The sequence below is a fragment of the Pinus tabuliformis genome, chromosome 3_1, assembly GCF_031772625.1.
Source record: "Pinus tabuliformis cultivar Carrire ecotype Pingquan chromosome 3_1, CPIR1, whole genome shotgun sequence".
Classification (NCBI taxonomy): Eukaryota; Viridiplantae; Streptophyta; class Pinopsida; order Pinales; family Pinaceae; genus Pinus; species Pinus tabuliformis.
In genome coordinates this window covers 186,650,167-186,722,255 of record NC_142301.1, presented here as the reverse complement: position 1 = coordinate 186,722,255, position 72,089 = coordinate 186,650,167, and the positions used below count along the sequence as shown (strand labels likewise).

At 36.1% G+C, this 72,089-nt stretch overlaps 2 protein-coding genes across 2 annotated transcripts; one reads left to right on the top strand and one right to left on the bottom strand.

The window, feature by feature from the left end:
* The first annotated feature begins 25,438 nt into the window (after window positions 1-25,438).
* Window positions 25,439-28,006, top strand: LOC149186426 (putative receptor protein kinase ZmPK1). The gene has a single exon (XM_089409336.1). It carries the CDS (start codon window positions 25,439-25,441, stop codon window positions 28,004-28,006), a length of 2,568 nt encoding a protein of 855 aa, XP_089265462.1.
* Window positions 28,007-28,092: 86 nt separating this feature from the next.
* On the bottom strand, window positions 28,093-47,055 carry LOC149186425 (repressor of RNA polymerase III transcription maf1-like). The gene is made up of 7 exons (XM_089409335.1): window positions 46,946-47,055; window positions 43,636-43,684; window positions 43,328-43,401; window positions 43,160-43,222; window positions 41,450-41,537; window positions 41,279-41,341; window positions 28,093-28,179 (listed from the first exon to the last, which is right to left on the bottom strand). Exons 1-7 carry the CDS (start codon window positions 47,053-47,055, stop codon window positions 28,093-28,095), a joined length of 534 nt encoding a protein of 177 aa, XP_089265461.1.
* Window positions 47,056-72,089: the final 25,034 nt, after the last annotated feature.

The window sequence follows — 72,089 nt, the reverse complement described above, 5'->3', positions numbered from 1 at the left end:
GCCCAGCTACACCAAGATCCTGCAAAATGGCAAGAGAGGGAAACTACAAGAAGCATACATTCATAATTGATTCAAGGATTAGAATAAATCAAATACACAAGTATAACAATACACCATTGAAACACATGCATATAGGAGAACCTCAAATGCTTTATTAATGGAAGAAGTAAAGTTCAGGAAGTGATACAACCATAAGAGGCCCAATCCAGCATCACCTCCCAGCAGAAAGAAATCTCCTCTTCACCTCCTTCAAAGAAAATCACCCAATAGTTCTATACTCAAACCAACAGCACTTCCTTACATTCACAAGATTCCAGCCTCCTTAGACCTCATGAGAGAGCTCTATATATAGGAGTTTTGGAGAAAGGATGAGTCAGCTTGAGGCTGGCATGAAGCTGACTAGTGTCCTCTCCCACTTTAGTTATTCTTCAGTTCTTGAGTCCACTTGGAGGTTCTTGCTTCCACTTGGAGATCTAGACCCTCTTACTCATCACCAGTCGAATTCCCTGATCCAAGTATCATTTTGGAAGCTTCCTGGGCATTGACACCTTGAGGAATGACTGTGCCACTTGGCCAAACTCGCCCAGCGCAGGTAGCCTTCTTTGCAGTTGACATTCAGCGCAGGTACACAGTGGAGCAGTTGACATTCAGCGCAGATGCTCAGTGGAGCAGTTGACATGATCCAGAATTAGCTTGTTTTTGAGTGTTTTCAGGTGGAGAACTGATATTCAGTGCTGTGGTTTGCTGACCTTGTTCCTCTAGGGGTAGGAACAACATGTTTAGGGACTTTGGATCCCTTAGATTATTGACATTTCATGCTTCATGCTGTAAGGCACAAAAATGTCTATAACAGTTGCCCCCTAAAGTATGAGGTCGTTTATCGGGTGAAATGCTTTATCAGGAGGATCCGAAGTTCATTCAATCATTCAGAGGTGACCTGTAATAAAATACAATACAATACATTATCTTTCGTTCTGCTTTCATGATCTAGCTGAGGCGGGCATTCCCATGCTCAGCTTTATAAATTCATTTTGGTACATAGAACAAACGATCGTCTGATGGTAGACTGATAATTCTCTGCTGAAATTATCATCCTTTGAGTAGGATGATCATCTGCTGCAACGATGTACATGTCAAATGTCTTTATATTTCCTGAATATATATCGCAGCCCGGATGGATGAAACTAGATCCGGGGTCTTCAAACTCGTTCGATCTTCACTCTAAGTACAAGTCGATCCATGTGAGAATTGCGCTGAAGTCGAACATGGAAAGACATCGCTTGATTACCAGTCAATGATGTAAACCGTTAACAAGCGCGAGAGGAATCACCGATAATGATAATGACCCTCAAGGTACTGCAGTACAATTCACGTGGTGTGAATAAAGGACTTGGTGTCGAACACCACGCAAAATCTTCTGGTCGAAGGTCATTGATGTATACCTGTCGCCGGAAGTGAGAAACTTGCCATTGAGGCATGCAAGCTTCAAATTACTGAGGGGGTTGTTCCTAGATCAACTTCTTGGATAATGAGCTGAAGTCGACAAGAAGCGATCCGTCAAAGGAGGGCCTTAATGAATCCCACATCAGTGACACGGAACGGAGCTAATGATTTTAATGGAGGTGAAAATAATCTGTGACATATGATTCAGGGTGGCGATCATGGGTGGTTGAAGGATAATGTATGGCAGTGGATGGGACACGGTTGGCAGTGGATGGATCGGTAGCATTACCCCAAAGTGGATGGTTTGGCGAGACCATGGTGATGAGACCGGTGAATGAAACAACCCAACCCGATGTGATACGGAGGAAAAGTGTCATGTTCAAGAGTGACTTGCTACCATTAAAGCTTTGAGGTTCTCCCAATTTTTCCCCAGTCATTTCTGACCAGTACCTCTTTATTTTTTCAAGCTTGAGGAGGATAACATATGCTTGTTCTATAACCTGCCCTTCAGGCAAGCCCATCGCTATGTTTTAACGAGCCTAGCGATAGGGAAACTCGTTCTCGTCTAAAGACAAGTTTGTCGCTATTTAATCATTTTAACGAGTCTAACGACAAGGAAAACTCGGTCCTTTTCATTTTTAGAGAGTCTGAAAAGGTACAGAAAGTTAACTCCAAAATTCCTTTTTCGTCATCTAATCCCTTAAGTCCGAAAAAGTATAAAACAATACAGAAGGGATGAATTTTTGATAACTTTAACGAGCCGAATAAAACAAGCGCTCGACCTTTTTGTGCAATAATCCCTCAGGTCCAAAAAGATTAAAATCTAGAGGAGGGATAGCCCTTCTGGTCACTTTAACGAGCTAGAAGGCCAAAAATCGGCAAACTTTTCATATTTTACGAGTCAGATGAAAAGAGCTCAAAGAAGACTCGTCTTTTGAGGAACGAGTGATAAACAGGGATAGCAGCAGATTCCAGGTACAGGTTGGAATTTTCCAATCATGGCAGTGTTACAAGGATGGCTAGGTGAAATCACTCTTCGCAGCTGTTCCTCAAAATAGGTAAACAATCATATGGAGGTGAACGATCGGCCAAATGGAATGGAGGTGGCAGGTGCAAAACACGACCAAGGCTTTTTATGGCTAATAAATTTACAATCACAGTGGTTATTTACCGGGGTATGTTCATTTTTTAATGAGCTTGAATGCTCAATCTTATGTTTATTTTTTAACGAGCATGAACTATGTGCTAAAACTGCTCGGATCTCGCTTTTCTATTTTTTAACGAGCATAAATTCCGCGGTAAAACTGCTCGATATACCAGTCATAAGATAAGAACGTCTCCTGTAAGATCCCATTTTTTATAGAGCTCGCGCCTTACCAAAGCTATGCTCACTCATCCTTTCTTTATGCAAGCTCGGAAACGGCTAATCCCAAAAACAGATAAATAACCGCTCTTAGCTTGCACTCCAAAAGGTTTGCATGCCCCCAGGTATAAAGTACAATTTCAAGGCTGCCCCTACTTATCCGTTAAAACATTTGTTTTAAAGGGTGAGGCTTGCCTCTTTCTGGTTACCCAAAGATTGTTTTGTTAACTTCTTCAAACGAAAACATTTCCTCGGCACTGTCTACCGAAGTAGACAATGGTGAATGACCTTTGTCAAACAAGTAACCTTGACAAAAGAATCCTATTCTAGAACAACCCCTCTTCCATCCACGAACGGGATACGGACTAGTCATATTCTCTCGCGGAAATTCTACCTTATACCCAGGGTTTCCTCTGCCCGAAGCAGACCAGGATGCATGCCCCCTGGGTTCCAGTCCCATCTTTCCGAATCACTCGCACTCATCGGGAAGGAGGACTGGGGGTGGAGACATTTCTTGATTGAATAGACCATTCAGGGTTGGTATGTGACTATTTGCGATGCGTGATCTCGGAAATGAAAGTTGGTCTACGAGCTTGACCACCCTTCCTTCGTGTGGAAAACACATTACTCTAAAGAGTGAGGAGACTATTGCTCCCATGCAATATATATAGTCTCGTCCAAGGAGTAGGTTATAATCCAAGGGTCCTTGAACGACCATCACGTTCATTTGAACGGTCTTCCCTTTCAATGTAACAGGTACATTGGGGAGGATCCCTAATGGTCGACTGGTTCCTTTATCAAAACCCGAGAGATTTCTTATCTCAGGCGAAAGCGCTGGGGAACCCAGTGCTTTCCAAGCAATAGAGGAAAGGATACTCACAGACGCCCCTTCATCAATGATAGTGCCAGCCATTACCATTCTATAAATTTGGACTATGATTCTGAATGGTATACTGGCTGGCAACCGAGGTCTACCTAGTTGGTTCCAATCAAAGGACACAACCAGTTGCTTGGTGGTGGGACTGAATACACGACCGGATATGACCCTGACGATGTTCCTTCCTGCGATAAAGGAATGGGCGCATTGCCCTGATGCTCATCAGAGTCGGTGTTGATGAAAAGAATTTGGATGGTGTCATCCTTATTCTCTTCAGTGAGGGTGTCATTTGAAGATGAATCTTCATTGACGATGTCATTTGAAGATGAAACCTCCGAAGGCAGAACCGGGTCAACTGCCGTTTCGACCTTTGGACTTTCGTCCGGTCTGGATTCAGTAGGTTCATTTTCAATGACTGACGCTTCAGCCGACCACTTGAGCGGGCCAGCTGTATTTTCAACCAACGAAGGACTTGGCACGAGTTTTTTGTATCCAGGAGGAAGTCCCAACGGTGAAACCAGACGATCTTCCAAAACTCTCTTCGCTTCGTCTAAGAAGGGACAACGGTGGATGGCGTGATCGCCTTCACACAGTCTGCAGGGGGATCTTGCTCCCCCTCTTTGTCTTGATTCTTCACTTTCGCTGGTTGACGGTAAGCATTCAACATGACTATCAGAGGTTGATGCTCCTGAATTGTGCAAACGAGGGGACCAGTCCCTTAGTATCCGGGGAATACAGGGACAATCTCTATGGAAGTGGTCTCCTCTACATATGACACATGGCGATTTAGGCCCGGTCTGTGCTGTGTGTGGATTTTCATCAGATGTCTTTTGCTTGCCCCCAGTCACCTTAGGCTCCTTCTTCTTCTTCTCTCTCTTCTTCTTCTCCTTCTTCTCCATGGGAGCTTGGCTTTTGCCGGCTCTACCTTGCGAAGACGAGGGATTGGAGGAAGAGTTATAGGAAGTAGAAGGCTGGTGGGCAGCTCTAGACTGATCTAACTGTTGACTCGACTGTTCAGGAACCATGGTGTTCTGAACTACATTGGTTGAGAATAGCCAAATTGGCAGGCCAATTGTCAGTCCTGGAAGCGACAATGTGGCCATGTGGGGCGCACCAACTTCTCCCCAAGAGGAGAAAGGACTAGGATTTCCATCATGTGGAATTCCTTGGTTGGGGCGTTCCATGTTCTCAACCTACAGATCAACGCAGGAATAGGAGGTGATTATGTTCCATTTAAAATAAATTTTATAACGACGCTTTAGACACAACTTTCTTTTTCACTTTTTAAGAGTCGAGAAAAAGCTAAAGATGACTCTAGTCTCCTTCGATGTTTTAACGAGCCCGAAGTGACAAATGCTTGGATGGACTTTTTTAGTTATAGAGTTTGAAAAAGGCCAAAAGAAACTGCTCTGGAGATCTAGGCAGAGGGTGTGCCAAACTTTTCGCAAAACCACAGAATACGTTTTACGGTACGAGTGGTCGATCTTCGTGAATGCTGTGTTCACTACATTGCGATCAGTAGGGCGACCGACACGGTTTCCTATTGGATAAAGGCTTTATTCCTATAGGGGTCTCCCAATATATACGCGACGGTACGTGGGAGCACAAGTCTGTATTGATACTTATCGCTTCACCGTGGAGGAATCACCCAACCACTCAACGCTAAGATATCACGTTTAACGACGCCGGAACACGTCTCTATCTTAGACCTCTATGTGTTTGCGTTATGTTTCAAAGCGTTGTTATGTAAATTCAATTTATTTTAAGGTTGATCTTGTTTAGTAGTTTGCCTTTATGGATCACCACGAGATGTATAGTAACACTCCTAAATGCAGTCTAAGATGATAAGCAAGCTTTTCAATCTTTCAACTTTGAAAATCTTAACTACTGAGGGAAAAGAAAGACATCATCTTTTCACACAGATCATAGAACACACACTAATGCACTTTTTCCTAAATCAACATTCAAGCTGTCAAAATGCACATGCACAATGCAGGTATTTCTTTTCTCTTTCTTAATGTTGATGTAATACAAAAAGAAAGCTGTTGTATAACTTTGAATTCAATTTCAAGTGAAAGCAAACAAGCTTGTCCAAAATCAAAAGACACCTTAAGATTTACTTATTTCGACACTAGAAATATATAAATTCAAACCATATGACAAAAGCAAAAGCTCAATCAGCTATGAACAGCAAACAAACTAACTCTTAAGATCAAAACGACACTTATCACAGGTCTAGATCTAAGAGGCCACAGCAAGACTAGTTCACTTTCGTTATGGGAAACTGAAAATGATATAAGAAATACACAAAGAACAAATACAGTTTCTTTATACAACCGAGGCAGAATAGTGGCAAGGAAAGTTGGTTTCAGATAGGTACCTTGACTGATAACAGGCTGCAAAAACAGTGATGAAAACAGGGCAACAAACAGCAGGGAACCCCAGTAGCACAAGGCAAAACTGGTTCAGCGCAGGTGGTACACTGTCAGTTTGACATTCAGCACAGGTAGCCCCTTTGGGATCTGCGCTGAAATGCAGACTGCCTTCACAGTGCCTGCACTGAAGAGATAAACTTTCGTTTTTCTCAGTTTCCGGGTCACAGATTGCTCAAAAATTCACAGTTTTTGGCCAAATCAGAAGCTATCAATCAAGTACACACTAAGGGATGAAAAGGAGGATGAAAAGCTATCACTAAGAGCTATTCAGAGTCCTTTCGGATCAGCTCTTCAAATCATAAACTTGCCCAGAAACTGAGCTAGAGTAGCTGCCTTCTACTTTGCATTTGAAAGGTCCAAATGCAGTTCGATTCGGTACTCCCTGTGTTTATGAAATGAATAGCAAAAACACAAACAACCAACAAGATACGTTCCCCAGTGGAGTCGCCAATTTGTTGTTGGGAAAAGTATCCAATACGGAATGACCCTATCCCACTCTAAGGGTGATAGTACCTCAGCAACAATCAAAGCAAAGCTATTCGAGATTACTTCTTTATGAGATGTAAGAGAGGGGAGAAAGAGATCCACTAACCGATATCTTCCGCTAATGATTGATCCAATCTTCTCTCTTTGCTGCTTGCTCCCAGTTCCTTGCTCTTTCACTGGCCCAGCTACACCAAGATCCTGCAAAATGGCAAGAGAGGGAAACTACAAGAAGCATACATTCATAATTGATTCAAGGATTAGAATAAATCAAATACACAAGTATAACAATACACCATTGAAACACATGCATATAGGAGAACCTCAAATGCTTTATTAATGGAAGAAGTAAAGTTCAGGAAGTGATACAACCATAAGAGGCCCAATCCAGCATCACCTCCTAGCAGAAAGAAATCTCCTCTTCACCTCCTTCAAAGCAAATCACCCAATAGTTCTATACTCAAACCAACAGCACTTCCTTACATTCACAAGATTCCAGCCTCCTTAGACCTCATGAGAGAGCTCTATATATAGGAGTTTTGGAGAAAGGATGAGTCAGCTTGAGGCTGGCATGAAGCTGACTAGTGTCCTCTCCCACTTTAGTTATTCTTCAGTTCTTGAGTCCACTTGGAGGTTCTTGCTTCCACTTGGAGATCTAGACCCTCTTACTCATCACCAGTCGAATTCCCTGATCAAGTGTCATTTTCGAAGCTTCCTGGGCATTGACACCTTGAGGAATGACTGTGCCACTTGGCCAAACTCGCCCAGCGCAGGTAGCCTTCTTTGCAGTTGACATTTAGCGCAGGTACACAGTGGAGCAGTTGACATTCAGCGCAGATGCTCAGTGGAGCAGTTGACATGATCCAGAATTAGCTTGTTTTTTAGTGTTTTCAGGTGGAGAACTGATATTCAGTGCTGTGGTTTGCTGACCTTGTTCCTCTAGGGGTAGGAACAACATGTTTAGGGACTTTGGATCCCTTAGATTATTGACATTTCATGCTTCATGCTGTAAGGCACAAAAATGTCTATAACACACCATAGTGTTGATAATAACCTGAGAATCTCAAATAACATTAACCTCTCTGATGTTTAGCACTTTCAACATCTTGAGTCCTTGAAAAAAAGCCAAAGCCTCAACTTGGATGCTGGAAGTAATGCCCAAGCCCCAGGCAAAACTGTGAATCCTAGAACTAGCTGGCGCTCCTAAGGGCAATCCTCGAAGAGTTGGTGCTGGAATATGGTCTTTTTATACACCAATTGTATTCAATTTACTGGGAGTTGAATTTATAGATGGTATCATATGTTCTTGATATGATTCTCATGTTGTTATTCATGTTTTTTTCTCTACAAATACTACAGGACTAGGGATTATATTGAATTCATATTAAGTTAGATTGTCATTTTATATGGTTACTATATAGTCATGAGTTTGTAATTTTATATTATTTTGTTGCTCACAATTTTTGCAATACACATGGTAATATATAGTTTTCTATCATGGCATTTTTCTATGTTTTTATTGTTGTCATGAAATTTGACTTTGACATTGAGATTGATGCTTTGTTGTCATATTATTGTTGCAATCTGCACTACTTATAATTGTATTTTCTTTGTTCATTTGAGTTTGCAACTAAATTTTACTTTGTGCTAAATACTTGTAATGAATTAATTTATGACTATTTTGAGTTTTTCAATATTTTCTATAGTCCCATGAAAGAATAGCTCACTTGATGTTCGATGGGAAGATAGAGACAATTTAGCTACGATAGTATCTTGGTGTCTTTATTCTTAGAGCAGGTTCCTAATATGAGACTGAAGGTAGATTAGTCTGATTCAAACCCTTCTGAAATGTGCATGGTATGATGGGATGACTTGATGGGGAGACGGGAAGGTGGACATGGTAAACAATGGTTTGACCACTCATTTTTTAGATGGTTGCAAGATTCCAACCTAGCTATCAATGATAATTCATACGAGCGTGTCACCTTCATGAACAATCTAGTCCTAGTCCTACTCCTTAGAATGCACTAGGTTTGGGTGTAATATTTTAATGTTTTGAGGTTTATAGAATATTTCATTTTTTTGTACTTTTTCATTGATACATAATCACTAATACTTTGGTGATTTTATATGCAGATGTGGGACTAGCCCATCGTTTTGGTTAATCATCGTTACATCACAAAGGAACAACTACATGAGGTGGATGTGAAGCATCTAAGGAGGAGGTGGGAGAAGAACACCATGAGCTATACGAGTTCACACGCAACATGGAGGTGTTGACTCTATGGATAAAACCATTATCTATCGACGATTTTCCTCACGCCTTTAAAGGCACACCATGGGAGTCCGCTCTTCTCATTGTTGAGAACTCCTACAACATATTGTGAATGTTGTGTTGTTTTATTTCCAACACGGAGATGATTAGCTTCATAGGATGTATTTTTTTGCATATGTACTAGATGATGAGCTTCAGCCTCGAACACCCTGTTTTGGCTTATCTACCCAAATTATATATATGATGTCAAAACTTACTTTCTAACAATGGTATATGTATGACAATTTCGATGGTGTTTACTTGTTAATGTGGTCTAACGATACTTTCATTTATGTTGGTGATGAATGTATGTTATGCATAGTTTATAAATTTAATACGAAAAATGTCAATATAAGACATAATTAGTTAATGAATCAAAAAGTGTATGAGTGTATTATGGAATGTGAATGTAGGAAATGTTAAGAAAATGTCATTCCAAGAGATGTACCCTTAAATAGTAATGAAGTAATACAAGATTCCTCACAGAATAAACAAGGTTTAGGTGAAACACTATGAGTTTCGAGTCAGATTTAACAACCATGTGACGTATTCCAAGGGTAATATACTTAGACAAGAGCACAATATTGGTGCTATATTCCTCCACATTATTGGTTGTCAGGTGAGATCAAATGCCCCTTGAACTCACAAGCTCGTCGGTGTGTAAAAAAATGAACTAAGTGGTAGAAGTTATGTTCTGAGTACTACGACTCACACCATTTGTGAAGCCTATGCAAATAGAAAAGGGACTTGACATCTACCAATCAAGCACCATGCATCAACAAAAATGTAAAGTATAAGATAAAAGCACACTATGTGCAAACCTAATATGTATAAGCACCATGCAGTTAGAAGACTTACACATAGTACATTTTGAGGTAGATCCCATTGTGTAGTGCCGATAAATGTTTTCCATCAGAGAACATGTTTAACAGTATAGTGACCATGCCAAAGAGGTTCCAACTTTCCTACACCTAATTTATCATGGTCCTGGTCATAGACCATAGTTAGATAATCTTCTCCAAATACACGAGGTTGAATAGATTTATCATACTAAGACTTGACACACTTCTTATGAGTCTCATTGGCTATTACAACACCTTGACACACTTCTTACAAGTCTCATTGTCTATTACAACATAGCGACATTTTTTTGTCAAGATGGACCAAATGTAAGAGATGTCCTTCCTTTCCTGAAGCACTAGGTAGTAGTTCAACAACTGGTTCCAAAGATGGAATATCACACTCAACTTATAGTACAACCTCCACCCCATAAACCAACTAGAAAGGAGTGAATCCCATGGAAGTTTTGCCTAAGGTTCCATAGGCTCATAACACAGAAAAGAGCATAAAATGTTGATGTGACATATGCTATATTATCCAATGTCGCAATATGTCAAACAGTACTTAACATTGCAACCAGTCAAAGATAGCCCAACATAAAAAAAAATAACAAACATAGTCCAACCATGGTAAAACATGGTCAATCACAGACAACCATAAATAACCACAAAGAACATGAACAACTATGGTTTACGATGTTGAACATGGTCAACCAAAGGTCAACCATAGTCAACTTTCCTATCCATGGTAGACCATGGTAAAAATGGTCAAACATAGTGAACCATGTTCAAGTACGGTCACCATGGTTAACGATGGCTATTCATTCTCAACTATGGTCTCCATGGTAAACCATGGTCAATTATTGTCAACTATGGTCTCCCTAGTTAATTGTAGTCAACATGGTTATCCATGGTCATCCTTAGCCCCCCTTAATCTATCATAATAATCCACGGCCAAACATGGTTGACCTTGGTCACTAATGATCAACCATCTGACCATGGTTAGCCATGGGCATTCAATGACAACCATAGTCAGCACAGTTGAGCATGGGCAACCATGATCAACATGATCATCCATGGTAACACTTAATCCACCATAATATATCCTCTTAATCCGTAGTCAACCATGGTCAATCGTAATCAACCAAGGTCAACTATAGTTTATCCTCTTAATCCCTAGTTACCCATGGTAATGATGGTCAACCATAATAAACCAAGGTCAACCATTTCAACCCTCGATCAATCCTAACCATGATCAATTGTGGTTAACATTTGTAAACAATTTTTAAGCATAGTTAGCTAATATTAATCATAGCCAACCATGGTCAACAAATCAATCCCACACACGTCAACCGTCAACTAGCACAACAACATTAGTAAATATTTTTTGAATTCATGACCGGAGAGTCCACAGTTTTAAGATTTTTGTATCAACGTTTCGAATCCCAAATGGGATCCATCATCAGGATATGAGAATGATGATGAGCAGAAGAGCAACAAAGAATTGATAAATAGTGATGAGGAAAAATAATTAAAATGACAAACTGTCGACTGCCAAAATTTTGATAATTTTAATTAATCATTAATTGGTTTAATTGGTTTTATTAATTTCATTAATTATTTTATAATTTTAATTAATTTTAATTTTTATAATTTCAATTAATTTTATAATTTTATAATTAATTATTTTATCAGTTTATAATTTTAATTAATTTTAATTTTTATAATTTTAATTAATTTTATTAATTTGATTTATTTATTATGTTTATTAATTTAACATTGATTTATTAGAATTATACCTAAATGAAAATAGCACTAACCCTAATAAGAAACTAACCTAAACCTAAAAGAAATTAAAATTAACTCTAAAAAGAAATTAATTAATAAATTGTTTTATTAATATTATATGAAAATTTTTATTAATTTGTATTAATTAATTAATTAATAATCTATAATCTTCTTTGCCTAGTATGATAAAGAAGATAATATTAATTAATTTTAATTAATTATATTAATTTGATTTATTAATTTGTTTCATTAATTTAATTTTGATTTATTAATATTATACTTAAATCAATGATCACCTAGGATTATTTTCATTTAATATCCTAACTTTAATAAGAAAATAACCTTAATTTTAATTTTAATATCCTAACTTTAATAAGAAAAACCTAAATTTTTAATATCCTAACTTTAATAAGAAAATAACCTTAATTTTAATTTTTATAATTTCAATTAATTTTATAATTTTATAATTAATTATTTTATCATTTTATAATTTTAATTAATTTTATTAATTTGATTTATTTATTATGTTTATTAATTTAACATTGATTTATTAATTTGTTTCATTAATTTAATTTTGATTTATTAATATTATATTTAAATGAAAATAATCCTAACTTTAATAAGAAAATAACCTAAACCTAAAAGAAATTAAAATTAACTCTAAAAAGGGAGTTAATTAATAAATTGTTTTATTAATATTATATGAAATTTTATTAATTTGTCTTAATATTAAATTGATTTATTAAAATTGTTTTATTTAATTTAATATGATATAATAATATTAGTTAGTTTTATTAGTATCATACCTAGAATTAAATGAAATTATCAATAAACCTGGAACTAAATTTTTAAAATTAATAATTGGCTTTATTAATATGATATAATATTATTAATAAGCTTTTCTAGAAGTAAAAGAAATTAACATTAACTTAGTATGATCAAGATTAAAATGAAATTAGTTTTAATTTTATATTAATTCCTGAACATTATTTATTTAATTTAATATTATTATTATTAATAATAATATAAATTATATTATATTAACTATTATAAATAATTAATATTTATAATAGATTAATATAATGATTAATATATTACTTAATAGTAATAATGAATCCTAGAATTTAATGGAAAATCTAAACCTAGACCTAAATGAAAACAAAGACTGAAGACACCAGAAAGGAGAGGGAGAGGGATAACTTACCTGCTGAGGCCTTACCCAGGGGATGCACTTGTGTTTTTTATTTCCTTGATCAAGGGAAGCCAGCTCCCGCTAATCTCCACGCCATTATCTCTGTTGAGATTATGAGGATGTTTGATAATTTCAAGCGCTTCTCTGATCTTTCGTCTCTGATGCTGCTCTTCTCTGGCGATAATTGATGCGCTTTCCAGACAGATGTGGTGTTTAGTTTTTAAGGAGTGCTCTGCCAGGGCTGAAGTTCGAGATCTTCCGTTCTTAATATCTGCGCCATGTTCCTTAAGTCTAGTCTGGAGGGAGCGACCTGTTTCACCAATGTAGTTTTTTCAATGAAAAAACTACATTGGTGAAACAGGTCGCTCCCTCCAGACTAGACTTAAGGAACATGGCGCAGATATTAAGAACGGAAGATCTCGAACTTCAGCCCTGGCAGAGCACTCCTTAAAAACTAAACACCACATCTGTCTGGAAAGCGCATCAATTATCGCCAGAGAAGAGCAGCATCAGAGACGAAAGATCAGAGAAGCGCTTGAAATTATCAAACATCCTCATAATCTGAACAGAGATAATGGCGTGGAGATTAGCGGGAGCTGGCTTCCCTTGATCAAGGAAATAAAAAACACAAGTGCATCCCCTGGGTAAGGCCTCAGCAGGTAAGTTATCCCTCTCCCTCTCCTTTCTGGTGTCTTCAGTCTTTGTTTTCATTTAGGTCTAGGTTTAGATTTTCCATTAAATTCTAGGATTCATTATTACTATTAAGTAATATATTAATCATTATATTAATCTATTATAAATATTAATTATTTATAATAGTTAATATAATATAATTTATATTATTAATAATAATAATAATATTAAATTAAATAAATAATGTTTAGGAATTAATATAAAATTAAAACTAATTTCATTTTAATCTTGATCATACTAAGTTAATGTTAATTTCTTTTACTTCTAGAAAAGCTTATTAATAATATTATATCATATTAATAAAGCCAATTATTAATTTTAAAAATTTAGTTCTAGGTTTATTGATAATTTCATTTAATTCTAGGTATGATACTAATAAAACTAACTAATATTATTATATCATATTAAATTAAATAAAACAATTTTAATAAATCAATTTAATATTAAGACAAATTAATAAAATTTCATATAATATTAATAAAACAATTTATTAATTAACTCCTTTTTAGAGTTAATTTTAATTTCTTTTAGGTTTGGGTTATTTTCTTATTAAAGTTAGGATTATTTTCATTTAAGTATAATATTAATAAATCAAAATTAAATTAATGAAACAAATTAATATAATTAATTAAAATTAATTAATATTATCTTCTTTATCATACTAGGCAAAGAAGATTATAGATTATTAATTAATTAATTAATACAAATTAATAAAAATTTTCATATAATATTAATAAAACAATTTATTAATTAATTTCTTTTTAGAGTTAATTTTAATTTCTTTTAGGTTTAGGTTAGTTTCTTATTAGGGTTAGTGCTATCTTCATTTAGGTATAATTTTAATAAATCAATGTTAAAATTAATAAAGATAATAAATAAATCAAATTAATAAAATTAATTAAAATTATAAAATGATAAAATAATTAATTATAAAATTATAAAATTAATTGAAATTATAAAAATTAAAATTAAGGTTATTTTCTTATTAAAGTTAGGATATTAAATGAAAATAATCCTAGGTGATCATTGATTTAAGTATAATATTAATAAATCAAAATTAAATTAATGAAACAAATTAATAAATCAAATTAAATGAAAATAATCCTAGGTGATCATTGATTTAAGTATAATATTAATAAATCAAAATTAAATTAATGAAACAAATTAATAAATCAAATTAATATAATTAATTAAAATTAATTAATATTATCTTCTTTATCATATTAGGCAAAGAAGATTATAGATTATTAATTAATTAATTAATACAAATTAATAAAAATTTTCATATAATATTAATAAAACAATTTTATTAATTTCTTTTTAGAGTTAATTTTAATTTCTTTTAGGTTTAGGTTAGTTTCTTATTAGGGTTAGTGCTATTTTCATTTAGGTATAATTCTAATAAATCAATGTTAAATTAATAAACATAATAAATAAATCAAATTAATAAAATTAATTAAAATTATAAAAATTAAAATTAATTAAAATTATAAAATGATAAAATAATTAATTATAAAATTATAAAATTAATTGAAATTATAAAAATTAAAATTAATTAAAATTATAAAATAATTAATGAAATTAATAAAACCAATTAAACAAATTAATGATTAATTAAAATTATCAAAATTATGGCAGCCGACAGTTTGTCATTTTAATTATTTTTCCTCATCACTATTTATCAATTCTTTGTTGCTCTTCTGCTCATCATCATTCTCATATCCTGATGATGGATCCCATTTGGGATTCGAAACGTTGATACAAAAATCTTAAAACTGTGGACTCTCCGGTCATGAATTCAAAAGATTCAACCCACAGATCTCTAAAATCCATTAGTAAATATTGTTAATGTATATCAATCGACAGTATTTTTTATATTTTATATGCTAATCAACATATAAAAATGGCATCGATAAAGATATATCAATTCACATTTACAAATTTAATTTTGCTAATTTTAATGTTAAAAAACTTAACTTTTAACCATAAACCAAGATAAAATCCTCATTATAATTTTACATCTTGAAACAAATTAAATATTTAAAAAAATATACATTTTATCAGTAAACTAAGAATAATAAACATTAATTCTTCAGCATATATATCTTCGACAAAAGGAATTATGAATTTTGATAATTATGCACATTATTATGTAAACATTGATAATGATAACCGTGATGGTTGAAGCCACCATGTTTAGATTTTGTGCTCTAAATTAGTTAATATTAACCATAGTTAACCATGGTCAACGAATCAAGCCCACGCACGGCCAACCGTCAACTAACACAACAACATTTATTTTATATGCTAATCAACATATAAAAATAGCATCAATAAAAATATATCAATTCACATTTACAAATTTAATTTTGCTAATTTTTGTTAGAGCCAACAGTGCGCAGCAAAAGCAAGAGACAACAACCATATAAAAAACATACAAAAGACACAGAAGTTTAACGTGGTTCACCCAACCATTCTGGGCTACGTCCACTAAACATAGGCATCGGCAATCTTTATTATCAAACAGGAGATTACAAGACAATCAATTTCCTCACAAACTCTCACACGCTCACAACCCAATCCATATGAACACCTGTTTTATAGCTAAGAGAATCTAACTGCCTCATAAATCCTCTTACAACAAATATAGGGTGCATTAACTCTCTCCCAACAAAATAGAGCTAATATAGCAACAAAATCTGATTGTTGTCACCTACTGAGATTTTTGCCTATTTTATTAAAACCGAAAATCTCAACAATCTCCACCTTGACAACAATTAGCCTGATACCCTGTTTCTTTATTATTTATTTTTTCTGCAAGCCAAGAGAAGCCAAACACCAACGCAGCTTCTCTAATAAAACTGGTTTCGTGAACATGTCTGCATAGTTTTCCTTTGTATGCACCTTTTCAAGAGAGACTCCCCTTTCAGTGATCACTTGTCTTACAAAATGGTATTTTATTGGTATATGCTTTGATTTACTATGATAGGCCGGATTCTTTGCCAAATGTATTGCACTTTGACTATCATAAAGTAACTTGATGTTGTCCTGTAACCTACCAAACTCAGCAAGCAAACCTTTCAGCCAAATCGCTTCTTTGCAAGCATGCGAAGCAGCAATGTATTCTGCTTCAGTAGTGGATAAAGCAACAATGTTTTGTAGCTTTGACATCCAGCTAATAGCTCCACCTGCAAGAGTAAAGACATACCCTGAAGTTGACCTTCTCTTATCCAAATCACCTGCAAAATCGGAATCAACATACCCACAAACAAATTCACTACTCTTATTGTAAGTGATACAATAACTACTTGTGCCTCTCAAATACCGAAGCACCCATTTCACTGCTGACCAGTGTTCTTTACCCGGATTTGCCATATACCTGCTGACAACCCCAACTGCATGTGAAATATCTGGTCGAGTACAAACCATCGCATACATCAAACATCCTACTACATTAGCATATGGAATTCGAGACATATATTCCTTTTCTTCATCTGTATTAGGACATAAACTGGAAGAAAGCTTAAAATGGGAAGCTAAAGGGACTGGCACAGGCTTCACATTGTTCATACCAAACCTCAAAAAGTATTTTCTCAATATACTTCTGTTGTGATAGCCACAGCTTACTATTGCTCCTGTCTCTGAAAATCTCCATGCCCAAAATCTGTCTTGCTGCTCCTAGATCTTTCATATGAAATGTCCTTGCCATCTGAGTCTTTAACCTATTGATTTCTTCAATGCTTTTGCTTGCTAAAAGCATATCGTCAACATACAACACTAAGATTATGAACATGCCATTACTTAATTGCTTAAAGTAAACACAATGATCATATTCACTTCTTATATATTTTTGACTCAACATGAAAGAATCAAACTTCTTGTACCATTGTCGAGGCGACTGTTTCAGACCATACAATGATTTCTTGAGCCTGCAGACAAATTTCTTATTGCGATGTTGAACAAACCCTTCCGGTTGTTCCATATAAATTTCCTCATCTAAATCTCCATGTAAAAAAGCAGTCTTAACATCTAGTTGATGTAATTCTAAATCAAGCAAAGCGACTAATGCTAACACAATTCGAATTAAAACTATTTTAACAACTGGTGAAAATATCTCATGAAAGTCAATGCCTGCTTTTTGAGAAAACCCTTTTGCAACCAACCTTGCTTTGTATCTGTCCTCTGTATCATTAACACCCCGTTTTACCTTGAAAACCCATTTACATCCCACAGTTTTCCTACCTTTGGGAAGTTCAACCAGATCCCATGTGCCATTCTTACCTAAGGCCGTCATTTCTTCCTTCATGGCTACTTTCCATTTGTCACTCTTTGAACCTTCTACAGCTTCCTGATAACACAAAGGTTCATCATCGTTAGCGGTCAAAGAAACTGAAGTAACATAATCATCATACCTTTTTGGAGGGTGTTTGATTCTTGTAGACCTCATTAAGAATGTTTCTGGTGCTTCCACAATTGGCTGACTACCATCTGTAGGAACTTCTTCATGATCACCATCTGAGACCTGTTCATGACCTACATCTGAACCCTGTTCATAATCTGATTCTGAAACCTGTTCATGACCAGAATCTGAACTATGGTCATCATGACTATCATTAGAAGTGTTGTCAAACTGAATGTGCTGAAAATCAGATACATCATCCTGTTTCAATTTATTATCTACATCTAACTGTACAAGAGAGGATTCATCAAACTTTACATCTCTGTTGATGATGATTTTGCGGGTAGTAGGATCCCACAATCTAAATCCCTTTGTTCCATCACCATACCCAACAAAGATATACCTTTTTGATTTCGGATCTAATTTAGTTCGTTGATGTTTACGCACTAGAGCATATGCATCACAACCAAACACTCTGAGTTTAGAATAATCACAAGGGTGACCTTTCCATACCTCTTGAGGAATCTTGCAACCTATCGCTGTCAAAGGTGACCGATTTATCACATAACACGCTGTAGCCACCGCTTCTGTCGACAACTCCTTCTGCAAACCAGCGTTACTCAGCATACTCCTTGCTCTCTCCAAAAGAGTCCTATTCATGCGTTCAGCAACTCCATTTTGCTGAGGAGTATAAACAGTAGTCTTATGTCTCTCGATCCTTGCATACTTGCAATAGTTGTCAAACTCCTTGGAAGTAAACTCACCACCATTGTCAGTTCTTAAGCATTTTATAGTTCTACTAGTGATGTTTTCTACCAATGCTCTAAACTACTTGAAAACTGTAAAAACATCAGACTTCCTTTTCAACATGTAGACCCACACTTTCCTAGAAAAGTCATCAATAAACGATACAAAATATGATGAGCCACCATACGAGGTTGTAGGTGCTGGACCCCAAACATTTGAATGAATATAATCAAGTATTCCTTTACTAGTATGTTTGCCTGTTTTAAACTTTTGTTTACTTTGTTTGCCAAACAGACAATGTTTACAGAAATCTAACTTTCTAGACCTTAGATTAGGAAGTAACTTGCGATCAGCCAAAATCTTTAACGCTCTTTCGCTCATATGGCCCAACCTTTGATGCCATAGGCGAATGGAACTACTGTCATGTTCAGACACTATAGACACATGAACTGACCCTGTTCTTCCTTCTAACTAAAATAGATTTCCTACTTTCTTAGCTTTCATTACTAGTTAGATTTCCTACTTTGTAAATTTTCATTACTCCACCTTGAATTACAGTTTTATATCCATTTGTGTCAAGTTCTCCTAGTGAAATTAGATTTTTTCTTAAATCTGGTACATGTCTTACATCAGTTAACATTTTGGTTGTCCCATCAAACATTTGCAGCTGTATACTCCCTATTCCCACAATATTAGATGTGAGATCATTACCCATGTACACGACTCCATCATTAACTGATCTATACGTCTTAAACCATTCTCTATGAATACACATGTGGTTTGATGCACCGGAATCTAACAGCCAATGTTGATCATGATTTGACAAATTAACTGATAACACTTTGTCGCTCATACCTGAACCAGATGCCGAACCTGTATCGGTCATGTTTGTTTCCTTCTTCTCTATCGATGAAGCTTCTTTAGAAGTTTGTTGTCGCTTCCAGCAATCCTTCTTCAAGTGCCCCAATTTGCCACAAAACCAGCACTTTACTTTACTCTTCTTTCCTTTCGACTTTGAACGCGAATTGCTCTGCTTACTAGAGCGTCTTTCTCTAGAACGACCTCTAGCCATCATTGCCTCTGATGTAGAGGTGTCAGCATTCGACCGCTTCCTGGTCTCCTCGGACAACAAAGCTCTGACGACATCATCAAATTCAATGGTTTCTGATGAACTAAGACTTATAGAAGTAACAAAATGATCCCACGACTCGGGCAACGAGCACAATAAAGTTATGGCTTTATCCTCGGATTCAAATTTTACTTCTATGCTTTCTAATTGCACCAGTAGAGTATTAAAAACATTCAAATGATCAGTAATCGAAGTACCTTCCTTCATTCGCAAACTGTATAGCTGCCGCTTCAGGAGAATCCGATTTGTCAAGGATTTTGTCATATACAGCTTCTCCAACTTCGTCCACAAACCAGCAGCAGTTTTCTCTGACACGATGTTAAACAAAACATCATCAGCCAAACACAGTCGAATACCGCTCAAGGCTCTTCCATCCAATTCATTCCATTCATCATCTGTCACGGGGTAAGGCAGTTTGGATCTTCCCGACAGCGCCTTTGCCACGCCTTGTTGTGACAATTTTTCACACTCACACCGTTTTTTCAGTTGGCGCGGATCTTTTGGTGTTCAGCAAGCGCCAAGGCCACCCACTTCAACTCGCGCTGAGGCTGTTTGATCACCGTGAATAGCAATCATACGCACAATATCTATGCGCTGGCCTTCATACGCACAATCTCTATGCGCAGTCATACGCAGTCAATATCTATGCAGTCGTACGCAGTTCAGCCATACGCACAATATCTATTAGATGTGAGATCATTACCCATGTACACGACTCCATCATTAACTGATCTATACGTCTTAAACCATTCTCTATGAATACACATGTGGTTTGATGCACCGGAATCTAACAGCCAATGTTGATCATGATTTGACAAATTAACTGATAACACTTTGTCGCTCATACCTGAACCAGATGCCGAACCTGTATCGGTCATGTTTGTTTCCTTCTTCTCTATCGATGAAGCTTCTTTAGAAGTTTGTTGTCGCTTCCAGCAATCCTTCTTCAAGTGCCCCAATTTGCCACAAAACCAGCACTTTACTTTACTCTTCTTTCCTTTCGACTTTGAACGCGAATTGCTCTGCTTACTAGAGCGTCGTTCTCTAGAACGACCTCTAGCCATCATTGCCTCTGATGTAGAGGTGTCAGCATTCGACCGCTTCCTGGTCTCCTCGGACAACAAAGCTCTGACGACATCATCAAATTCAATGATTTCTGATGAACTAAGACTTATATAAGTAACAAAATGATCCCACGACTCGGGAAACGAGCACAATAAAGTTATGGCTTTATCCTCGGATTCAAATTTTACTTCTATGCTTTCTAATTGCACCAGTAGAGTATTAAAAACATTCAAATGATCAATAATCGAAGTACCTTCCTTCATTCGCAAACTGTATAGCTGCTGCTTCAGGAGAATCCGATTTGTCAAGGATTTTGTCATATACAGCTTCTCCAACTTCGTCCACAAACCAGCAGCAGTTTTCTCTGACACGATGTTAAACAAAACATCATCAGCCAAACACAGTCGAATACCGCTCAAGGCTCTTCCATCCAATTCATTCCATTCATCATCTGTCACGGGGTAAGGCAGTTTGGATCTTCCCGACAGCGCCTTTGCCACGCCTTGTTGTGACAATTTTTCACACTCACACCGTTTTTCAGTTGGCGCGGATCTTTTGGTGTTCAGCAAGCGCCAAGGCCACCCACTTCAACTCGCGCTGAGGCTGTTTGATCACCGTGAATAGCAATCATACGCACAATATCTATGCGCTGGCCTTCATACGCACAATCTCTATGCGCAGTCATACGCAGTCAATATCTATGCAGTCGTACGCAGTTCAGCCATACGCACAATATCTATGTGCAGGTCCACCTCTGCATTCAACGCTGCACATGTATACGCACGCTGACTGATGGCAGTGGCAATGCCTATTGTAACGTTGCCTGATCCAACGCACAGGCACCACCAAACAGCACACAAGACGTTCAATCCACAATACCTCCAGCAGACTTTAGGCCCGTCACTCCTCCGCTGCGCGCTCCTCCAACTTGCTCTGATACCACTTGTTAGAGCCAACAGTGCGCAGCAAAAGCAAGAGACAACAACATCATATAAAAAACATACAAAAGACACAGAAGTTTAACGTGGTTCACCCAACCATTCTAGGCTACGTCCACCAAACATAGGCATCGGCAATCTTTATTATCAAACAGGAGATTACAAGACAATCAATTTCCTCACAAACTCTCACACGCTCACAACCCAATCCGTATGAACACCTGTTTTATAGCTAAGAGAATCTAACTGCCTCATAAATCCTCTTACAACAAATATAGGGCGCATTAACTCTCTCCCAACAAAATAGAGCTAATATAGCAACACAATCTGATTGTTGTCACCTACTGAGATTTTTGCCTATTTTATTAAAACCAAAAATCTCAACAATTTTAATATTAAAAAACTCAACTTTTAACCATAAACCAAAATAAAATCCTCACTATAATTTTACATCTTGAAACAAATTAAAGATTTTAAAAAATATACTTTTTAGAATAATAAACATTAATTCTTTAGCATATATATCTTCGACAAAAGGAATTATGAATTTTGATAATTGTGCACATTATTATGTAAACATCGATAATGATAACGGTGATGGTTGAAGCTTCCATGTTTAGATTTTGTACTCTAAATTAAAAAATCAATGGCTTGTTTTCCTTTCTTCCCATCGTATTTTGAATTATTGAAAGTATGAATTATTAACTATTAGGATTTATTATATTGTTTTAATATTTGTTTATAATAATTAATCAATGGCTTGTTTTCATTTTTTCCCATCGTATTCTGAATTATTGAAAGTATGAATTCAAAAGTATGAATTATTAACGGTTAGGATTTATTATATTGTTTTAATATTTGTTTATAATAATTGCATATATTATGTATGATTTATAATATTGAGTTTAATATTAAAGTTTATAATATAAAGTTTAATATTATGATTTAATATTAGTTTTGTAATATTGGGTTTAGTATTAAGATTTATAATATTGGGTTTAATATTAAAATTTATAATATTGAGTTTAATATTAGGGTTTAATATTAAGTTTACAATTAGAGTTTGTAACATTGGATTTAATATTATGGTTTATAACATTGGATTTATATTATTATGTTTATAATGTTAAAGTTCATAATATTGAGTTTAATATTAGGCTTTATAGTATTGGGTTGAATATTAGGGTTTTTATTATAATGGTTTTAAATATTACGTTTATAGTATTGGGGTTTAATATTGGAGTTTATAATATTAGGTTTATAATTTTGGTTTAATACTGGTGTTTATAATATTGAGTGTATATTATTAGGATTCATAATGTTAGGTTTTTTAATATTGGGTTGAAATTTAGAGTTTGAATTATTGAGTTTAATATTTTGTTTTAAATTAGTGTTTATAATATTAGGTTTAATATTAGGGTTTACTATCGGGTTTAATATTAGGGTTTTTATCATAGGGATTTTAATATTTGGGTTTTAAATATTGGATTTATAATTTTGGGTTTAATACTTAGGTTTATAATATTTCATTTATATTATTAGGGCTCATAATATTAGGGTTTTTAATATCGAGTTTAATATTGGGTTTGAAATTAGGTTTTCTATTATTAGGTTTTATAATGTTAAGGTTTATAATATTTGGTTTAATATTATGGTTTAATATTGTGATGTTGGAATGATACTTAAATCTATCCAATGTCGCATTGTGACAAATATTGTCGTAATGTTACGTTACATTGCAATTAATTCAAGATCGCATTTTGGCGTTTCAAAATTAGGCTTTAATAATATGGTTTATAATATTACAATTTATAATATTAGGTTTAATATTTGGGTTTATAATATTGGGATTAATATTAGGTATTAAAATTGGGTTTATAAAATTATTTGTAATAATATTATGTTTAATAATAGAGTTAAATATTGGGTTTATAATATTCGGGTTTAGTATTGGATTTACAATATTGGGTTTTTTAAAAATTGGGTTTTGTAATATTGGTTTGAATATTAAGGTTCATAATATTGAGTTTATAATAATAGGGTTTTCAAAATTGGGTTTAATATTTGAGTTTATAATATTGGATTAAATATTGGGTTTATAATATTAGATTTAATATTAACATTTATAATATTTGGTTTAATAGCAAGGTTTATAATATTGGATTTATAATATTAGGGTTTTTAATATTGGGGTTTATAATATTATTGGTTTTTAATATTGGGTTTAATACTAAGGTTTAATGTTGGGTTTAAAATATTAGATTTAATATTGAGTGTATAATATTTGGTTTAATATTGTGACTTAGAAATAGTACAAAAATCTATTCAATGTCTCATTATCACAAATATTGTGGCAATACAATAATGTATTTGCCAATAATTGTCACAATGTTACATTACATAATAATAAATATTTACATTTACATTTTAAATAAAGTTTGTAGTAATAAGATTTAATCTTGGCTTAATGTTAAGCCATAAACTTTAAGAAAAAACCATATTTTACTAAACCATATTACTATAAATCATAATATATTCATCATTCGTTTGGGCGACCTTGGTCAACTACCTCTTGTTATCAACTCTGCAATAAATTAAAAAACCAAGGGCTTCTTTCCCTTTCCTCCCATTGTATTTCGATTTATTGAAGCTTTTTCTCATATCTTCTTCTTCGACTTTGAATTAATAAAGTCTTGATTGAATTATTGAAACTTTGAACAAAAGAGTATTATTTTGTTTCTCATTTCTTCTTCTTGGACTTTGAATTAATGAAGTTTTGATTAACAAAACGAGATCATTCCTGAGAAATTTCTACTTATTTCTGATTTCCTAGCGATCTTCGAGAGATAATAGTCTGAGGAGTCCTGGTTCTCCTGTTCGCTGACATTTCGGTCAAACTGGAGAGCATTCAAATATGTACAATTCCTGCTGATTTACTGTTCAAATCCTCCTTTGAATTATTGAAACTTTGAACAAAAGAGTATTATTTTGTTTCTCATTTCTTCTTCTTGGACTTTGAATTAATGAAGTTTTGATTAACAAAACGAGATCATTCCTGAGAAATTTCTACTTGTTTCTGATTTCCTAGCGATCTTCGAGAGATAATAGTCTGAGGAGTCCTGGTTCTCCTGTTCGCTGACATTTCGGTCAAACTGGAGAGCATTCAAATATGTACAATTCCTGTTGATTTACTGTTCAAATCCTCCGCTGACCAAATCATTAGAAATATTATAATTCTGAATTCATTGTTTTATATTCAGTGTTTATTTCAACCCATCTCAATCCATTATCTTGAACTCCTAAATTCACGTTCAGATTATATATAATTTCTAAAATATTCATAGATATTAAGTCCAATATTGTTACACAGAGGACGTGCTTCTTACTGTTTGCACGGCTTCTAGATGCAACTCCCTTGCATGGAAGAGTAATAGGACTTATGTTTCTTCTCACCTCGTTAACTGCTACTATGACTGATGATTTTTCTTCACGGAAATAATTCGGAACTCCACGCAGGTCTCTCTATATAATCGTTGAAAGTAAAGATCTGTTAAGGAATGAATTGAATTTATGTTGGATGGATGGATTGTACTTCTAACGCCCTGGACAGACTAAATTTGCATTGCATAGTAGTCGATGATATAGTTTAATTAGTATCATGCGCTGCAACATGGATCTCTGCCTCCGTCGGTTAAACAAACGACAAAGTTTGGGTTCTGGTAAGTTAAAAGCCATGGATACTACACCGCAGGTTTTCCTTACTATTTTTTTAATGCAGTTCTTCATTTTATTGCGTTGTGGAGAAGGACGGCAATTGAAGGAATTAGTTGTCTCCTCTACACGGCTGAAAAATCCCGGTTGGAGGCCTGGGGATAACACATATCTGGTTTCTCCAAATGGGAGATTCCGTGCCGGCTTCTATAATGTTTCTTCAAATAATTATGCTTTTGCTGTATGGTATGCCAACGATCCTCACAGAACCGTAGCATGGATTGCTAATAGGGACGATCTTGTAGGCTGCAATTCTTCCTTAACCCTAGAGAATGGAAAACTCACCTTGTCTGACTCTGATGCCCAACGGAGAATATCCACTATAGTATGGGGTACGCCGATCAACGCACCCAAAGGAAACGTTGTTGGAATGGGTCTCGTTTTGTTGGACTCGGGGAATTTGGTGTTTAATACAAGCACAGTGAACTATGTGTGGCAGAGCTTCGACTCTCCTACTTTTACTCTTCTTCCAACACAGAATTTCTCCCAGACAAGTAGATTGGTGTCCACAAAAAATGACAGCACCTTCGCCTCAGGTGTCTATATCTTCTTTGCCTCCCAGTCCAACGGTCAAACGCCCTCCTTGTATTACAACGAATCAGGATCAGATCAACCTGATTTATATTGGACTGATGCAGCATTTAGTCTGGGCGTTGACGGGTATCTAAGTTTAAACAAAGATGGGAATCTTACGAGTTCAAGCAACCCAAATATTTTGATGGCATCAGACAGTAGGGATCCAGCTGATCCCTTAAGAAGATTAACTTTAGACAACGATGGAAATCTCCGAATTTACAGCTGGAACGGGAAGTCATCTTCATCTTGGGAAGTAGTGTGGGAAGCAATACAAGAGCGTTGCCTAATTCACGGCACTTGTGGAGATAACGCTATCTGCAAGAACCCCAAATTGGACGACCGGACGGTCTGCGAATGTCCACCCGGTTTCGATCAAAGTAATACTGATCCTCCCAGCTGTCAGAGAACGGTTCAATTTCCACAGATTTTATGCAGTTCTAATGATCAGATCATTGCCAATTATCAATTTATCCCTTTGGTTTACGTTACTTTCACTGGGGACGGGATTCAGACAAACATTATGAGACTGGAACACTGCAAGTCGGCTTGTTTGAAAAACTGCACATGTCTGGGTTTTTCATACCAGTTGGACGGCAAAGGATACTGTTTCCTCTATTTTAGCAGATTGCTGAATGGATATTGGTCTCCAGGAACTCAAGCGCTCACGTACTTGAAGCTATCTGGAACAGAACACAATCGACTCTCAAATCCATACACGGGAATGCTCTCTGTCCAGGATAATATTTGCATCGCTGCTTTGAGTCTGCCGTTACCACCAAACGATTCCGACCATACAACGCGTGATGTTATAATAATTTGCTCCGTATTTGGCATCGAGCTTTTATGTGGAGTTCTGGCTTTCTGGGCATTTCTGATGCGGTACTCCAAACATAGAGACATAACTGGAATTTTCAGTTTGGATATTCTACTTAATCTTTCGAGCGGGGGCATAAAGAGATTCACATATGCAGAGCTGAAAGCTGCGACTAATAATTTCAGCAATGAAGTGGGCAAAGGAGGATTCGGGACGGTGTACAGAGGTGTTCTGCCCGACCAGAGACAGATTGCAGTGAAGAAGCTCAAGTGGGTATGTCAAGAAGAAGGCCAGTTCTGGGCAGAGGTGACAATTATAGGGAGAATCCATCATCTCAACCTTGTTCGTATGTGGGGTTTCTGCACAGAAGGTGAACACAGAATGCTTGTGTACGAGTACATACCCAACGGGTCATTAGACAAATATTTGTTCAATAATCAGAGCACGGCCCAAACAACTGGGTTGAATTGGAGCTCACGATATCGAATAGCAGTTGGAGTAGCGAGAGCCATAGCGTACCTGCACGAAGAGTGCTTGGAATGGGTTGTCCATCGTGATATCAAACCGGAGAACATATTGCTGGACGAGAGCTTTTGTCCCAAGATCTCTGACTTTGGCCTGGCAAAGCTGCTGGGTCGGGAGCGCAATCTGAGTGTGTCGAATATCAAAGGGACGCCTGGATATCTGGCACCAGAGTACTGGTTGCAGAAAAACGAACCTATAACTGCAAAAGTAGATGTATATAGCTTTGGGATTGTGCTTCTGCAGATTGTTAGCGGAAGGAAGAATATGTGCTTCAGTCAATCATCTGTGGAGGGCGTTGAATGCTTCTTTCCAAAGAAGGCTTTCGATTGGTTGGTTTTGGAGAGGAATGTGGAGGACGTGGTTGACAGAACTATTGTGAGTGGAGTAAGAAATGATGGCGTTCAGATGGAGGCAATAAGGAGAATGGTGAGGACAGCGTTTTGGTGTATTCAGAGCAGACCAGATGAAAGGCCTTCCATGGGAAAGGTTGCTAAAATGCTGCAAGGAACCCTCGACGTTCCGCAACCTCCAAAGCCCAATTTCTTTGTCAACTTCCTCCACGCCGATAGCAGCGAATATGGACATCCCTTGCCGCCGCCTCCTCCTATTATTTAATGTGCAAGCATTTACAGACTGTTATTTTATATGCAAACTCATTTGCCCGTTTCTATTATTCTGCAGAGATCCTCTAGGTCATGTAATCAGTAAGTAGTAAAATTACAAAATAACAACTTGTTGCTTGAATGAAGATAGAGAAGAACATCGTCTTTATTTCCAATGTAGTCATTCTGGTATTAATATTAATCAGTTTAGATTCATATTCAAGATTTACTAATTTGCTTAGATTTATATTCCAGATTTATTCACATTATTTAGACTGCAAAAGATTTGATGTGTCTAGAAATTTAGTTAAAAAACCTTGCAAGAGATTTGATGCTTCTGAAAATTTGATAGATTTATTTTGGTAGATTTACCGTGACGATGAATTTAAATTTATTAATTATAAATAATTTTATTTTTACTTTTAATGTTTTATTAATAATTATAATTATCATAATAATTTATTTTAATTTTATATTATTTATTTATCATATTCAAAATCCTGAGATTACAAATCTCTTTCCTGTCAATTTAAATGGAATTTTGGAAATTATGTATATGTATTTTGATTATTAACAAAACATTAAACTAAAAATTATATTATAATAAATTGACAAAAGTAACTACGACCAATTACTACAGAAAAACTTTTCTCAATTCATTAAAAATCACAAAAATTTTAATTCAGAAAATATCAGAGTTTGATTTTGGCTTAGAGACTCCTTATCGCCCACAGGGTCACAATAAAAAAACACCTGAAAATTTGATTCAGGAGAATAATATCAAGGAGTGAGAAAGTCCGGGAGTAGTAGTAACACATAACTTACCCTTCAAATCACAGAGAAACGTGGTTTGGAAGCGACTAGACGCGAAGAAAGGGAAACCCTCCTCCCTCTCCATCGTCCGACGGATCATCATGCTATGAATTACCTTGGAGAAGCACCGATAAATAGCACTGGAACCCTAGCCCGACATTAAACTATAAAAATTCTATAAAGAATCAATCAATGAGAGAAAACATAATGGGTCGAACCAGTAAAGCTGATTTAGTAGAAATGAGCGACTTTAATCCATAGTTGTCAAATTCTAGTTCGGACTTGAATCTGATAGGATGCTATATAAATTTACATTAAAATTTTTCAATTTGAAAAAAATTAAGAGTATATATATTAAACATTTAAATATGTGTTTTTTTTCCTATAACAAGAGTTGGTTGTTATTTTTTTCTTATTCATTTTGAAATTTAAATAATTTTTAATAATTTTAATCAATATAAACAATTTTAAAATTACGATTTACAAACCAAAACTACAACCATAGTGGTCTATTATCTCCAAAATCTCTCTTCTTTTCAAAACTCAAAACTTCCTTTCTTATTTTCAAATGTGATCTAAAATCTTTTGTATTTAATATTTATTTAAAAATTAAATATTCAAAACTCAAAACTTCGCTCCCTATTTTCAAATCTTATCTAAAATCTTTTGTATTTAATATTTATTTAAAAATAAATATTCAGTACTCAAAACTACATTCCTCCTTATTTTCAAATTTTATCTAGTAGTAATTGCACGAGACGCTGCAAAGGAAACAACGTAAGGCAATACCATATAACAATAATTAATACTTGTTTGACAACTCTTGACAGAGAGGAAATATCAACAAAAGGAGATAACCATGCTACAATGAAATCTTTCTACTACTTGCTTACAAATCATGAGACCTATGTTCAAGTTAAAGACCTTTTCTGATTATGCCAACATGAATGCCTCATAAATAAAGTAATAGATCTTGATTTGCTACCTTTGAAATCATAGGTTGTTAGTACAATTCCTCCATATTTCTTCTTGAAATGGGTGATTGTGCTCTAGATTTCCTTGGTGTGAGTTGGGATAAAAAATAAAACAAATAATTTTATCAATTACTTAAATAATAACAAATTTTAACATATTTCATAATAAAAATTTCCATGGAAACATGTTTTTTATGGCATTACAATTAAAATATACATGATGTGAGGGCATCCTTAAATCTCCAATACAAAATCCCAATAGTGTTAATCAAAAGAGTCTTAATCTGATAGGAAATGGAGAGACTCGAACTCTCGTCTCCTTAAAGAGAAACAATTTTCTAAACTGTGTGTCAAACTTTGACAATGCTTCTAATCTCCAAGAAAATGATATATACACGGGTTGGAAACTAGCCCAATAGGGTTACATTTGTAGAATTTCTTGCAAATTCTCTACAAATCTACCTCTGAGATCTATGTAGAAAATCTGACTGTAGAATAACTCGATAATGCAATATACGAAAGAAAAATACCATAATCTACTTCTACTATCAAACTTGTGGAAGTTTAAAGATCGAGCTGAATCAGAGCAAAACACATATAACCATGAGAAGAAGAATCAATGCAAATGAAACACAGAAAATACTCAGGGGAAAGCCTCAGCTAAAAACCCACTATCTGTATTATCATACAAGGTGGAAATATATCAGAATTACACAAAGCCTTAGCTCTCACAGCTAGCCAGCTCTCAGTACAATCCTCCTAGATGCTCACATGAAATCAAAGCTTCTCACAAGCCTTCTCCTCTGCCCTCCAAGCTCCTATTTCCTTGCGCAGTTTCTCTGGGTGATCCTCCTGTTACCAAGTGGAAGACTGATCACTCACACTGATCCTACACCCTGTAAGAACTACGCAATCCTCAAGGAACCTTATTCCTTTTGCATGCATGAGTTTCTTTTATAGGAGAAAACATGCAACTGATAGTACATTGTCCGTGTCTTTAATCTCAACTAGGTCTTTCTCAGATTAGACATGCATGATTTACTGATGAGAGAATCTTCAGTTATCTGGAGTACACTAGTTGGATGCATGCATGCATTAACTCACTGAACTCACAATTAGTTCCTCAAACAGTTTGGAACTAATTTAACTCGACTTAACTCAGTAAAATGAGTTAAATAATTACAACTCAAATATAACTGAATCTTATCTCCTTAATTAAGGGATAATCTCCTTAACTTAAGGGATAACTGTTGCATGGCTTCAGAAAGACTTCTAACTTAAATTTCTCCAACTAATTAACTCAATATGAATTAATTAATTATTTTTCAAGTAGGTGGTGAGACTAAATTATAATTTTAATTCACAATTTTAATTCAAGGACAAATTAAAATTGGAATACTCTGGATTCTATTTTTATCATTTCTTCTTGCTATTTTCAACACTCTCTCTCAACAAGAAAGGAATTCAACTCGATCCCGATCCTGATCCTTTGGAATGTTCTGCATGCAACACTTCTCTCTAGTGTTGTTGCTCCAGCAACTCCAAAAACAAAAAAACGTCCAACTTGAATCAGTATGATGCATCTGTCATCAAAGTCTCTGATTGCTATTGCCTTTGTCAACTGAAAACTTTGTGCTTCGGATGACTCTGCCTTTCTGCATTGTTGTCAATCCTTCTCTACACTCTTTCGTATCTGACTTCTCTAGCCTCTGTCACTTTGATCTTCAACTGCATCAATCTCACTGATTCCTCCCACTACTATGTACTTTGGGCTTCCGTAGCAAGGTACAATCCATGAGATAAAACCTCTCAATGGACCCTGCCTAATTTCAGCCTTCTTGGGACTATCACTTCACATCGCCCCACCTCACACCTAGAGTTATGGTTGCATGTGATCCCTTTGCCCACTTCTCCAATTGTGGCTCCTCCACAATTGTCTCAGACGTCTTCTGGGACTGCATGTTGAGAGGTAATTTACTCTCCCTCTTAACCACTAAGTCTCTAACATTTACCTTGCTCCTCAAGGCTTTGCATGCATCTTGAACCTCAAGAGAATACAGGTTCTTAACTCGTGAATCGATTTGTTTCACCTAGCTCGTGGTGATGTGTCTAAGGAAAACCTTTCCATTACTGAAGACGACATCGTAGCCTTTGTCCTCCAACATCGCAACTAATACCAAGTTCTTCTTCAGTCCAGGCACATACTTCACATCTATCAAGGTTATAGGAACTCCACGCTCCCTCTAGAAAGCAACCGTGCCCACTCCTGAAACACTAAACCTTTTGTCGTCACCCATCTCTATGCGCATCTTGAGGTCTTTCTCCTCCAAGGTACTAAATAAACTTTTATTGTCAGTCATGTGGAATGAGGCTCCACTGTCAAGATACCAACCACAACCCATCATCGATGACACCATGCATGCAATAAGGGTGAAGTCCATTTCAAACTTAGAGGCCAATGCATCACCTTCCGATCCTTCTGAGGATCCCTTCTTGGACTTCTTCGATGGGAAATTAGTCGCATAATGACGCATCTCGTGACAATTAAAGCATCTCACTTTAGACTTGTCAACCTTCTTCCCTCCATGAGAAGAATTCAATTCGAAATGGGACGCCTTCCCCTTCCCTTTCCTTGCCTTACTTGCTAAAGCCATATTTTCTTCACCATCCTCGGATGAAGGACCATATCGAGTGCTCCTGCTGATCTCCTCCTGCATGAGATCCGACCATAGTCGTTCCCAGTCTGGCAGTTTCTCCCTTCCATTCACAAAGTCCTGGTAGCTATTTCAGCTCTTTGGAAGGCTAAGGAGAGCGAGGCTCACCATATCATCATCAGCAGTAGTTATTCCCACACTGCTAAGCTCATCTCTGCAAGTGGTGAGCTTGTTCAAATATGTGGAAATAGTATCATCGTTCTCCATCTTGATTCTTCGAAGCTTATCCTTGAGTGCCAATTTCCTCTGGTCGCTACTGTTCTAGTAGAGGTCCTTCAATGTCTTCCACATTGAATATGGAGTATCCTTCCCATGGAGACTCGAGACAATATGGTCTCGAACTCCCTCAAGGATGATCTGTCTCGCCCTCGCCACACACTTCTTCCACTCAGCCAACTCTTGTGCATTAGTTGAACCTAGCTTTGGGATTTCTTGATCAATGAAATCCTTCAAGCTATTGTCTTCTAATACAGCCTCCATGCGATATTTCCATGCTATGTAATTCGAGCTACCTTCCAAGGCATACTCGAGTCTTAAGCCATAGAACACCATTGGCCAACCTTGAAGTATGATATGAATTCGATTTGCACCTGCAACCCCAAACTTCAAACTTTGAATTCTCTTCTCCGTATACTGTTCACAGCTCCGATAAACTTTGTGCTGATAAACTTAGCTCTGATACCATGTAGATTTTCCTGCAAATTCTCTACAAATCTACCTCTGAGATCTATGTAGAAAATCTTACTGTATATTAACTTGATAATGCAATATACCAAAGCAAAATACTATAATCTCCTTCTACTATCAAACTTGCGGAAGCTTAAAGATCGAGCTGAATCAGAGTAGAACACACATAACCATAAGAAGAAGAATCAATGCACATGAAATACAGAAAATACTCAGGGGAAAGCCTCAGCTAAAAACCCCACTATTTATATTATCATACAAGGTGGAAATACATCAGAATTACACAAAACCTTAGCTCTCACAGCTAGCCATCTCTCAGTACAATCCTCTTGGATGCTCACAGGCAATCAAAGCCTCTCAAAAGTCTTCTCCTCTACCCTCCAAGCTCCTATTTCCTTGCGCAGTTTCTCTGGGTGATCCTCCTGTTACTAAGTGGAAGACTGATCACTCACACTGATCCTACACCCTGTCAGAACTACACAATCCTCAAGGAACCTTATTCATTCTGCATGCATGAGTTTCCTTTATAGGAGAAAACATGCAACTGATAGTACACTGTCCCTATCTTTAATCTCAACTAGGTCTTTCTTAGAATAGACATGCATGAGTTACTAATGAGAGAATCTTCAGTTATCTAGAGTACACTAGTTGGATGAATGCATGCATTAACTGACTGAACTCACAATTATTTCCTCAAACAGTTTGGAGCTAATTTAACTAGACTTAACTCAGTAAACTGAGCTAACTAATTACAACTCAAATATAACTCAATCTTATCTCCTTAATTTAAGGGATAACTATTGCATGACTTCAGAAAAACTTCTAACTTGAATTTCTCCAACTAAATAACCCAAGATGAGTTAATTAATTATTTTTCAAGCAACTCGTGAGACTAAATTCAAATTTTAATTTAAGGACAAATTAAAATTGGAATATTCTAGATTCTATTTTTATCATTTCTTGTTGCTATTTTCAACAACATTGGCATTATCGAATTATCTTGTTACTTAGAAACCCTTGTAAAATGCAATAATTTAGACATTTAAAAAGACAATATAAACAAAGTACCTGAAGTAGGATATATGTGGTTCATAGTAAGAATGAGATGAATCAATATCCTCCTACTAAGGCAGAAAAATTGGCTACTTTCAGTTGTTAGAAATTCCACCTTGTAAACCAAGTTTTGTAACTAGAATGAAATTTAACTTAGAAAATTTATCATAAAATACCTTGTTGTACTACATAAAGGCCCATTGGAGAGGATGCACGCTCATCAAGAGATTGTGCAAGGTACTCCAGGACCTAGTAGACCAAAATTTACATTTCTTGGTAAAACATCGTGGCTAAAGGCTAGTGTTATAAAAGTTAAATTACTCCAAAAGAGTAGTCTTGTTGGGTCCCTATAATACTAGTGATTACCCCATTAATATTGTAGTTGCATCCCTTATTAATATTGTTGTGCCCCTATTATCCCCATATTGTTATTATTGTGCCCCATAGAATCCCTCTATTGTTATTTTTGTGGCTTTATATTATTATTGTTAGGTCGGCTGGGTTATATTGTGACTCCTTAGACTCCTATATATAGAAAGGAGGTTTTGTCATTTGAATCATCCAAGAATTGTTCATTTATGTAATGTAAAGGAAGTTTCTCCCTCGAAGAGGCTAAATTCTAAGGCGTTGATCTATCTTTCCTATCATTTCTTGAGCTGGTTTCATAACATTTGGTATCAGAGCTTTGGATTCTAGGGTTTCGCTGCTCCAAATAGGTCATCGTTGCATTTTCGCTATAACTTTTTTTCTACGACGTTTCAGAAGCTAAAAAAAAACCCATTTGAGAAGAAATCGCGCTAAATATCAGGTCCGAATTTCAGAGCTGTTTGTGGTATATTTGCGGAGATATGATCTGAGGAAGTTGGTCTTCTTGCAGACTCCTGAATTTCATTCCAAACAGGTGACCTGGGGAAAATCGTCATAACTTTCTCCCTGAGCATCTGATTGAAATTTCGTAAGAAGTTACAGAAAGAGGACGGACTTTAGTTTCTTGTATATATTTTTCAGAACCAAAGGTCGAAACAGTGACTCGTGTCACATCGTACAAGTTCGCTCTACTGAACTAATCTATAATCAGGTCACTGTGGGAGATTTTGCATAACTCTTCCTTGGAGAATCCAATTTGGATCAGAGTGGTGGCATTGGAAGGAGGGCACAGAGGGCTACTACAAGTTGCAATTTCAGAACTGGATGATCTGAAAGTACAGAGATACATCACATGCAATATCGAGCTCCTACAAAGTGAAAAAAAGTGTGTAGATTCTTTTAAATTTTTGCTTAAGATTGGTTTGAGAATTTATTTTGAAGGAATTCAAAGGGCATAGTAGAGCATTATTATCGGTAACAGATGCCCCGAGGAAATAAAATGCAAACACCTAGTAAGCAACCTGAAAGCCCTAGCATGACTCATGAAGAAAAGGAAGAAATGCTACATGATATATCAAAATTACAAGAACAAGTGCAACAAATGTCACGCTCACAAAAGCTAACAGAAGCTAAGATAAAGGGCATGGAAGCTAAGATGGACGATTTGAAGATAGATTTGAAGACAAATTTGAAGAGAGACATGGCAGATTTGAAGACAGATTTAACAAATTTTCTACAAGAAATACTTACTAATGGTGAAAAGGTTGTAAAGGAAACTCATGATGCGAACAAAACAAATGTTAATCATGATTTCATAGACTCCAATGTGGCATCGAAGACCCACCATATTCCAAAAATCGATATGAGGAAGTTTGATGGCAAGGATCCCTCAACATGGATATTACAGATGGAGCAATTTTTCGATCTCAATAATGTGCAAAACACACAAAAGGTACGTATTGCAACTTTATATTTGGAACCAAATCAGTTTGTATGGTATCAATGGCTTTGCTCTAGTAAACAAATTATCCCTTGGGCAATTTTTATGGAAGAATTGACAGCACATTATGAGGATACAAAAAGCAACACTTTTTTTAGCCAATTGATAAATCTCAAACAAAAGGGTTCAATAATGGAGCACATTAAGGAGTTCCAAAAATTGAACATAAGGGTAAAAAATATTCCAGAGGAGCATAGGATTGATGTGTTCATAGGGTCTTTAAAAGATAGTATCCAACATGATGTTTTCCTTTGGGAACCTGATTCATTAGAGAAGGCATTCAGGTTAGCAAGAAAAATAGAAAGCAAAATTATGGCAACCAGGAAGCATACCACTCACAACTATAAAGATGGAAGTGTTGTTGCCCCTAGTCTTCTACAACCTATAAGGTTGACACCACAACAATTGGAAGAAAAAAGAGCAAAAGGGCTTTGTTACAGTTGTGATAGCAAATACACTAAAGGTCATAAGTGTGCTGAGAAGAAATTATTCTACATAGGTTGCAAAGAGGAAGAAGAAAAGGAGCAAGAAAGGTCAAAAGAAGAGAATATACTCCAGGAACAAAGCCTAGATAAAGAAGAAATGAATCCGACCATATATTATAATGCAATGGCTGGAATTACCACTCCTCAAACCATCAAGATAGAAGGACAAATCAAGAAGAAAAAGGTAATAGTGTTGATTGATTGAGGAAGTACCCACAATTTTATTGATTGTAAGGTAGCAAAAGAATTGAATTGCTTCTTATATCTAGCACCAGAGTGTCAAGTGATGGTTGCAAATGGAGGAACAATAAATTGCTCTGGAAAGTGCCATAATATCAAGCTATCGATGGGAGAATATGTATTGACTAGCCCAATGCTTTCCATTCCAATGGGAGGTGCTGATGTTGTACTAGGAGTCTAATGGCTACAATCCTTGGGTACAATAGCTTTTAATTTTCAAGAAATTTTCATGAAATTTTCTGTGGAAGGAAAGGAAGTTGAATTAAGGGGTATTGCAGGGAAACCAGGAAAGATAATTAGCTCTAACGGTATGAAAAAGCTTCTAAGAAGGGAACAAAAGGGTGTAATTGCACAATTATGTTCGCTAGATGTTTCCACATTGGAATCATCTATTTCTCCAGATCTCCAAAAACTCTTGAACAATCATTCCAAGGTATTTGAGACTCCCAAAGGTCTCCCACCTATTCGTGATCATGATCATGCTATTCATCTGATTCCAGGAAGTGTTCCTCCAAACATCAGGCCATACAGATATCCCTATGCCCAAAAGTGTGAAATTGAACGTATGGTTGCAGAAATGCTAGAGGCTGGTATAATTCAACCGAGTCAAAGTTCTTTCTCTGCTCTAGTAGTATTAGTGCACAAGAAGGATGGATCATGGCGCATGTGTCTGGATTATAGGGAGCTCAACAAGCTCACTATTAAAGATAAGTTTCCGATTCCTGTCATTGATGAGTTACTGGATCAATTGCATGGATCAATTTACTTCACCAAGTTGGATCTTCATTTAGGATATCATCAAATCAGAATGAAGACTGAACACATTCCGAAAACAGCATTTAGAACTCATGAGGATCATTATGAATTCTTGGTCATGCCTTTTGGCCTTACCAATGCACCTTCAACATTTCAAGGTTTGATGAATTCCATTTTCAAACCATTCCTTTGAAAATTTGTGTTAGTATTTTTTGATGATATACTAATCTACAGCAAGTCTTGGAAGGATCATGTTGAACATGTTGACAGGGTGCTACAACTATTGGAGGAGAAACAATTATATGCAAAAAGATCCAAACGTTTCTTTGGAGTACAAGAGGTGGAATATCTGGGTCATATTGTATCTCATGAAGGAGTTAAGGTAGACCCTAGCAAAATTAAAGCCATTAAGGAATGGAAAATCCCCACATTCATAAAGCATCTGTGAGGATTTCTTGGGTTGACAGGGTATTATCACAAGTTTGTTAAGAATTATGGGAGAATAGCAGCACCTCTAACAACATTATTGAAGAAAGATGCATTTTCATGGACTCCAGAAGCAACAAAGGCCTTCGAACATCTTAAAGAGGCAATGTGCCAAGCACCGGTCTTAGCTACACCAGACTTCACAAAAACCTTTATTATGGAATGTGATACTTCAGGAAATGGAATTGGTGTTGTTTTAATGCAAGATGAAAGACCCATTGCTTTTGAAAGTCGTCCAATAAAGAGAAAGTTTTTACACAAAGCTATTTATGAGAAGGAAATGTTGGCAATACTCCATGCACTTAAGAAATGGCGACCCTACCTAATGGGAAGACACTTCAAGGTAAAAACAGATCATGATAACCTTAAATACTTTTTAGAACAAAGATTATCCTCTGAAGAGCAACAAAAGTGGGTCACAAAGATGTTGGGTTATGACTTTGAAATCATCTATAAAAAAGGGAAGCAAAATGTGGTGGCAGATGCACTCTGAAGAAAGGATGAGGACGTGGAAGCATTGTTGTGCACCATTTCTATTATCCAACCAGATTGGATAAACGAAGCAAGGGAGGAATGGAAGAATGACGAAGAAGTGTGGGCACTTATTCGAAAGTTACAACAAGATTCCAGTACATCTGATACATTTAGCTGGAAAAATGATTCTTTATGGTACAAAGATCGCTTATACCTCTATAAGAATTCCCAACTAAAACAAAATATTCTTATGGAATTGCACACTTCTCCCTTAGGAGGGCACTCAGGATTTTTAAAAACTTACCACAGGGTTAAGAAGGAATTTTTTTGGGATGGCCTTAAATCAGATATTCAAAAGTTTGTGGAGGAATGTTTGGTTTTCCAACAAAATAAAGTTGAAACAATTAAGACCCCGGGTCTATTACATCCTTTATCCATTCCAAGCCAACGTTGGGAGGAGGTTTCAATGGATTTTATCACAGGTTTACCCAAGTCTAAGGGAAAGAGTGTCATCATGGTGGTAGTTGACAGACTTACCAAGTATGCACACTTTTGTGAATTATCACATCCATTTAAAGCCAGTACAGTATCTACTGCATTTATGGAAACAATTCAAAAGCTACATGGAAACCCAAAGATTATTGTAAGTGACAGAGATCCCATTTTCACTGGAAATTTTTGGATAGAATTATTTTCTTGTCTTGGTACTCAGTTAGCTTATAGCTCATCTTATCATCCTCAATCTGATGGGCAAAACTGAGATAGTAAACAAATGTTTGGAAGGATATCTTTGTTGTTTTGTATCTGATAAACAGACACAATGGGTCAAATGGTTGCCTCTGGCTGAATGGTGGTATAACACTTCCTTCCATACAGCAACAAAAATGACCCCATTTATGGCACTTTATGGATATCAGCCACCATCCATCACATCATATTTAAGAGAAAATTCTAAGGTTCAAGCAGTGGAACATCACATCGAACATCAACAACAAGCCCTCCAACTCTTAAAGGATAACCTCGTGTTGGCACAGAATAGAATGAAACAACAGGCAGATCAACATCATAGCCAAAGAAGTTTTGATGTAGGTGATTGGGTATTCCTACGGCTACAACCATATAAACAAATGTCCCTCAAGCAAGCTAAGAAGGATAATAAATTATCACCAAAGTATTATGGTCCGTACAAGGTGTTGCAAAAGATTGGTACTATGGCATACAAATTGGAGCTTCCTACAGCTTCTCGATTGCACCCAGTTTTCCATGTTTCATGTTTAAAGAAGGTTATAGGAAACAAGCTCCCAGTTCACACAATATTGCCAGAACTTGACGAGGAAGGAAAAAATATATTGGAACCAAAAGAAGTCACAGAAACAAGAACTCGACAGCTACGAAATCAATCAATTTCGGAGTATCTTATCAAGTGGAAGAACTTATCCACTGAAGATTCCACATGGGAGGATGAGAATTTTATATAGAAGCATCTAGAACTACTCAAGCGTTGAGGACAACACTTTTTTGAAGGAGAGGGGCATGTTGGGTCCCTATAATACTAGTGATTACCCCATTAATATTGTAGTTGCATCCCTTATTAATATTTTTGTGCCCCTATTATCCCCATATTGTTATTACTGTGCCCCATAGAATCCCTCTATTGTTATTTTTGTGGCTTTATATTATTATTGTTAGGTCGGCTGGGTTATATTGTGACTCCTTAAACTCCTATATATAGAAAGGAGGTTTTGTCATTTTAATCATCCAAGAATTGTTCATTTATGTAATGTAAAGGAGGTTGCCCCCTCGAATTGGCTGAATTCTAAGGCATTGATCTATCTTTTCTATCTTTTCTTGAGTTGGTTTCATAACAAGTCTAACATCCATAATATTAATAATATCTATGTCTATAACCTATCATATTGCTTTCTAAAGCTACCCTTGCTTTGATAAGTCTGTAACCTAGGATAATGGATAACATTGGACATCATAATGAACACAAATAGGTTCATGATAACATGAACTTATAAAATTTAGTCAAACTATAGTGCATAATAATGAATTGATACCAAATCACAACAAGAATAACAAACAACTTGTTGCTCCAAGCTATGAGAGAGCTTCCTATCTACCCCAACAAGATTTCCTATAAAACAATTAGGCAAGTACAATGCTCATACACCAGAACACAAAGATGGAAAATAAAATTCCATGAGATATATATTAAATTTTAAGAGAATGATTTTATGCTTGAAATATTCCAAGGATTCATAATGAGTTAGTTATTTTGGTTATGATTATAATTTATTATGTATAAAGGCAGTTTACATTCATTAAAAAATTGAACTAACTTGCAATTTCATCCATTAATTTGTGTGTCAAATCATTATCTCAAAAGAAATTTTCATGTCTTTTTTATAAAAGGTCATTCAAACAAATCAAATGCAAAGGCACTTGACCATTAATTAGCATGTCAATAAAAAGTTGACAAGTAACAGTATTAACATTCTACTTCTTGCCATTAAACCAAAGGATTCACAAAAAACTCTAAAGTTGCTAGCCTGACTACACCATCTACAACCTTTATATACATGACTGAGTTGCTCCCAGTGTTGTACATGGTTGCATTGGGTTCGGACTTGAATACAGAGTGGACATGGCATGGAAAGGGTGAAAAGTTTTTAATAGGTGCAATGTAGATCAATTTTCCTTTGTACAACAAGTCTTCAGGTACAAGTGTACCTCATTTACAACTTTCCAAATGCAATGTAGAAGGTTATCACTGCCATTTTCTACAAACCACGCCTGCAATTCATGCAATAAAAACAAATACAATTAAGTTACTCGAACAAAATGTCCAATACATGTAGAAAACAAAAACAAAAAAATAAGTCTACATGTGAATTTTTGTACCTTCCCTACTTCAAGCAAATAATTTTCAATTTTCTGCTTCACATTGTTCAATCCACACTTTTTGGAAAATTTATGAGCTTGTACCATGCTGCATGGGGGAAACAAATTAAAAGGAACAAAGAAAAAAGTGAATATACATGGAACCTTTGTTTTACAACACTCTAAGTTAGAAATTTGAACCCTGAATAGTTTTAGAAACACAGTTTTCCATCCAACACCGATGAGGTAACCTCTCTTTCAAATCCCAACAATGTTAATAAAAAGAGTCTTAATCTGATAGGAAATGGAGAGACTAAAACTCTTGGCTCCTTAAAGAGAAATGGTTTTCTAAACTGTTTTTCAACCTTTGACACCACTTCCAATCTCGAAGAAAAGGATATATACACGGGTTTCCAACTATCCCAACAAGCTTACATTGGCATTACCCAAGTATTCTTTCCTGCTTAACAACCCTTGTAAAATAAAATAATTCAAACATTTAAAAAGAAAATATAAACGAAGTACCTGAAGTCATAATTAGGATATGTGTGGTTCATAGTAAGAATGAGATAAATCAATTTCCTCTGGCTGAGGCAAAAAATTGGTTACGTTAGTTGTTAGAACTTCGAGATTATTAACCAAGGTCTCTAACCAACATGAAATTTAACTTAGAAAAATTATCACAAAATACCTTGTTGTACTACATAAAGGCCCCATTGGAGAGGATGAACACTCATCAGGAGATTGTGCAAGGTACTTTAGGACCTAACAGACCAAAATTTACATTTCTTGGTAAAACATCATGGCCAAAGACTTTTTAGAGTGTTAAAGTCAAATTACTCCAAAAGAGGTCTATAACCTATCATATTGCTTTCTAAAGCTACCCTAAGTCTGTAAAACCTAGGATAATTGATAACACTGGATATCATAATGAACACAAATAGGTTCATGATAACATGAACTTATAAAATTTAGTCAAACTATAGTGCATAATAACGAATTGATACCAAATCATAATAAGAATAACAAACAACTTACTTGTTGCTCCAAGCTATGAGAGAACTTCCTATCTACCCCAACAAGCTTTCCTATAAAGCTTCCTATCTACCCCAACAAGTTTTCCTATAAAATAATTACGCAATGCTCATACACCACGAGGATGGAAAATAAAACTCCATGAGATATATATTAAATTTTAAGAGAATGCTTTTATGCTTGAAATGTTCCAAGGAGTCACAATTTGTTAGATGTTTTGGTTATGATTATTATGTATAAAGGAAATTTACATGCATTAAAAAAATGAACTAACTTGCAATTTCATCCATTAATATGTGTCAATCATAAGTTCGCCATAGTTATAACCAGGGGTTAGCTCAACTAGTTGTTGTTGTCATCAATGTCATGTTTTTTATGGCATTACAGTTAAAATATACATGATGTGAGGGCATCCTTAAATATCCAATACAAAATCCCAACAGTGTTAACCAAAAAAGTCTCAATCTAATAGGAAATGGAGAGACTCAAACTCATGTCTCCTTAGAGAAAAGGAATTTTCTAAACCATCTGTCAAACTTTGACAACACTTATAATCTCCAAGAAAATGATATATACATGGGTTGGCAGCTAGCCCAACAGGCTTACATTGGCATTACCCAATTATCCTTTGTTTCTTAGAAACCCTTGTAAAATGCAAGAATTCAGACATTTAAAAAGACAATATAAACAAAGTACCTAAATTCATAATCATGATATATGTGGTTCATAGTAAGAATGAGATGAATCAATGTCCTCCTACTAAGGCAGAAAAATTGGCTACTGTCAGTTGTTAGAAATTCCACCTTGTAAACCAAGTTCTATAACTAGAATGAAATTTAACTCAGAAAAATTATCATAAAATACCTTGTTGTACTACATAAAGGCCCCATTGGAGAGGATGCATGCTCATCAAGAGATTGTGTAAGGTACTCTAAGACCTAGCAAGCCAAAATTTTCATTTCTTGGTAAAAAACTGTGGCAAAATACTATTCAAAGTGTTAAACTCAAATTACTCCAACAGAGGTCTATAAAACCGAGGATAATTGATAACAATGGATATCAAAATGAACACAAATAGGTTCATGATAACATGAACTTATAAAATCCACTGAAACTATAGTGCATAATAATGAATTGGTACCAAATCATAATAAGAATAGAAAACAACTTACTTGTGGCTCCAAGCTACGAGAGAACTTCCTATCTACCCCAACAAGTTTTCTATAAATAATTACATAATGCTCTTATAGCACGAGGATGGAAAATAAAACTCCATGAGATATATATTAAATTTTAAGAGAATGCTTTTATGCTTGAAATTTTCCAAGGAGTCACAATTTGTTAGGTGTTTTGGTTATGATTATTATGTATAAAGGCAATTTACATGTATTCAAAAAATGAACTAACTTGCAATTTCATCTATTAATATGTGTCAATCATAATTTCACCATGGTTATAAACAAGGGTTAGCTCAATCAGTTGTTTTTGTCATCAATGTGAGCTAAACTAGTTGTTATTTTCACTCGCATTTGGCCAATTCACTATTGGGTAGAGAATGCCCTTGGTTCTCTACTAGGGGCACACCAGCTTACTGAAGGTGCAATAAGGATTCCATCCACCTATGCGATAAGAGGTTTTCCTTAGAGCCAAATAATTTATTAAACATACCTCAAAACAAAATAAAAAAAATAATAGAGTTGTGATTGAATTTTTGTAAATCTTCAATACCTATAAAATGATTCTAATGGATTATAATTGATCATATTCTATAAAATGCTTCATTTGAAACAACACACAATGCAAGCCTTGAGATAAAGGTACATGTTTCATTTGAGACAACACGCAATGCAAGCCCTAAGATAAAGGTACTAGGGTCTCTGAAATGCATTCGTCGAATTATATCCTTTAAAAATATATAAAAAATAAAATTATAAAGACTTTTAAATATAATTTAAAAATATAAATTTAAAGTGAAAGAAATAATATTCTTTACTATTTCCTATATATTCATTTTTAGATTTCTCAAATTTCCCTTATAATTAGTTGTCTTTTAGGAAAATGAGATGTTTAATAATATGAGAATGTTAAATGAAATTTAAAATGTAGATGTGACTATGTTGAATGTTTATTTGGTGTTTTTTATTCTTATTTACAATGAAAATTTTGATTAATCAATATGAAACATGCTAAATAAATATGAGATTTTGCAGATATCTTTTCATTTCTTAAAATTAACTAGGTTGATTCAAGAAGTGTTGAAATAATGCTAAGAGTAGGGAACATAGCCTTAGTAATTTTCCTCTTTAGAATCCTAGCAATATGATAATGCTAAGAGTAAGGAACATAGCCTTAGTACTTTTCCTCTTTATAATCCTAGCAATATGATAATGCTAAGAGTAGGGAACATAGCCTTAATTCTTTTCCTCTTTAAAATCATAGCAATATGTGGTTCCTTGAGTATAAGGAAGGCCGCCTTTTTAGGATGTTTATTGGTTTTTATTATTTTTATTCTTTATAAGATGTCGCATCCTATGAAAACCTTATCAATCTACTTATATTCGTAGCCAATATCTTTAAAAAAATTCCAATATGTTTGTTTTGTTTCACAATATGATTATTATTAAATATTTTTTAAACACTTAATATAAGCATATTAATGATGATAAGTTTAAGTGATTGTGCTTTTTTATATTTGTATAGAATTGACAAATAACATGTAAAAATCATATTATTGATATACATGATGCGTAATTCAATTAACTGTAATGTTAGGATATTCTGACACATAGGAAATAGTTAAATATAACTTGGTTTAGTGTAGAGTTAGGTAAAATGTGTTTATTTACTATGTACTTTTGTAACTTACAATGTCACAATATGTTCTAGACATGAAGTGATTTGATGATTCATTCTCTCCTCAGTATTACCGACACTTGATCTGTGGCTTAACACCTGATTGGTCCATGATCTCTATTTTAAGAGTATGGAGGGCCATTTTTAAGGTGACGTTCATGAGAGAAGGTTATGTAAACTTTCTTTCTTTTACATTAATAAATTGCCTGAAGTCACCACTTTGGCTCTGGCCATGGAATGTTTCCCTCTTTCAGGGTTTTAACAAAGTCAAGAACACTGGTGTATTGATCTGTGATATTTTTGTGAGCAGTCTCCTATGGTGTTCTATCTCACGAACTTACCCTGTAAATTCCTAATAAAAAAAAATTACTATCAGTTACAAATACCATAATTTTATATCTATTTTATATAAAGAAAAAATAAAATAATTTAAATATTTCTTTTTCATATATATATAATTTAAGGTATGGTAGAGGTTTTTAATTCTTTCAATGTTTAATACATAATTGCCATCGGTCTACTTATATTTGTAGCCAATATCTTTAAAAACATTTTCAATATATGTTTTTTTTTATTCACAATATGATTATTATTAAATATTTTTTAAACACTTAATATAAACATATTAATGATTATAAGTTTAAGTGATTGCTCTCTTCTATATTTTGTATACAATTGACAAACGACATGTAAAAATAATATTATTAATATTACTTGATGTGTAATTCAATTGACATGTAACATATGAAAAAAGAGATTACTATGAGTTATACATAACATAGTTTTATATCAATTTTATATAGAAACAAAATAAAATAATTTAAATATTTTTTTCGAATATTATATATATAGATATTTCTTTCTTTCTTCTTAATTTAAAGTATGATAGAGATTTTTAATTCTTTCAATATTTAATACATATTGCCATGTATTATTTTAAAAAGTATTCTATAACAAAATAATTGAATATATATATATATATATATATATATATAAACATTTTTTACCTTAATTTTAAATTTACCAGCAAAAAAAATAAATAAAAAAAAAAAAAAAAAAAAAAAAAAAAAAAAAAAAATGAAAAAAAAAAAAAAAAAACATAATCTTTTAAGATATAAACTTTTATTTAAATTTTGGATGGAAAAAAAAATACATTTTAAAAATTTTGATTCCTTGAAATAATTAATAAAATAAATCTAAAATTATAATAAGCCTACCTTCTTAATAATAATAATACGATAACTTTCAAATACTAAATGACATCTCTATTGTAAATGCCATCCAAATTATAAAGAAAACTAGTCAAAATCTAAATACTAAATGACATTTCTATTGTAAATGCCATCAAAATTATAAAGAAAACTCGTCAAAATCTAAAATACAATATCAATATATCCTTAAAAAAAATACAATGCTAGAAAAGTTTGAAGCAGTAACAATCACAAAATTGATGGCTATGTTTTTCATGTCAACGCCAAAATATATAGAACATTTTAAAATAATGCAATATAATGTGGACTTTCAGAGTATACAATTATTGCCGGCTGAAGCCTCCTACTCAATCCCTAAATATAGAACATTTTAAAATAATGCAATATAATGTGCACTTTCAGAGTAGATAACTATTGCCTGCTGAATATTTTCCCATAAAACCTATTGTTAACAAAAATCCGGAAGGAGAGCTCTGGAGCCCGCGGAGAGCGCGCCTGCGATGAGAGCAAACCAAAGCTCGCCACCATGACAACCTACTACTCAGATTGCCTAGTTGATGGACGAACCAGCTCTCGCTGACCGCCATAGCCCGCCAAGTCTATGTCTCCACGTTCTCCAGTCCATCCTCGACACGTTTCGGCTTCCTCCTCTTGACAACCTTCTCTCCAGAATCCTTGCTACCTAGCCTTTTCGACTGGCCATCTGGATCTTTATGGAGCCTCATCGTCGTCAGGCCTTAACCCATTCATAAGCTCTCCGTCCCCATTCTGCGCGCGGCTTTTCCTTTTGGCTTTCCACAGTCCTCCGTCCCCATCTGTGCGCGACTTTCCTTTTCGGCTTTTCTCAGTCCTTTTTTCCTTTCTGGAACAGTCTCTCGCATGCTAATAATCTATAGGTTGCTACTTATGGATTTATTCCATGCAGACACGCCTGAGTCGGGACAAAACGGTTTTGCTGCTCGTGCGCAATCACAGGCGCTCTCGTCCGTGGGCTTCATCTCTGTAACAGGTCAGTCTTTCGCCTTTTAGTGCAAATGCTCTCTTTCCTTTTATAGAATTTATAAGATTTATGTTATGAATCTCTGCTAAAGTGCTTTAGTTCAGCAAGGTTCTCCATGAATTGTCTGTTTATAGGCCGTCAAGCTCCTCCTAAGAGAACCTATTTTCCTAGATAATCTCGTTACAATCCCTCCCTATCCAAGATGTTTAAAGCGTTTTTTCAAAAACTCAGCAATCTTATCAATATTTACAAGCCATGCACAGACTTCAGGCTCAGAATTGGACAATGGTGGTGTGTCTTTGAGGTCTACTGCTGCTGCTTTACATGCCTCTGAGAATCCCGCTTCGAACCCACAGAACTCACAGTTCTGGAACGGTTCTCTCCCTCCAATCACCGGAAAATCATCACGGTGATCGCTTCTCCTTTTCCGGCATACATCAATTTTCAAAAAACTCTTTGGGAATAGAGTCTGACATCCCTCCTTTATTCGGCATGCGCCAACTTATTCTCATATCCTCAGATCATCCCTATCTAGATCAAATTGACGGCCCGCTGCTAGCTCTACTTAATATCCATTTCTTCCTCTGACATCCTCCCCTGAAATAATCAATTCAGGCCTTGTCCTTTCTCCGTTTTCCTTTGTTTTCCCGATCATTCTTCGTGCCTTTTCCCTGTCAGATCAAATCCATCCCATATCCAGGAAATTACTCTATCCAGGCCTCTTCTTCTGACAGATGTTAGTGAGCTTTAAAATCTCCTCGATCCCACGGGAAAATTTTTAAATGGATGACAGGCTGGATGCCGATGCCACGGAGGCACTGATTAGAGCCACTTTGGAGGCTGAGCAGGCGCGGAACAATGTCACGATCCCGAGGAGCTGGCAATCAACTTTAGATGAGGTATTGGTAATACCAACCTCAAACAATGCCGACAGGATAAAAAATCATTCTCCCTCCTTGAAAGATGACAAGGCGGCCGTGCAGAAGTTTCCTCACCCTCTCCCGAACCGCTACAATAGGTCTAAGAACCCTGTCAAAACTACGGCCCCGCCCTCAACAATTAAGCTTGACAGCGCCTTCCTAACAGAAAGGATCGAAAGTCTGCAAAATCTTGCCCTGATCGGGAGATGGCATTTCCCTGAGATGAACGACACAGAGATGAGGAAATGGCTCACAATTCACTGGAAACCGGTCATAGGCTACACTCCTGTCATATCCAGCCTCATGAAGGAGTGGTATTGCTTCCACTTCCTTCATGCTGCTGATCTCGAGGCTATTCTAAAAGGTCCATGGGTTTTTAAACGGAGTTTTCTTGCTTTATACAGATGGTACATCGGATATGACCCACTAAAAAACACCCCCTCAAACAATCTCATTTGGGTAAAGCTCCCAAACCTCCCTCTTGAGCTCTGGTCAAAGGAAACCCTTGAGGTGATAGGAAACTCTATCGGAAGATTTATCTATGTCGACCCATGGTGCTTGGGTGAAAAGGACAAGAGGATAGCTTGGATCCTCATTGAGAAGACCTACAAAGGAGGATACCCAGACCATATAGAAATAGCCTGGAGGAACCAGATCATCAAGCAACGGTTAGACTTCTGGGGCATCCCGTTCAGGTGTGCTGCTTGTCACAAAACGGGCCATCTCATCAAAAATTGCCCTCATAAAAGGTATCTCAAAAGCAGACTCTTCAGCCGCAAAGATAGAAATCCATCCTCAACGGCAAGCATCTCTGCCACCGAGCTGCTCGATGAACAGTTTCACACTGATTCTCCTCCGCGGGACCTTTCTCAGAATTTTTCCCAGCTTCCAGGATCCAAACCTGGCATCCCGGAATTTTCCTTCGATCTTCCGAGCAGCAGCCCTCCAGATTTTCATTGCCCTCATATTCCGGAACCAAAAGATGACAAGGTTGTACCATCCCCTGCTCCTTCACGAGTTGCGGATTTCTCTATAGGCTCTCATCCCATTTCCATTTCGTCTTCCCCTCTCCCCCTGACAAAAACCCCTTACCCCTTAATAAGGGCAAAGAACCTTGTGAGTCGATCACCCCGGTCAACTCTCCTGCAACATCCCCTGTCAATCCATACGACTCTGATCTAGATTTCCTTCTCAGCAGAAAATCTCTAGAATTGGAACCTTTAACTATTCACAAGCCTCGGAACCAAGCTTCCCCTTTCATAAGCCCGGATTCTGCTAAAAATATTACTGTCCGAAAAAAGAGTAAAGGTGGAAGCAGACACTTCAGAGGAAGGACTACTGTGACAGACAAAGGGATTAAGAACCTTTCTTTGGTTGAAGTTCCCATCCATGGAATGCCGGAATCACAGCCTCTTAGAGCAAGTACGGCTGGCCAGCCTTCTAAATGACCTTCATTATTTCCATGAACATCAGGGGCCTTGGCATTGACCCCAAGTTCATAACGCTGAAGGATCTCTTCTATTCCTCTAACCTGGGAGTAATACTCATCCAAGAAACCATGCATAGCAGCGAGGCATCTATTTCCTATTTTAGGAAAATGCTCCCTTCGTGGTATATGGTGGCCACTGGAGCAAAAGGTCTGTCAGGAGGGTTAGCAACCCTATGGGATCCTCACAGAATCAGAGCCAAAGCCTACAGGTGTTTTGCAGGCATCATCATTGCGGCCTCCATCAGGGGCAAAAATCACCCAATCAACATTTTAAACCTGTACGCGCCATATAAAAATAGAGCTCCTTTCTGGGAAAGATTTTTTTCATCAGATATATTTGATATTGAAAATCTGATGATTGCAGGAGACTTGAATCTAACGCTGAGTCCAGATGAATGTTGGGGGAACTGTAAGAAAAATGACTCTCTTGCAGATAAAATTAAGCTCCAACTTCTAAACAACAATTTGGTAGACATCGCCCCAGCGCAAATGAAGCCAACATGGACAAACGGCCGTTCTGATAATGCCTATATAGCAAAAAGAATCGATCGGTTCCTTGTGCACATCAGCATCATTGATAATATGGGAATGCCTTTTTCTTCAGTTGGGAATACACATGTTTCGGATCATAGGCCCATATTGCTCTCCTGGCAGGAAAAGGGAATCAGAACTGGATATCCCTTCAAGTTCAACAGATCTCTTCTACAGGATCCGAACTTCAATGAATACATCTCAAAAGCTTGGAAAGATCTGTCCACAGGTCCAGTTCCCTCTCTATTGCTTTTTAGAGATAAAATGGAGGTCATAAGAAAAATGGTTAAAAAATGGCAGACCGAAAAAAGGAAAAAGGACAGGATGGAACTCTTGCAAGTGCAAAAGGAGCTGGACGACATTCAAAGGATATTGGATAATGGCAAGTGCACGCTCGGCATGAAATGCAGCATAATGGAACTTGAAAAGAAAAGACTAAATCTACTGAAGCAAGAGGAATTATTTTGGAGACTCAAAAGCAGAGCCTTATGGCTCAAAGAAGGCGACAAGAACACGAAGTTCTTCCATAATTTTGCTAATGCCAGACGCGAGAAAAATGCCATCTGGAAGATAAAGAATGGAAATGGAGAACTGTTGGTATCCCAACAGGATATCACAAAAGAGGCGGTAGAATATTTTAAAAAACAATATAGTAGGATGCCAGATGCTGCCATCCAGGATATTCTCTGGGGTATTGAGATGTCCCCACAGATGTTCGATGATGATAAAAATGAAGCTCTATTCAGTCCGGTTACTGAAGAGGAACTCCATCGAACTATTAAGTCCTTTAAGCCAGACAAAAGCCCCAGCATCGATGGCTGGTCAATCAATTTCTTCTCCCATTTTTTTGATCTCATCAAGTTCGACCTGCTAAGGATGGTAGAGGCGACCAGAATGTCGGGCAGTGTCCACAACCTCACCTCTTCTACTTTGATTGCCTTAATTCCAAAAACGAGGGAGGCGGAATCTTTCAGCGACTACAGACCTATTTCTTTATGCAATATCTCATTCAAGATCATTACAAAGATCATCGCTGAAAGAGTTAAAGGCACTCTGGCCTCATTTTTAACCAAGGATCAGTATGCTTTTCTGAAGGGCCGTAATATTATGGATGCAGTTGCAAACACACAGGAGTGCCTTTACTCCATGTCTTCATACAATATTGAGGCGGCTATTATGAAGTTAGACCTGCAGAAGGCCTTTGATTGCCTCGATTGGGGATTTATCAAATGCCTACTAGCCAAGATTGGCCTGCGGGCATGTGCCATCCGATGGATCATGGCGTGTGTGGAGAACGTGAATTACGCAGTAATCATTAACGGAATCCCCTCCCATTTCTTCCAGGCTGAAAGAGGCTTGCGCCAGGGATGTCCCCTTTCACCGCTTCTTTTCATCTTGGCCATGAATACTCTAAGTATTCACATCAACAAAGCAGTTGCAGATAACAGATGTATGCCTATAAAGATTTGCAGACAAGTATACATCTCGCATAATCTCTTCGTTGATGACGTTCTCCTTTTCGCAATGCTCTATAGGATGTCGTGGACCAGCTTGAAGTGCATTTTGGACAGATTTCAAAAGGCTACAGGACTCTATATCAACAAAGGGAAATCCACCCTCTATTATAATTCTGACAACACGGAAATGGTAAAATCGATATCAGAATTATTTGGCATTGAATCCAAATCTATCAATGAGGGATTCAAATATCTAGGCTTTCACCTCAAGGCAAAGGGCTATTCTAAGTTAGATTGGCTCTGGTTAACCGCAAGATATTATAAAAAGATTGCAGCCTGGGAACATCGGAGCTTATCATTAGCAGGCAGGGTCATTCTTTCCCAATCAGTTCTGTTGCAGATGGCCGTTTATTGGGTGCACCTCTTCTTTCTCCCGGCAAGTATTGTCCACGAGCTAAACAAAATCACAGCCAATTTCATCTGGGGTGGCAAGTCTGAGAGGTCGAAAATCCACCTTTCCAAATTGGAACTCATCTCTTTGCCTAAACGCCTGGGCGGGTGGGGGTTAATGGACCTGAGATCATTTGAAAAGGCCCTCTTATGCAAAACGCTATGGCGTGGGATTTTCGGGGAAAGTCCTTGGAGCGACACTATCAAATTTAAATACTTAAAAGGAAAAAATCTTGAATTTTGGTACAGAACCAGATCCATTGGCTCCAAACAGGGATCAGCCATCTGGCTAAGCCTCCGAAAAATTCAGAATCTCTTCCTTAAAAATCTCAAGTGGAAAATTTATTCGGGTCATCGTATCTATATCGGCATTGACCCCATCGCTTGCTGCCGGGGATCCTTTTCTATCCCAGAATCTCTGTTATTTGCTCTTCACAGACAAGGCTTCTTCACTTGGAACCATCTCATCTCTGATTGGCATGGCTCTGTTCCCCAATGGAAGGACGCGGATGACCTTCTCCTCCCTGATGATCTCTGCTCATCATGGATCGCCGTCCAATCTTCTCTTACAGGCAGCGGAATTCGTAGACATGGCACATCTGACTGCCTTGTCTGGTCAAACGCCCAGGTTCCAGCTCGCGTGAAGGAGATCTACCTCGACCTCATCTCTTCAAGGGCGATGCAAGCGACCTCTATCTTTCCCTCGTCCTACTGGAAATCAGGATGCCCCCCCAGGATGATCTTCTTCGCATGGCTGGTCTACTACAACAAGAACCTCTCATGGGATAATCTGAGGAAAAGAGGATGGCAAGGCCCTAGCCGATGCTCGATGTGCGAATCTGACGAAGAATCAAATCTTCATATGTTTGTCCAATGCAGGTCTTCTCAACATATCTGGTATGACTTAGCAATTTTTTTTGGTTTTCCACATATTGTTTTTGACTCTATACATGCAGCTTTCGCCTGGTGGAGCTCCCAACAAAAGCCAATGAGTTTTCTTTTTATCATCATGACATGGTGCGCCTGGATCTGGAGGAACCACAATATTTTCCGGGATTCAAAAGCTCCCTATTCTAATATTCTCCACCGCATCATTGCTTTATATGACTCAATCTCAACATAGCTAAATTTCTGTTCCCATCTAAACAGTTTTTTGTTTTTTGTATCTTGGTGTTTCTGAATCAAGATGTGGCTGCATATATGCCCCTTAGCTTTTGTCAAAAATTCATGTCAATCTGCCTTTCGAAGTATTTTTGGACTATCTGTTCCTGTTTATGCTCTACATCATAGCCCGTGGCTACACAAGCCACCCTTATGTATTCACATAAAGACTGTTATATTATCTTAATATAATACAATCTTGCTTTTTTTCTCTGAAAAAAAAAACTATTGCCTGCTGAAGCCTCCTGTTCATTCCATTTTCTTGCAGCTAGAATCAGGGGAAAAAGAATCCAATGCGATTAGCTCAAAAACATTTAGGATTGAGCATCTTCACTCCTATGAAAGAATTATACTATAATATTAATATTCAGAATGTATAAATATATACTCACATCAACGTGCTGAACCTCCTATCCCGGTGGCTTCCTCATATATCTGTGAATTCATGAATAAAAAATGAGCTAAGCCAATCATATATATATATATATATCATCAAGACTTACTAGAAGACAATTTACTTAAAAAAAAGCTTTGTTCTATATTAATAAATATGTAAATGCAAATGGAAATTCAATGGCTAAAAGAAAATACTTACGGGAACAAGAAGTACTATCACCACCAGAAACAAAACAAAAACCTTCCGTGGAGAATCCATAGGAGCAATTTATACAAAGAATAAATTTAATGAATATTTGAGCGTGGTGAGATGTATATCCTTGAATCTGTATGCAATAAAGCGATGGTGTCCATTTATAGTGTAATTTGGATAAATTTGAAGGTTACTCATTTTAAGCGATTAAAAGTGGTTTTTAATTTTATGGCAGATAATATTTCAATCGTTTAACACCAAAATCAATGGCTTAAAATGGCACACGTGGCATGGGAGGGGAATGGGAGGGGAGTTGTATGTATATTCTTGAATCTGCGATGCAATGAAGGGCTGGTGTCAATTTATAGATGCAATGAAGGGATGGTGTCAATTTATAGTGTAATTGGGGTAAATTTGATGGTTACTCATTCTAAGTGATTAATACTGGTTTTTTATTTTTTATTTTATGTCCCATAATATTTCAATCATCTAACACCAAAATCAATGGCTCAAAATGACACAAGTGGCATGAGAAAAGAGTATAGTTCACCATCACAATTTTTTATAAAATTCCTCTTAATATAAATATAAATAAATTTTAAAAATAGATTATTTTTTATAAAAATTACCAACTTCAAATTCATACTCAAATTTTATTTCAACTATTTAAAAAAATCAATTATTTTAATAAAAAATTTCAATTACTTTTATTTAACTTCTTTCTTTCCTTGCTATCTTAAGCTTTTTAAACCCTTCAAAACAATACTGAAATTTTCTCCATTTCTTACGAGCAAGCCCTCAACCTTTCTATTTCCTAACTATGATACCATAGTCATCTCTTGTGTTTAGAAGTTGTTGCACTTACCATTCCAACGACCCAAATTAACAAACCCTTGTAATCTTAACAAATCCAGGTAATAAATTATAAACCATAAATTTTGGGTCATCCACATGAAACTACCCTGAACCGAATTGATTTTTTTACCGAATTTCCGTATTTTTTTCGCCTGTACTTGCGAATTGGTACCTATGCCCTAATATCAATATCCCAAATGCAATTCAGGTGGATTTGCAATTCTCACAATAGTAAGGAAGAAAAGAGACGGTGTCACAAAGATCAGATCGTGGCCTGCTTTCTGGTCCAAAGCTCCGCCATCACGGCTTTGGCAGCAACTAGATGCGAAGAAGGGAGGGAAACGGAGCACTGGAATTGAAATTGTCATTGTCTAGGCTTGAATTGTGATGTCAATAAATTTATGCAAGATTCTAGACAAATTAGATCAGAAGGATTCTAGACAAATTAGATTGGAAAATAAACAGTAAAATTTTTCAAAAAGTAGCACTTAAAGATTACAAAATATTGAAAGTTATAAAAAATAGAGCTCAAAGTTAATGAAAAAATATAAAAGGGTATAAAAATGTTAATAAAGAAATGGAGACCAACAATATGTAATGAAAGTAAGAGTTTTTTAAATTGAGAAGGAGTATTAGGTTAATATTGGTAGAGTGTTAAATAATATGATTTTTCGAGGTGTTTTTCAAAATGTTTAAGGGTATTGTTTAATATGTCACGAACTCACTTGATATGTTAGAGGTTCATTAAAGGAAGCCCTTTGACATATAGAATAATGGATAAAAAGATTTCAGTCCTCAAAGTATTATATACTTATTCATAATCTTCATCATATACTAATATTCCAATTAAATTTTTCTTTATAAAAAAAACAAAATTTAAATAAACCACATTAAAAAAACAATATTTTGACAAAAACTATAGACTAAAAATATCATGAGAAAAACTAACAACTAATTTTTACTTGACATAATAACATCTCTTACGTAATAAACTGAACAACACCACAATTTTATTTTAATTATTAATAAGCTTCCCACTTAACGATTAGATTTTCTGTTTTATATAATATAAAAAAAGATTTTCCATTTCACTTTATTGTATTATATAATACTATTTTAATTAGATTTTCCATTTCATATTATGTTTTATTTCTTTAACTTGGTACACATATGCTTCCGATCATTGTAACAGAATAATATCCCTAACCTATACACGAATGATATGGGCCATTCACTTTAGGCTTAGATTTAAATGGCAAAAAATTTATACGAAACATTTGACTTTTAGAATTTTATGAATTCTTGTATATTTGTTCTCCTGTTACTATTCGACCAAGGCAGACAGCAACATAATAGCTAGTCCCTGCACATATGAACCGCACATGCATTTGTCAAAGGTAGGCATCAATTCTGATAAATGGCAAAGCTGGTGGCGGGGCTGTAAGTGAGACAGCTCAACATGCAGCCATTTTCTCAATATAATAATTTAGTTAAACGTTGAATATTTAGCAAAACAGATATCTTAGTGTCTTTGACGGCAACTCCTATTTGTTACCCCATAGAAAAGTTAATGCAGTCTGACATGCTAGGGGAATAGCAGTTTCCTTGCATTTATATTTCTCTCAAAGTTGACTTTGGCACTTTAGCAGCAAAGAAACTGCTATTCCCCTTGCATGTCAGACTGCATTAACTTTTCTATGGGTAAGAAATAAGAGTTGCGTCTTCTACTGCAGGATGATACCCACTACGGCGAATAAAAGGTTAAAACGCCAATATAATAATTTAGTTAATCGTTGAATATTGAGCAAAACAAATATCTTAGTGCCTTCGACTGCAGGATGACACCCACTACGGCGAATAAAAGGTTAAAACGCCAATCACACTAAATGGTGCTTCACTTCAGTTATTAGTCCCTGCCTTGGGACTATAGCATTAGCTTGGGCGTTGAATCTATATTAAACTGAGTTGACCAATTTATTTAACCAATGTTTTTAAAAAACATTCTATCAAAAAAGTTTTTTAGGGAAAGTTTGGGTTTTGAAGTCTTATTGCCGAGTTGGGAAAAATTTTTTCCTGCCAAAAACATTTTATTCAAAGTTTTAAAAAACCAATGAACTCTTTTACCCAAAGTTAGTTTTTTATGCAAAGTTTGAGTTTTGAGGTCTAAGAATTTTTCCCTGCCAAAAACGTTATATCCAATGTTTTAAAAAACCAATGAACTTTTTTACCTAAAATTAGTTTTTTATGCAAAGTTTGGGTTTTGAGATCATATTGCGGATGAGAATTGCAAAAAACGTTTTATCCAAAATTTTAAAAAACCAATGAACCTTTTTTATCCAAAGTTAAATTTGAAACTGCATACATCCCATATGTTTTATATATTCAAAAGGCGAGAAAAACGTTCTATCCAAAATTTTTAAAAACCAATGAACTTTTTTATCCAAAGTTAAATTTGAAACTGCATACATCCTATATGTTTTATATATTCAAAAGTTTAAAATGCATTATATATTCAAAAGTTTAAACTACAGATATCCATAGTTTTATATATTTCAAAGTTTTGAAACGACATATCTTTGTTTACAATTATGTAAAGGTCACGTTAGACTTTGGATATCCAAAGTGCACGTATATCTTTAGTTTTATATATTCTAAAATTTGTACAGCATATCTTAATTTTACAATTATGTAAAAGTAATGTTTTGGATATATATATCAATGGGAATACATTAATAAATTAAATGATACATTAATAAATTAAACACTCGTGCGTTGCCACTTATTGCTACCATGCAGGTTGCTGTGAAGCCAGGGGTTATGGTGTCGGCTTCCTTCCACCTCCCATACGCTACTCGCATGCTATACAACTAGCTTGTTGCATTAAAGGCCATGCTATACAACTAGCTTTCTGCATCAAAGGCAAAACTCACTAGCGTGTAGTGCTTATGGAGCAGGTAAATGTTCAATTAGTTCACATATATGAACTCACTGTTGTGCAAGTCATGTCTCGGCCATATAGCAGTTAAGTTTATAATAACTCTCAGCAACGAAATTCTCATAGTTGGGCGATACAAATCTGTCTTTTGAAGAAAGAATTCTTTCGTATTCTCATCGTTGGGTGATACATCTCTGTCTGCAAAGAAAGACTTCTTTTGTTTTATCTGTGAGTTACCTACGAGGAGAGATGCTATGGAGAATTAGAGTGCAGAATTCTAACCCAAACAAACAAAATGTGAATTATCAACACTACATATTTAATTAGTTGCTTTTTAAAATTTCAATCATTCAATTTATTTTATTCGATAATTTTGATATACATTAGTTATCCATAATTTCACTGCCTCTTTCTTTTTTTCTTTTCAGTGGAGCAGAAAACTATTTGGAAGGGGATGAAAGAGGGATCAGGTCTCCGACTCACTTGGCTAGCCCTTTAAGGGTCTGGGTGGCACTCCTCATGGCTACAGTTACTAATTTGAGGCACTGGCTTCAGAAGCAAGTTAAACCGGCTTACAAACCTCAAAATCACATCCTTTTCATAGAATTTGATCTAAAAGTGGTGGGCTTTTCCCTCATGTGTTTAAGTAAGGTCCTGTCTATATAAGAGACCTAATTCATTTGTAAATTTCAAAATCTTGTCTAAAGGATATTTTCGCTAGGGTGCATATATCTCTCTAAACCCTATACAATGGTGATACCAATACAATCTTTCGGGAGTGATACCGATGAATAGAAACAAATATGGAAAAAAAAAACTTGATTTGATCCATAACCAGAATAAGATGGAAATGAGGGCTTTCGCCTACGGGTCACTATAATTATCCAAGAATAAATTCACATAAAAGCCCTCTCTCCAATATTTTTCATAAAGATATGCAGATGTGGAATAACAAGGAGTCGTGGATGGAGACAAACATAAAAACAAGAGGGCACAAAATAAATTGGGGGAATGGAGTAGTTACGAAGCAAGCATTCGAGTAGTAGCATTTTCATAACCATAAATAGCAGGGGATGGTGGATAGGGACAAACATAAAAATAAGAGGGCAGGAACAAATTGGGGGAATGGAATAGTACCGAAGCACACATTCATTCTGGTGAGTAGTAGTGAGTATCATATCTTGAAGTTCCAAACTTGTGACCTTCTATTATCTGGAAGAAGCTTTCCACCTGCATTTGAACTTCTTGAAAAGTTGTAGAAAGGAATAGTATTGAAGAAAGCATTTGAGTGAGTAGCATATATTGAAGTTCCGAACTTGTGACTTTTTATTGTCTTGAAGAAGCTTTCCACCTGCATTTGAATGGATAACTATTAATCAGTATATGGAACTTTTTGAAAAGCTGCAAAAACTGAGGAACATAAAATAAAACTGTTGATATAGTTTGAGCATAGTTTGAAAGACTGATCATCAACATGCCATGGAAATTTTCATTGAGCACAATGCACAATATAAAAAATAATACTGCAGATAGGGATTCATTCACAATGCACAATATAAAAAACAATATTGCACATAGGGATTCAGGAAAGCCTTCCCAGTTCTGGAAATTGCTCTTGAAGAAGCTTTACACCTGATAGATGTTTGAGACATGTTTGAGAGAATCATATGTTCAATATTAGGGATGTTTTTGCAAGCATAGGGCCTGTATTCGTTGCAATTTTTAGTCCAGTAGCCATGATTGTCACGACCATTTTAGAGCTTATCGTTCTTCATGTGGACCTTCGTGTGAGAAGGTAAGTAGAGAATACATGCAGTAGCAGAAGTCATTCATCTTCTTGTCTTGGGCCAATTTGAAGGCATATGACAAGATGAGGATAGATGGAATGTGCATGAGTGCCCTGCTGTAAGGGAATCCAGGTAGTGAAGAACATGTGTCTTACATGCAAGAGGGGGCCCACATGTTGCAGGATTCATGTTGGGGTGGTAAATACTTAAAAAAGAATGCAAGCGTCTATTTAATTTATTTCTCAACACTGGTTCAAGAAACATGACGATGGGCATTGTCCGAGTGGTAAATACTTTAAAAGAATGCAAGTGTCTATTTAATTTAGTCCTCGAAGCTGGTTCAAGAAACATGATGATGGGCATTGCTAGGGTGGTAACTGCTTAAAAAATAATGCAAGTGTTTATTTAAATTAGTTCTCAAAGCTGTTCAAGAAACGTGATGATGGTTATTGCTAATAATACCTGGTTCGATGCAGGTTTGTAGAATAGAGCAACTAATCAGGAATATGGAAATTGGGTTCCAATGAACTGAAATCCAAATGGACCTGGGGATATTGCTTCTTCAATGCTACATTGACTACCGAATATGCCTTGGGGATCACATCATATTCCTTTCAGACAAGCATCTAGGAGATGTGGTGGTTCTTCTCAAGGACATGGCTTATCATCATTTGTTTCAAGGCTTGGGCTAACCAAGATACCCGGGTGCTCTGAGAATGGTGAAGTGAGTTATGTGCGCTTTAAACTTAATAATATTGTAAAATATGTTACAAAGTCGAGCAAATGTTTCGTTTCCACTTGTGTAAAAGCTTAGCATCCTTCTGTCTGTCTAACGATCAGAAGATTCTTAGTAATCAATAATAATAACAAGGACTTAGTTTCCTACGTGCTTGTCTGCCCTCCTTTGTTGGTGTTAGTGGCAATGACCTCCATTGTCTGCCTTGTCCATATAGAGAAAGAGGTTTGATTTTGGCTTAGGAAGGCAATGACGAAGGGAAATTAAAAGGGAGAAGCCTACTACCAAAGGTGGAGACCGCGATGAAGCCTCGCGTCAGGTTCACAGAGGAGTTGAGATGCATGAAACAAATTGAGAATCTCTTTGAGAAGCATGAATACGTTCTGAAGGTGGATGATGACCCTCTATATCTCATGGTGGTCGAAGGAATGCTCCAGCAATGTGATTACAACGCTCAATCCGTATAGTATTCCTTTTTTCCCTCATCATCTCACAGAGGTGCTATTTATTTTGTTCTATATTTGTTTATGCCCTAAGATTGTCATTCTGTCCTTTAGTGGTCCGAATTTCTTGCATTTTTCTGTCATGATAGCTAAATTCGACTTATGCATCCTTCCCCAAATCTTCAATTTCTTGTTCTTTGACTTCTACTCTCTACTTAAAACATTCTCTTTCATTAAGGTTGTGTCTGGACTCTGTGGAAGTATATTGAATTCCTAAATTTCACCTTTGTACTACTGAAATTTTACAATGTTAGTTTAGTTTTTGAAGTTGTATTTTGGTATTACAAATTTTACGCCATGGTATAATGCACTGTTATAGTAGGTAAATCAATGTTATAAAATTGATCTATTATTGGTATAATGCACTGTTATAGTAGGTAAATCAATGTTATAAAATTGATCTATTATTTGTTGATATTGAAGCGTGAACAAAATAGTTTGATGAATGTGATTATGAAAGGGGCATCAAGATATACACTTATGTCAGTTTTTAATATAAGTTGTTTAAAAAATTATTTCCAATTCTAGAAACAATACAACCATTGAATAAAAAATATCTCGATCTCTTTACCATAGTTTTGTGGGAAACAAATTGGAGCAAGTCCTCCATAGCCTGCAAACAATTTTAGGGGAGAATTTTCCAAACCAACTCCTTTCCCTCGTGCAGCTACTCATACGGTTGTTGTAGCTACTCATACAGTTGTTATAGGACTCATCAAAGCTGTTTAAAAGGACCCTAATAGTGCAAAGTTCAACAAGGTAGCTGCAAAGTTGTGAATGTCCAAGAAAATTAATAGGGAATGGAGAAATTCATGTTGCATTTTATGTGATGGCATGCTTCTCTATTTTTTCTATGGTATATTAGTAGAATTCATTTTTCAATATACTTGCATAGATAGGTTTCAGATTGAGATTTATTTGCATAATCAATATTTTCTTTTGAAGGTTTTAGTAAAGGTACAGATGAATGGCTAGTCAGCTTTTATGATTCAACTTTAGCCAAAACATGGACAAGGTTTCCCCTTCTCCTATGCTTCCTTCTATGATTCCATGTGTTGGTGTCCCAAATTTCTCTATTTTTACCCTATTCCCATAAGCCTTAACCTCTGTTTTATCTCTATTTAACCCTCTCATTCCTGCACTAGTCCAAGATAATCATCTATTCCTACATATACTTCATATTTTATAATTAAGATTTATTAAGTGATTTATTAATTACTTTACATAGATTTCATACCTTTAGTATCTCTTGTAACTTATGTTTAACTTTCATAAAATTAATCGAAGAACTAAGTGTTAATCATTATTTAGCGTGATCAATGCAGGGAGATTCCTGCACCGCCAATGATGTTGCTCCATGATCTCCGTGATATTCCACGCGGGCGTTTTTGATCCACGACTCCTAGTTCAGTTGTGGAATATCTGAGGATGGACATTGGTGGCATATAGTCAGGGATACTTGCAAAGAATATGGTCTACGACCAACAAAGTTCATTCCTTATTATAACCATCGGCTGGTTTTGCAATGTTGTTTGTTAGTCTGTTCTACCGAAAGGCTTGAATAGGAAATGACTGTAATTAGCAAAATATGGCTAAGGCCAAGAGATTGTAGATAATGTCGACCGTAGGTAGAGCCAAGCTAGCGATCTCTGAGTTGTAATTTCATTTACTTTGTAATTTTGTATCGCCCTCGGTTCTGGGCTGGACTCGCACTATCATGTATATTTTCTGATCAAGTTAATACAAGGAACATGCCATGTTTTCTTCACGCTGTGTTTAATTTTTATTTCATGCATGATTAAGTGCTGAACCATTTCGTTTCCTAAACGGGAAACGAGCTGGTTGGCTAGAGCCGAGCCAACCCAGCTCATTTACCCTTATGCATTCACCATTTAAAAGGCTTGTGTGAACATTTATTCATTTGTAGTTGCGTGGCTTGGATTTCTCTTATGTTTATTTCAGAAGTTATGAGTTAAATTCATTTCATGGTCAAGCGTGAACGGATCCGTAGTTTGGAAGTTACTTAAGTTTATTTCTTTCTTGCAGTTTCTTTCCTGCAATTACTTTCTTCCAATTATTTTCTAGCAATTTTTGTCTTAGTTTGCTTCCACTTAGGTCGTGTAGGAAGATTCTTCCTATACCAGGGCATGTAGTTTCCTGCACTCCGATTTATTCATTTACTTTGCAGCAAGTGTTATGTTCCTTTTCCTTCTTATAATTTCATTTATTACTGTAAACAAACGTATTGTCAATTCAAGTAATCATTCTCAATGTTAAGAGTTATACTTCTAAAGGATCTAAGAATGTTTACATGAATTAAGGAAGGACGTTATTACAAACACCATACTTTACACTTGCATTTTATGACTTAAGAAAAAGGAACATAAATGTTACAAGGGAACTGCCGAAAGTTATTTTATGCATGCAAATTACTTTGACTGTTGCTTGATTATTTTGAATTGTTTTTTGCTTTATGAAGTTTACTTTCATTGCAAAGTTCAGTTAATTAAAGCATTCTTTTTCACATGTAAGTTATCTTAGAATCTAGCTTGCAATTGCAATTCTTTTCAACACGTCTTTTAATTCTTTCGTAAGTAAGTTGGAAACTTTGGTGAAGGAAGCTATGTCTCAGTGCAAGGGCTGGTCTCTTGTCACAGGAACAGAGTGCTCTAAGTCGTGAGGCTTATAGCACCTCCATAAAGACATAAGTCTTTAGTAAATAAGGTAAAATATATTTTTTCACATAAGTACTATACTTGCACTAGTGCAAGCAGATTGCAATAGTACAAGAACAGGTTGCTTGGTGTAGAAGGAAGATCAATTGGGAAACAGATCTTTGCAAGGGCCCACTTGTTAAACTGTTAGCCATCTATACTGAAGATAAACATAGTATTTCATTTCAAAATTTAAGATTGATTCCAGTTGTGTGAAAGTTCATTTACTTCATTTCCTCACAAAATATTATTTTACATTCCAGCACTAGAATTTCTTTGGTGTCGATTGTCTTTAAGATTGTTTTCATATGATTCTGCAACATTTCATTTAAGAAGTAGGATTAGGAATAGGAAAATTTCATACCACTTCTGGCATTTCTTGTGCTTCATCTCTAAGTTTATGAAACCCCTGGGTTAACAATTAAGTGTTGAAGAGTTTGCTTAAGTGCAATTCCTACACCCAACATTTTGGCGCCATTGTCGGGGAGGCGATTTCAATTGGTAAGAATTTTCTGTTTTTTGCAATAGGGGTAAGTCTGCTATTATGTTTTCTACAATGTGCTTCTATTTGCTTGAAGGAATTTATAGGTGTCCAATTATTTTTAAGTTGCAACATTTTCATTGGAATTTTGTTTTGTCATTTTTTGAAATGAATGCCTAAAAGAGGTTAGGGTACGAAGCCCACGAGGGGCCAAAGAAATACTGATAAATCTGAAACCAAATATCATATTGGTCCTTCTTTTGTAGGCAGAAAGTCCAAACAAACCCAGACTCATCACGCAAGAACAGTCCACTTGGGCTCTGGTAGCAGTGGTCCAGGTGTGACATAGCCCACAAAGGGGAAGAAGGACTATTAGAACCCATAGTCAGCCTTCTCTACCTGTTGAGAGTGGTTCACATGGAAGAACAACAATGGAAGATCAGGAAGAACATGCAGAAGGAACTGGTGAAAATCAGGTAAATGAGGAACAGTCCACTTTTGGATTCCTAATTGCGGATCCTGATACACAAGTACAAATGAAAAATATTTCACCATCAGCTCTTCCTCATTTCTATGGTAACGTACATGAAGATCTAGACTCTTTCCTATTTGATTTTGATATTTTGTGTAGAAGTTATGATTATTCATTTTATGCCTAGAAGTTAAAGTTGTTTCCTGTGACTCTGAAGGACGCAACACTCCACTAGTTCATGGGACTATGAGGAAACACTATATCTTCTTGGGAACAAATGAAGAGAGTGTTCTTGTCAAAATATCAAGAATATTGTAAGACTAGAGATATTCAAGATGAAATATTTACTATTGTGCAAAATGATGATGAGACTCTAGAGGACTACTTGGAGAGATTCCTGTACATCCTCCAAAGGTCAAAGCACAAATTTGATCTAAATACCATTAGAACCTTGTTCTTACAGGAGTTTAATAATGATGCTAGGAATAATCTAAATCTGTTAGGACAAGGGGATATTGCTGAAAAATCTTTTGATCAAATCTGTGGCTTGTGCAGAAAATTCTTGAGGAACCAATATAGATCCGATAAAGGAATTCAGAATAGAAATAAGAAAACCGAATCTACTGATGCTATGATTATTGGATTAGAAAAAAAAATGGACAATGTGAAAATTGAAATAATTAATATTGTTAGTAAACAAATAGACTCTTTGAAGTTTCAACAAAAAATCGTAGAGGAACAAGATTCATTGTTTATTTTTTGTCCAAAATGTAGAACAAAGCATCTTTTAAGAGAATGTCCTCTCGATATTAAAGAAACTAATAAATGTGCAATTTGTACAGAGAACCACGCCATGGAAAATGTCCCTCCATACCTGGGCTGAAAGTTTTACTTGAAGGAGGACAACATGAAGCTGAATCACTGCATGCTATGGGAGCACGAAGAAACTGGCCTCAGGTAAGTGAAGGTATGGATCCTGAAGCTCCACCACATTTTTTTGGTTATAATGCACATTCATATTCCTATCCTAGCACTAGTCACTCTCAACATTGGCATCATGGGAACTAATACCATCATGGAAAACCCTCCCAATCTTGGCAACAATGATGGAGAGGGCCAAACCATTCATATCATTCACACCATCCCTATCCTGCACCTATGCAGTCATACCCTCCTACATATGCACCTTACCCAATGCCACAACCATCATTACCTTAGTTGAGTCAGCCAATGCCACCATTGCCTTTACCTCCACCATTTTGACCTTCTCCACTGCTTGCCCAACCTTTACCCAACTCCAATAACAAAGCGGTACAGATGATCCATTCTATGAACCCGCTTTCCTCATCCAGATATTAGTCCATGCCAGTTAGATTCAATGAGCTCCAATTGAGATCAGGGAAGATAGTAACTTCAGAAAATCAAAAGCAGCCTATGGTGATTATCAACGAGAAAGGTTAGGAGAAAACTCTTGACCATTCTGAAAAAGATGACACCATCCAGCCTATCCCTGTACCTTCTGAACCTTTTCCATCTTCTTCCAACGGACCTCCCTATCCAGAGAGGTTAGTTGTGGAGAAGAAAGACCCCATTCTTGAGTCTAGCATGGCTTCTGAGCTTAGCAACCTTTTCATAAAGGTACCTTTGCTCCAAGCTATTAAAGAGATCCCCATTTGCACAAAAATCATTAGGGAACTCTATCTCAAGAAGCCAGGAAGGAGAAGATTAGAACCTCAAACCATTCAATTTGTTGGTAGAGCAGCAGAGTTAATGATGGGGTGTATGCACATGGAGAAATATACTGACCTCGGAAACCTTGTTATCTCTATTCAGATAGGTGATGTCCTTGTATCCAATGTATTTATAGACCTAGGCGCAACCATTAATGTTATGACCAAGAAAACCATGGATCAACTTGGATTGGTCCATATTCTTCCCACTCCCACTATGCTTGAACTAGCAGACAGATCTAAAATCAAGCCGGAAGGGGTGTTGGATGATGTGGTAATTTCTCTAGACCCTTGGGAATATCCCACAGACTTCATTGTGATTCATCCAAAGAACCTTGTGGGAGGACATCCCTTGATCTTGGGATGACCATGGCTTGCTACAGCCAATGCTTATATTGGACGTCGTTTTGGTGACATGTATATTTCCCATGGAGATTCCAGGAAGAAGGTCACGTTGTATCCACCCACTATATCCATTCAGGAGCTTCGAGACACTTTATGGTTAGAATACAGTAGTGATGAGGAGACTTAACTTATTTCCTTGATACATCAAAATGTTGAGTTCTTGCAGGAGGGTGAGATTCAATACTTCCTGAACAATCTAGACACCATGCTGAATTTTGAGTCATTGAGTCAGATTTTAGTCTAAATTTTCAAGAAAGATATGACTCTCTACTTCCCTCGCCACCATCTCTAGCAACACCTCTGTGTACTCTTGAGCCTGATACCACTCATGTTGAGATTAGTCCAAGTAAATCCTTGCATATCAGTTCAGACTTGGATTATTCCTGGCAAGAGCAGCTTGTGAATTTGTTGCAAAACCATCTTGATGCCTTTGCATGGGGCTATGAAGATATGAAAGTCATCCCTCCTGAAAATTGTACCCACCTTATCTATATTCAGGATGGAGCCTGACCTACCCAACAACCCCAAAGGCGAACCCAGCTCTAAGAGATGTTGTAAAGGAAGAATTGCAAAAACTCTTAGATGTTGATTTTATCTATCCTATTTCCGACATCCAGTGGGTCTCTCCATTGGTCTTAGTCCCGAAAAAACATGGGAGATGGCACATTTGTATTGACTACAGAGAATTGAACAAAGCCACTCTCAAATACTACTTCCCCTTTCCTTTCATTGATAAGGTACTTGATACCCTTGCTAGTAATAAGTACTTGTCTTTTCTAGATGGCTTTAGTGGGTATAACCAGATACAGATTGCACTGGAGGATCAAGACAAAACCACTTTTACATGTCCATGGGGTACATTTGCTTACCGAGTGCTTCCCTTTGGGCTATGTAATGCCCCGGATACCTTTCAAAGGGTGGTCTTGGCCATTTTTGCTGACCTTGAGTGTGTGGAAATCTATATGGATGATTTTTCTATGTTTGGTGATTCATTTCAAGAAGCCCTCAAGAATCTAGAAAAAGTTCTTCTTCGCTGCCAAGAAGCTCATCTCACCTTGAGTGATAAAAAATGAAAATTAATGTGCAAGGCAGGGGTGGTTCTTGGCCATCTTATTTCTAACAAAGGTATCCAGGTTGACCCTACAAAAATAGAAATAATTTTGAGTCTTCCTATACCCAAAACTCAAAGGGAAGTGAGAGGTTTTCTAGTACATGCGGGCTACTATAGGAGATTCATTGAGAATCTATCAAGGATAGCTACCCCCCTTTTTCGACTTTTGGCCAAAGATAGTGAATTTTCTTGGTCCACAGCTTCCCAATAGTCCTTTGAGACATTGAAGCAAAAACTACTCCAGGCACCAGTTTTTAGAGGACCAAACTGGTCCCTGCCATTTCATATTTCCTCTGATGCCTCACATACTGCTATTGGCACAACTTTAGGACAAGAAGAAGACAAACAATCTTATGTTATTTATTTCATTGGTAAAAACTTGTCACCCGCTGAAATAAAATACACGGTTATTGAGAAAGAGTTCTTAGTTGTTATTTTTTCCATTAATAAATTCAGACATTATATTACAGGATATGAAGTCTTTGTGCATACTGACCATTCTGCAATAAGATATTTGATGAATAAACCATTAACTAGTGGTAGAGTGACTAGGTGGTTATTATTGTTATAGGAATTTAATATTACCATTATTAATAGACTAGGAAACTCTAATGTAGTAGCAAATTATCTTTCAAGATTAAATAATCCCAGTGAAGCAATTCCTGTTGATGATGATTTTCCTGACGAACATCTTTTTGTTGTGTCAAAAAAATCCCCATGGTTTGTTGACATAGCTAACTATTTATTCACTGGAAAATTACCATCTCACTTATCTGCTCGTGAAAAGCGGAATATCATACAAAAAATTGCTGCATATTCCTGGATTCAAGCAGACCTATTTTACACTAGGGCAGATCTCATTATCCATAGATGTGTAAGAGAGGAATAAGTGTTTGATATTTAAATATCTGCCCATGATGAACCTTGCAGGGGTCACTTAACCGATAATCAGACTACATACAAAGTGTTATGAGCTAGCTATTTTTGGCCCTCCTTGTTTAAGGATGCCAAAAAGTATGCCAAGCGATGTGACCGCTGTCAGTGAATTGGCCAACCTAATCAAACCAATTAAATGCCTTTATGTACTCAGGTTATGATTGAGACTTTTGAAAAATGGGCCATTTATTTTGTAGGACCAATAAATCCAACATCATTAAATAAAAAGAATATTTTGGTTTGTATAGATTTTGTTACAAAATGGGTAGAAGCTAAAGCTGTTTCTTTTGCTACTGAAAGAGTTGTTGTTGATTTTCTTTTTACTGAAATCTTTACTAGATTTGGTGTGCCTAGAGAAATTGTTTCTGACATGGACCACAATTTATTTCTAATCTAGTATAGGGTGTGATGGAGCAGTATAAAATACAGCACAGGAAATCTACACCATATCACCTGCAAGCAAATGGTCAAGTGGAGTCCACAAACAAGGTGATTGAGTCCATCCTCACAAAGACAGTAAATACTCACAGAAAGGACTGGGTTGACAAATTACTGGAAGAATTGTGGCCATATTGAACCACTTGGAGGAACATCACAGGACACATGCCATATGAGTTGGTGTACGGGAAACAAGTCCTCTTGCTAATAGAAATTTAGATCAAGACTTTCAGGTCTGTAGTCCAATTAGGGCTAGATCTCTCTGAAGCACAAGAACATCATCTTCTACGGCTGAATGAGTTAGATGAATTATGAAGGGATGTTGTTTAGTATAACTTCTTGGTTCAACAACAGCACAAGAAGTGGCATGACAAGTTCATCCAGAAGAAGCAATTCCGACTAGGTCATTTGGTGCTCCTTTATGATTCTAGATTCAAATATTTTAAAGGGAAATTCCATACACGCTGGATGGGACCCTATGAGGTGGTGAAAGTGTTGGAAAATTGAGAGGTAGAGATCAAAAATATTGATGGATGGAAGTCTGTGTTCCTGTTCAATGGGCATAGATTGAAGGTATATTTTCAGCCCCTTACTAAAGGAGATTTTATGTAGCAAGTCCAACAACAATCTGAAAAGGAGTTGGTAGGTGATAACACCAACCTGTAGAAGATTTGAATATTCCTTTTCCTCATTAATAATAATAATAATAATAAAAGAAAAAAATGATATTTTTTTCCTGTAATTATGAAAATCAGTTGACTAACATGATTGCAGAAGGATCAACATGAAAACCATCATGCTAGCAAGAAGATCGAAATTTCAATAAAAAGAGAATGTTACTTGATCTTTTAGATATGTTGGCTACCAGCAAGAAGAAGCAAGTTCAAGGAACCTAGCCCTACCCAAGTTTGGGGTAACTAGCATGGAAAGTTTTATCCAAGTAGACACTTAATTCTCATTGCAATTACTTTTTTCTGGCACTAGTGCAGGCAGACCTTGAAGATAAAATTCCGCCTTTCTTCTATTTTCCTGTTTTGTAATTCCCACTACTTTTATTTTTCTAAATCCCCAATGAATTACCCTCCTCTTTCTTCTAAGAAAACTACCCTTACTTGATCTCGTAAAAGTCCCTTGTTTCCCCTGAATTTTTTTCCACATCCCATTCTCGTTTACCCCCCTTGGTGATATTGTTCTTGGAATCCCTGTAGTAATGTTCCTTCCCATTATGAAAATCATCCCTTTCCCACTTCTTTATTCCATCATAAATTGATTGCAGAATTTGATGCAGTTAATCCAGAAGGCATACTCATGAAACACCAAAGGATGGCGAATAAAACTTTCTTTGTATATTGAGGCAATTTTTTTTCCAGCCACAGAATTGTGCTCTATCAGAATTGTTATTTTGGTAAAATCCTAGGTCCAAGATGCATAGTGCAAGAAGTTAGTGCAAGCAAGATGCAGTGCAAGCAGTCAGTGCAAGCACGATGCAGTGCAAGTAGGATCAGTGCAGGAGCATGACCGACTGTGGGATAAAGTGCAAAACAAATTTTACACAGTACATGAGCATCTTATGAAGAATGTTTATGGAATTTTATTACTCCACACATGAGTGATTCCTGCATTGATAGATCATAGCATTATATATTCTAATTGATACTTTGTTTTATCATTTACTGACTTGGGAAAATTTTTAAAGTACAAGATATATTGGGTTCCGAAATATGAATTTTTTAATGGGTACTAAAATATGTCTTAATTGAATTATGAGGTAGACCATGGGATAGTACAGGTTGTCTGAAAACTCATAACTCAATCCCTCGGAAACAATCTCCCATTACTTATTCATCATTGTCTTACCTCCTAACCCGATCATTATGACCGTTACACCACCGCCGCATAAGCCTCCACCACATCCAATCATTATTGCTCACCCGTAGCAGGATGATACATATCTGCATCTGAACCAAGGAGCCGTTATTTTATCATTAAACATGATCAGTTGGATGGGACTGAAAAGACAAAGGATGGATGGACCTCTGGCATAAAATTCTCAGCAACCGTTGGTATCGCTCACTAAAATCCTTTTGAGGTTGTGACAGGGAATTGTGGCAAATTCGAACATGGCACCCATAAGGAATGAGCCATTGTCCTTGAAGGAGATAGAACAGACTGCGGAATACCGGAACAGTCTTGCACTATTGCAAGAATCCAGATTCCTTCCATTTTTGTAGAAGTTTGATGGCTTCGACATGGCCATGGTGCTAGAGTTTGCAAAGACATTTGAAGGAGGCCAAGCTAGGGTCGGCTCATTAGAATTCGAAGTCACGGAGGAGTCCATTGCACAAGCTACATGCTTGCCAACTACAGGGGAGCAGTGGTTCAAAAAGGAGCAGCTTGAAAAGAAACGATGGCATCAGTTTGTGATTGACAGAAAGCTCAAAGTTAACTGGAAGAAAGGGCTTCCGCAAAGCGCCATGCTTGGAAAATGGCGAGACCTCCTATACATACTATAAAAATTTTTGACCTGCGAGGGACATTACACATTAACATTCGTGTACAATATGAGGTTGTTGTTGCACTTTGAGTCGGGGAAACTTATTAATTTTCCTTATTACGTTCTCCGAAGTATCAATAAAATGGTGAAAGTTGTGCAGAGTGGGAACGCAAGCGAAGTCGCATATAAGCTATATCATCATGGGCTTATCACAATCCTCGTCAAGAAAGTGCTGGAAGAGAAGGGAGTGACCTGGAAGGCATTCCTGAGGGAGTTTCAGGCGAGGAGTGCATGGAATTCTGCTGGCACGAGTACAAGAAAGGAAAGGAAGGCAGAGACACTGCCCCCTACCAGAAAAAGGGTAAAAG

What these genes read in the sequence shown, in the direction of transcription:
- LOC149186426 (XM_089409336.1), top strand. Translation starts at nt 25,439, where the DNA reads ATGGATACTACACCGCAGGTTTTCCTTACTATTTTTTTAATGCAGTTC.
- LOC149186425 (XM_089409335.1), bottom strand. Translation starts at nt 47,055, where the DNA reads ATGGTGGCGAGCTTTGGTTTGCTCTCATCGCAGGCGCGCTCTCCGCGG. An exon ending in CCTTTATGTAGTACAACAAG is followed by an intron (nt 43,223 to 43,327) that starts GTATTTTATGAT and finishes TTTCTGCCTTAG; the next exon opens with TAGGAGGACATTGATTCATC. An exon ending in TATCATGATTATGAATTTAG is followed by an intron (nt 41,538 to 43,159) that starts GTACTTTGTTTA and finishes TCCCCCATGCAG; the next exon opens with CATGGTACAAGCTCATAAAT.